Source organism: Podarcis pityusensis (genome assembly GCF_964106645.2).
Source record: "Podarcis pityusensis genome assembly, chromosome: 11".
Classification (NCBI taxonomy): domain Eukaryota; kingdom Metazoa; phylum Chordata; class Lepidosauria; order Squamata; family Lacertidae; genus Podarcis; species Podarcis pityusensis.
Window position 1 is genome coordinate 34,098,980 of NC_138036.1, and position 72,089 is coordinate 34,171,068.

Here is a 72,089-nt window from a genome sequence, read left to right on the forward strand (position 1 = left end):
CCAGGTTCAGAGTGTGAGGCATGGAAATATTTGGAGCATTTTCTGTGTTTCTTAATGAAGTGTTATCGGAGCAATCGGCGGATGTGGCCATCCAGCTGTTGCTGTGTACAGCCATGGCTTTTGTGCGCTGCATGGAACTTCATGTGTCAGCCTGTGGCAACTCTCCAGGCCTCCAACCAAGGACATCTTGAGAAATGCAGGTCCCTCCCTGCATTATATAAACACCTTGTCAATGTCAGATCAGCAGCACAAAATTCCTAGAAGAGAAATGGCTCTGTGACTGTAGACTGAGAGGATGCTTTTTCCATCTTGTTTTCAAATGTGCTATCTTTTATTCACTCTTCGAAAATGTTATCAACAGGGCAGGCTTTTATGAGAGGGAGAGGGAGAGAGAGGGAGAGAGAGACTGGCCCTCTCAGCTGCTTGTGGGATTCCGTAGACTGACGATATCACATGTAGGTGCCACAGTTGGTTTTTACACAGAAGAATGAACCCATTCTTGCTTTTAGCTTCTACAATCTAAGGTAATAAGGAACAAAGTGCGACTTGAAAGCAAGTGTATGTCAAATCCCCAGGGAAACAGATGCAGTGAATGCAATATTTCCTCCCGACTTGCAAAATCTTCCATTGTTCTTTCGTTCTATGTTTGAAACAAAGGAAACCATGGGAATATATTAGAAATGCTTCTGAATTAGGAAAGCAACAGGGCATACCTGTGATTGGTCAGAGATCCTATGCCATAGTCAAAGAGCATTCTGATGCATTTCCTGTATCAGTTTATGAAGAAAATAAATTAAAAGATAGGCACAGATGCTGTTGCTAAGAGGGTACTTTGAGTTAATTTGAGACATGTGTTTGGGACATGGGGAAGGAGGCAGCTTCCAAGAATTTGTTGTGTCCCAGTGAACTGGGAAACAGGTAACAGGGCTCGAGGCTTTCAAAGCAAGCTCAAGCTAGATTTATAATAAGTCTGCATCATACATGAAAACAACCACTTGCTGCTTCTTTAACCCAGAATGCCCCCTGAGCTGCTAGTCCTGTGTGCAACCTAGGATTAACAAGCCTGCAATCTGGGATCCTGGCTACATAAGAAAAGCCATGCTTGATCAGACCAAAGGTCCACTTACTCCAGCATTCTATTCCCCACTATAGCCAAACAAATGTATCTGGGCAGGAAGGCATTTGCCCTCTCCCATTCTTTCTTCCCAGTAGTTGATACTGAGATACCTCGATATTCCATCTAGCTATCATGAGTAGGAGCAATGGGTAGACTGTGCACTCGTCCAACCCCTTTCAAAGTCATCTCAGGTAGCAACTGTCATCACATCTTGCAGCAGCACATTTCAAAAAACGAATTGTGTGCTTTGTAGGGATGGGTGAATCTGTAAATTTCTGTTGCTCTCCGTTTCTCATTTTTCCAATCTTAAATTTGATTCTCCACAGCTCTGGTGGCAGCCACCATCTTGATTCTTGACTGATGGGAGTTATAAAAAATGTTTTGAAAAAACCTCATGAAAATATAGCACCAGCATTTTAATGGCCATCTTTCCACTATACACATTTGGGTATGCAATTTTGCCCGATGGACACATATTTGCAAATCAACTTTTCATTTGTAAATGCCATTTTTATAAATATATGTTTTCATGTACATTTTTACCCTAGTATATGCATTTTTGTGCACATTACTCGGCACTGCAAAATTTAAAAGAATTGCAAATTCCAAATAATGGCTGTGCTTTGATTCACCTGCTGTTTCAGAAAGTGCACATTTAGGTAGGATCATTTTGAAATGCAAATTGAATCAAATTTCTCTCCCATCATTTGAAGATGTCTAGCCTTTTGTCCACCCTGGCATCTGCTCTTGATCAGTGCCATTGAGTGATAGTGAATTCTAGTCTTAGGAGAGAGAAGGAGGTCAGATGAAGTAATGCTTCTGAATGCCAGTTGCTGGTATTGTCCCACAGAGGGAGGAGGAAGAGTGGTCTTGTATTCAGGTCCTGCTTGCAGGTTTCCCACAGGCATATGGTTGGCCACTTTGAGAACAGGATACTTTACTAGATGGGTGACTGGTCTGATCCAGCAGGCTCTTCTTATGCTCTCATGTTCTTAAAGAGACACTTCTCATGAAAATCAAGAAAACCCTGTAGTAGTCATGAACTAGAGAACCCTCTGTAGAGCTTTCTAGCCTACCATGTAGGTTCCAAAAGCATGATTGTCCTTCCCTAGGTCTAAGTCTGGCAAAACGAAGTAGGGCAGGCAGGTCATAGAATCATAGAGTTGGAGAGTTGGAGGGAACCATCTTGTCCAACCCCCTGGAATGCAGGAATATGCAGTGGTCCCATATGGAGATCAAACCTGCAACCTTGGTATTATCAGCGCCACACTTTAACCAACTTTACTTGTTTTCTAAATCAGGGGTGGGGAACCTGTGGCCATCCAGAACTTGTTCTTTGACTCCAACCCTCTAACCATGCTGGTGGGGACTGATGTGAGTTGGAGTCCTCAAACATCTGGAGGACCACAGTTTCCCCATCCCTGGTCTAAATGAATGCTAAAGAATTTAGCAGGCCAAGACACCAGTGAGAAGCTGCTGTTTTCCCCAACCAGGAACTAAAATAACAAACTGAGAAAATTTCAGGACTCCACAGTACTCTAATTAAAAGAGCAGAGCTCTTAACAAGTTTTCATTATTTTCTCTCTCTGGGTAAGTCAGGTGTTATCTAATTCAAAGCACTTAGACCTGCATGTGTCTCATGTGGACAGAGTCTAATTACATAACTAATTATTTTTCATCATTAACCTGCTTACACTGTAGCAAGCTCATTCGTTAAGGTGTTAATAATGCTCCCCAGCCCTGAATCATCTGTGCCATTCTCTTTCACTGACTGTCATTGGAGTCTACAAGAAAAAATCTGTCATCATGAGCGCATCATGTTTCTAGCCTGAAAAGATACAATGGAATGTCCACAGAGACCTGATGATCCGGTCTAGGGAAGTGTGAGGATTTTGAGTTTCACCAGGCCACAAAGGCAATGAGTGAAAATGGCTACAGTGGTAGGTGATGGAGAGAGCCTGTCCTGTATCAGAGATTGCTGTCACAGCCTCCAAGACCTTCCAGTGACTGCAGTTAGTCCATCATCTCCACTGACAGACTTTATGTCCAGAGCCCTCTATCCTCACAAGGTGACTCTGAGTCATAGCTTACTCCTTCTTTGCCACCATCCATAGTTGGCCAGTTGTCAACACTAATTTAAACAGAGCTTAAAAATGATCCATGTGAATGCTGTTAACTTCAGAAGTATGATAGAGCATTGCTTTGCCCACATGTCTCAGTGGGAACTAGTGAGAAATACCTGAGAAAGTGCTTCCTTCCATATCTCCCTATGCTTGTAGATCATCTGCTGAGGCCTTTGTCCAGGTGCCTCCTTCAGCAGAAGCTTGCAATTCCACAATAGCAGTACCGTTGATAAAGGATTTCTCAGCAATGATGCTCTGGCTGTGGAACACCTTCCTTAAAAAGGTAGACTTTTTAACATTCCTGCTCACCCAAGCATTTAAACTTAGTTGTTTTAAGGATTTTCTCTGTTTATTTTTTATTTTAAAATATTATAAATGGCTTAACATGGGCGTAAACTGGTCAGGATCCAGTTATAATCATGCAGTCCCATGAATTTCAGTGAGGAGTTAAGCATGTGTTGTAAGTGTAAAACAGTTTACCCAGAAGTAATCCTGCTAATTTCAATGGGGCTTATTTCCTAGTAAGTAAATTTAGGACTGCAGTCAAATCTCTACCACTAAATTCAACAGTATTTAAAATGACTTACCTTTGGGCTAAGTACACTCTATATTTAAAATTTAAGCTGCAAACCAAACAAAGGGCAAGGAATTCTATGCATTGTCTCTCCACATTCTTCTGATACATTATGTATGTTGATATGACAAGCAGAAAACTGTATTGGATGGCTAATATTGTGAAGCAGAGAGCTGTGGTTATGAGATTTGACAGTCATCTCTAAACAACTGTTCTATCAATTCTATTAAAAGACAGTTTAGGCTCACCTTCAGTTTTTTCCTCCCCGAAACAATGAGGTTATCTGCAAGTCTGAAATGACAATAGTGAGTTTATTGTGCTAGGTATGTATGATCTGGGGTGAACAGGAGACATTTTATGCAAGCAGCTCCCGAGCAGATGTTTACACAATGGAAAACAAACAAATCATATTTCATAGAGAAAGAGACACACTGAAATTAATGCCTTAGTTTAGTTGAAGCTACTCAATAGATTACAGGAAGATTTGTATGGCAATTGTTAGCAATGCATGCTTTAAATGGCATGGAAGCAAGTATACCGTGAATGCACAACCCACCCATGTGAGGTTTGTCAGCTTGGCTTCAACAATAACATGACAGAATCCCATGGTTGCTGATGTCTTGATAACTTAAACGTGGATCATTAGTAATCAAGTAAAAACTGTAACCATTACCAGCTGCATATACAAGCCAGTTTCTTCCATTTCCCAGACATCTCCCTGCCTGTTGATTTCCGCATTATATTTAAGCCTTCACACAACATAAAAGCCACTTTGGGGAAAAGCTTAGCACTCATTTTTGTGTTATTTGATTCCAGGAAAAAAATTCATTTGCAGCCCCTTAACCTGGAAAAACATGGCAGAAAAGTGATAAATTTGGGGCAGTATACCAGCATCCAGTCCTGTTTTCATGGGGAAATCATAGGGTAACAGAAGCAATTATGTGTAGAATGGGAAGAGGAGTAGCGGCATTATCCAGTGTCGTTCACTGTTGCATCACACAACATCAACTGGTAGGAATGAAGTTTGGCACTGCATGCTAGTATTTTGGTTAAAAAGCGATGGTTCCACAACACAACAGGTACTGCCGTGTGAAAGGAACATTAGAAAATGAGGAGTAATCAGGAAAAGCTAGGGGGCAGAGGATGGCAAGCGTAGAGCCGAGCGCAGTGTGGCTTCAGTGACCAGCTGCTCCTGAGCACTCTTATAACAGTTGATGTGCACTTGAAGAAATGGAGAAAAGAGTTTCAGAGATACTGGTGATTGAGCTATGAGCTTTTGAAAGGTCAAGGTCACTTAACTTTTGTAATATTGATGGCTTAGTGCATAGACGCATCTCCCTGCCATATCAATCACTGGATTCTAGCAGGGGTCCTTTGTATATAATCAGTCAAAATATGCATTGCTTTTCTAGGTTTTCAATTAAAATATTATACAGATTTGTGCAATGTTTAATTATAAGATCATAGAATCATAGAATCATAGAGTTGGAAGAGACCACAAGGGCCATCGAGTCCAACCCCCTGCCAAGCAGGAAACACCATCAGAGCACTCCTGACATATGGTTGTCAAGCCTCTGCTTAAAGACCTCCAAAGAAGGAGACTCCACCACACTCCTTGGCAGCAAATTCCACTGTTGAACAGCTCTTACTGTCAGGAAGTTCTTCCTAATGTTTAGGTGGAATGCCCCTTCCGATCGTCAGGAGGAGGGGGGGTTGCGGGATCACGACCCCGCCCACTCTCGCTCCCGCGAGGCTGGCGCCAGCCTCGCGGGAGGCAGGGAATTCCCCTATTTAGCATCCCCTGTGGCGCCAGCCAATCGGCTGGCGGCAGGGGCGGGCCTTCCTAAGGCCACATAAGGTCGGGGCAGCCCTCGGCTCGCCCCTTTTGCCTTGAGACGAACTTACTGTCAGGAAGTTCTTCCTAATGTTTAGGTGGAATCTTCTTTCTTGTAGTTTGGATCCATTGCTCCGTGTCCGCTTCTCTGGAGCAGCAGAAAACAACCTTTCTCCCTCTTCTATGTGACATCCTTTTATATATTTGAACATGGCTATCATATCACCCCTTAACCTCCTCTTCTCCAGGCTAAACATGCCCAGCTCCCTTAGCCGTTCCTCATAAGGCATCGTTTCCAGGCCTTTGACCATTTTGGTTGCCCTCCTCTGGACATGTTCCAGTTTGTCAGTGTCCTTCTTGAACTGTGGTGCCCAGAACTGGACACAGTACTCCAGGTGAGGTCTGACCAGAGCAGAATACAGTGGCACTATTACTTCCCTTGATCTAGATGCTATACTCCTATTGATGCAGCCCAGAATTGCATTGGCTTTTTTAGCTGCCGCATCACACTATTGGCTCATGTCAAGTTTGTGGTCAACCAAGACTCCTAGATCCTTTTCACATGTACTGCTCTCAAGCCAGGTGTCACCCATCTTGTATTTGTGCCTCTCATTTTTTTCGCCCAAGTGCAATACTTTACATTTCTCCCTGTTAAACTTCATCTTGTTTGTTTTTGCCCAGTTCTCTAATCTGTCAAGGTCGTTTTGAAGTGTGATCCTGTCCTCTGGGGTGTTAGCCACCCCTCCCAGTTTGGTGTCATCTGCAAATTTGATCGGGATGCCCTTGAGTTTATCATCCAAGTCGTTGATAAAGATGTTGAATAAGACCGGGCCCAAGACAGAACCCTGTGGCACCCCACTAGTCACTCTTCTCCAGGATGAAGAGGAACCACTGATGAGCACCCTTTGGGTTCGGTCAGTCAGCCAGTTACAAATCCACTGAGTGGTAGCATAGTCAAGACCGCATTTTACCAGCTTCTTTACAAGAATATCATGGGGCACCTTGTCAAATGCCTTGCTGAAATCAAGGTAGGCTACATCCACTGCGTTCCCTTCATCTACCAGGCTTGTAATTCTGTCAAAAAACGAGATCAGGTTAGTCTGACATGACTTATTTTTCAGAAATCCATGCTGACTATTGGTGATCACAGCATTCCTTTCTAGGTGCTCACAGACTGTTTGCTTAATGATCTGCCCCAGAATCTTCCCTGGTATTGATGTCAGACTGACTGGGCGGTAATTATTTGGGTCCTCTCTTTTCCCCTTTTTGAAAATAGGGACAACATTTGCCCTCCTCCAGTCTGCCGGGACTTCGCCTGTTCTCCAGGAATTCTCAAAGATGACTGCCAGTGGTTCTGAGATCACGCCTGCCAGTTCTTTTAATACTCTTGGATGCAGTTCATCTGGCCCTGGAGACTTGAATACATCTAAACTAGCCAAGTATTCTTGTACTATCTCCTTAGTTATTCTGGGCTGTGTTTCCTCTGCTGAATCATTCGCTCCAAATTCTTCAGGTCGGGCATTGTTTTCTTTATCGGAGAAGACTGAGGCAAAGAAGGCATTGAGGAGTTCAGCCCTTTCTGTGTCCCCTGTTTGCATTTCACCATCTTCTCCTCTGAGTGACCCCACTGTTTCTTTGTTCTTCGTTTTGCTACGAACATACCCATAAAAGCCTTTTTTGTTGCTTTTAACCTCTATAGCAAGCCTGAGTTCATTCTGTGCTTTAGCTTTTCTGACTTTGTGTCTACACGTGCTGGCTATTTGTTTGAATTCCTCTTTGGTGGTTTCCCCCCCTTTTCCATTTTTTGTACACATCCTTTTTTAATCTTAACTCAGTTAAAAGTTCTTTAGATAGCCACCCTGGCTTCTTTAGGCACCTTCCATGTTTCTGTCTCATTGGTATTGCCTGACGTTGTGCTTTTACTATCTCCCTCTTAACAAACTCCCAGCCATCATGAACTCCTTTCCTTTTAGTATTACTGTCCATGGGATCTCACCCAGCACTTCCCTAAGTTTTATGAAGTCGGCTTTCTTAAAGTTAAGAAATTGAGTCCTAGTATGCTTGGCTGCTCCTTTCCGCTGTATAGTAAACTTCAGAAGAGCATGATCACTCGCGCCTAATGATCCTTCCACTTCTACCCCACTAACCAGGTCATCAACATTGGTTAGGACCAGATCTAAAATGGCTGTTCCTCTTGTTGCTTCTCCCACTTTCTGGACAATGAAGTTGTCTGCAAGGCCAGTGAGGAATCTGTTTGACCTTATGCTCTTGGCTGAGTTTGACATCCAACAAATATCCGGATAACTGAAGTCCCCCATTACTACTATCTCCTTTCCTTTTGCATGCTTGGCCATCTGTTCCAGGAAGGCATCATCTATGTCCTCCGTTTGGCTTGGGGATCTATAGTAAACTCCCACAATGAGGTCACTGTTATTCTTCTCTCCCTTAATTTTGACCCAAATGCTCTCACTTTGGCTTTGAGGTTCTAAATCTTGGATCTCTTCACAGGTATACACATCCCTGACATATAACGCCACTCCTCCTCCTTTCTTGTCTGGTCTGTTTCTCTGAAATAGATTGTATCCCTCCATTATTATATTCTAATCGTGGGACTTATCCCACCAGGTTTCAGTGATGCCTATTATGTCATATTTAGTTTGCTGTACCAAGAGCTCAAGCTCATCTTGTTTATTTCCCATGCTTTGCGCATTAGTGTACAGACATTGAAGTCCATTAATCATTCCCCCGTGTCTCTTATTTAAGGATTTTTTCCTCCCACCACTAGGTCTGCATGCTGTTTGCTCCATTTGGTCTATGACATTTGGATGATCATCTTCATCAATTGATAGACTCCTACCTTCAGGAGCACTGTCTCCCTCCCCCACATTAGTCAGTTTAAAGCCCTCCTGATGAGGTTTCTGAGATTTTTGGCAAAAACATTCCTCCCAACCGTTGTGAGGTGCAGCCCATCGCTTGCCAGAAGTCCATCTTCAAGAAACTGCAGTCATGATCTAAGAATCCAAACCGTTCCTGTTTACACCATTTGCGAAGCCAGCTGTTCACTTCCACTATTTTTCCCTCTCTCCCTGGGCCACGTCGTTCAACTGGGAGGACAGATGAGATGACAAGATAGATCTAAGCCATGAAGAACATAGGATTCTCATAAAACAATATAGATACAATGCAAACAAAAAAACTATTAAAACCATCGGTGATACAACATATATAACACACGGCTGGTTCACACTTCTGGGAAAGCTTGAGCGAATAAATAAGTTTTTAGAAAGTGTCTGAAATTTCATATTGCTGGCACTTGCTTGATATTAATATGTAAGGAGTTCCACAGTAATGAGACTGCTACAGCAAATGCTATACAGGCACTGTTAAGAAATGTGTCTCCTAACAATTGTAGTAGTCAGGCATTCCCTTGAGTGGCAAATTGATTCCACAATAAAGAAGTAACTATCCTATAGCAGGCTGAAATTTTCTTTTTAAAGTTTGGATCAGCACTATCAGAAAAAAGTTTCTCAGCAAGAGTAGGGGAGTGGGTGGTTGTCTCCTCCTCCTCCTTCACCTCCAAACAACCTTATTCCATTCAAAATGAAGATGAAACACTGTCAGGCTATTCCACCAGCATCACATGTTAGATATGTTTTTATTGTTAAAAGAGAGGGAGATGTTCAGAGCATAAGAAAAGCCTGCTGGATCAGACCAATGGACCATCTATTCCAGCATCCTGTTCTCACAGTGGCCAACCAAATGCTTGTGAGAAACCTGCAAGCAAGACCTGAGCACAAGAGCACTCTCTCCCTCCTGTGGTTTTCAGCAACTGGTATTCAGAAACATTATTGCCTCTAACTGGGGAGGCAGAACACCGCCATTTCACTGGAAGAGTTAGTCACTTCTCCAACAACGGTTCCATTTTGGCATGCCCCTAAAGAACATACCAATCTTTGAGGACCATTTCTGCCTCCATGCAGTCCTAAACTGGTGGGAAAAAACAAGACGTTATACTTCAGCCCAGCATTAGCTAAAGCATCTGGTGGTGGTGGGGAACTTTCCCAGCCCAACGACCACATTTCTCTTTGGGCAACCTTCCGTTTGTATACAGCTTTTGTATTACTGCTGTTTGTGCTGGAGACGAAGGGAAGCAGACATGTTTTCCTTTGTTCCTGAACTATGCTGAATAAAATGCTGTACATTATGCTTACACATTTCTCTGTCCGCCTCTTCTGCTGTGAGAAGATTTACGCACTCTGTTGATAGAGCATGCACTAAACGTATCTGAGGCTCGTGTCGCTAATTGATGCTGTTTCAAGGGAGACCGGCTGCCAGCCGGTGGCTGGAGCCAGCTGGGGGCCTGCCCATCTTCTCAGCAGTACCCCAACAACAGGGTTATGGGCCCAGATCCATGGCACAGGAGAGTAAGACTGCTGTTGGCTGCTGTGAGACCGCTGGCAGCGACAGAGGTTGGTGAAGCTGATCGTCCCAGCCGCAGCTAGAAGGCTTTTGAAGCCTGTGCCAAGAACCAATTAGGCCGGAGAGAGAAGCAAGCAGGACCAGAGGAAAAAGTGGGTGGAGTAACACATCTAAATTTCACCTTTGTGCACACACACCTCTCTTTGTCCTTCATCTAGGCAAGAAAGAGGCATGACCAGAGTTCACGGACATATTCTAAGCAAGCAACAACACCCAAGGAGGGTACACAGCAAAGTCATTGAGCAGTGTAGCACTAGAGGGCCACTTGTGCTCTCCAGGCCTGAGGTGACTAGAGCATAGAATCAGGCCAGGTTGGGAGTCGTGGAGAGCTACCATTAAACTAGAAATTCTCCTCATACATTTCTCTCGTACATCCTAACACCAGGCATGTCTATGTGGAGAAACAGCACAGATGTTTGTCATAGTTGAACTGGTATTTTGTTCCAAAGTCCCAACAAAAGGAGTGCCATGACAATTGAAGAGTAAACACATTTGCTAAGCATTACAGCAATCACACAAAGCACTGATGTGATTGTTTGCTTTGATATTTGTAATTTGTATTACACTCCCTCATCCCATCAATCCTCTAAGCTGACAATATCAACAGAGCATTGGTTTGTGAAAGCATCGTTTTAGACATTGGCTAATTTAATACTTAGAGCTGAAAATCAGCTGGGATGAGACAGTGATCTTATGAAACATTGATCTGCTGAATCTCCACAGGATGAAAGAAATGCTACAGAAATTAGATTATTCAAAGCGATTTACTCGACAAGAGGGATTTGAAAATAGTGCATAACTAGGATCAATAGCAATATACGCGATGGAAAAACTACAAGCCATTTAACTCTTCACTTCAGTGGTTCCTTCCAGGGACTTCTGACCTAAGCTGCCTCCATTTTCCCCTTTTGTGAAATGGGAATGATAATCATACACTGCTGTACTAATTGGTTAATGGCTCTGAAAAATCTCTGAAGCTGTAAACGTAACAGTGCAGCATAATTATTGCTATTATTAGTACACTATTATTAATGTAAGTTCAGCATACGGATATAATTGAAGCAACAGATAGCACAAGAAGAGAGATCTTGCTTTAAGATTGTGTGAGAAACAGTACGAGTTGAATACTTTCCCCCTCTTTGTGATAGGTTTTCCCCCACCTAATATTTATTTATTAATTACATTTCTGGCTCTCCCTCCCAAAGGAGTGTAGCTTGCCAAAGGGCGGCAATTGACAAAGTAACAATACAACACAATAAAAATAAAATTACTCTGAAAATATTAAGAATGTCTAAAAACATTTAGGTTAGCCATGCTATTTTATTCCATAAGGCTAGTGAGTCAGTTTGGTCCTTGATATAATATTTCTGAGTTGATTTAACCCATTGTCAAAGTGCAACTGGCTACACTGAAGATAGCTTTGCATGAAAAGAGCCCCTCCAAACATTTGTAAGTTCTTTAACTTTTCTCATCCACATACACAAATTTCTGTAGTAGGGCCAGCCCTACCATTAGGTAAAATGAGGTGGCTGCCTGAGGCAGCAAATGCAGGTGAGTGAGGAGCAGTGACAAGAAGATGTTAGAGCTGTTTGTGCCACATGGCCTGACTTGTCCTAGCCTACTGCCCTCAGCAGCAGTGGAAGATGCTGTTGCACCACCAGTGTTGGGTAAGTAAGAAGGCAGCGGGGTGGTAGTGGACCTTGGCATGCTCACTCCTATTTTCATGTTGGCTTTGCACACACCTGAAGAGAGCTAAAGACTTTGTTCACATGACTGAGCAGGATATTGAATGTGTTGAAATGGGAGCAGGGGCTCTGATACTCGGTACCTCCATATATATCCATATGAGTTCTGTACACAACAGCTGATGACAGCTAATGACTCCATGAAGGTTGGGATGTGACTGATTCTACTAGAATGATGAGTAGGTGCAATTTGTTGTTTCATTGTGTGTTTGTGTGTGTGAGATATTAAGTACTTGCTCTAATAACCTTTATATGAGTCTGGAGATACTATGTTTGGTTGCATGACCAGGACTTGGAAAAAGAATGATAACATACTGGGAATAAAAAGCAGACTTCACTCAGAATATATTTTGGAACCACCGTGTAGATACAGGAACTGGAAGTGTGACTAATTTGAAATTGGCAGCACAAGGCTGTTACCTGCTTGTTGTTTCCTGAAAAATTACTCTCTGTTTTTGCTATTAACTTGTTTTTATTGTTGAGAGTATTATACAGATTTGTACTGAACAATGCATGTTAGTTCAGTTCAAAGAATACTTATAATGGTGGTTTTCAATTGTTTGTTTTACATCAGCAGTAGCATAACCTCATGTTTATGGAGAAAACCCTACATCAAATCAAGAGAAGGCTGAAATAATATTTTCAAAATCCAAGTATAGTGGTATTTTTACCTCTCACATTTTGAAGTTTTTTGGGGGAAGACAGAAACCAGGCAAATTTAGGGCATTTTGAAATGTCTCTTTTTAAGAAGAAAATGCTGTTGCCCTCATCTCACATCACAATTTCCTGTTGTCTATAGCAATTGGATAACGCCCTATATTCCAGAGGTGGGAAACGTATGGCCCTCCAGACATTGCTGGACTTTCATTTCCATCAACCCTGGTCTGTGGTTAAGCTGCCTGGGGTTGGTGAGAATTGGAGTCCAACAACCACAAGATTCTCCACCTATGCCCTTGATAAGAACATTTGTAGCACCTATTGAAAAAGAATGGAAGATGTGTTTCAAATCTGAATGCCACGGGCAATCACTACAGATAGCAGATTCCAAATGGGCATCATTATCTTATCACCTAGCTCCACCTTTATGTGATGTGTTGAGGCTTCATTTTCACTTAGATATCTAAAATCAGCACTGCATAAAGAACAGCACAATAAGGGGATGTCTACATGAATCTAAAAGCTATTGCTTTCAGGGTTTTTTTTTTTTTAAAATCTGCTATTTAATTTGTATTGTGTGATTTGCTAATCGGTCATATTTTTTTAAAAAATCAAATGGAAGTTCATTGGTAGCAAGACTAAAGGGAAGAGAGTTTGGGTATGTATTTGAACTTTGTTTATTGCTACTTAGTTGTCTATCATTAAGTCTAATTAATATAAATATAAAAAATAAAATAAAATAATTGTCCAGTAGCACCTTAGAGATGAACTAAGTTTGTTCTTGGTATGAGCTTTCGTGTGCATACACACTTCTTCAGATACATGGAAATATATAAAAGAAATCAAAAAATTTGTCCAGTAGCACCTTAAAAGGCAAAGGTAAAGGTACCCCTGACCATCAGGTCTAGTTGCGAATGACTCTGGGGTTGTGCCACTCATCTCGCTTTACTGGCAGAGGGAGCCAGCGTTTGTCTGCAGACAGCTTCCAGGTCATGTGGCCAGCATGACTAAGCCGCTTCTGGCGAACCAGAGCAGCGCACAGAAACGTCGTTTACCTTCCCGCTGGAGCGGTACCTATTTATCTACTTGCACTTTGACATGCTTTCGAACTGCTAGGTTGGCAGGAGCAGGGACCGAGCAACAGGAGCGCAACCTGTTATGGTACTACTGGACATTCTATTTAAAAAATATATATATTTCCATGTATCTGAAGAAGTGTGCATGCACATGAAAGTTCATACCAAGAATAAACTTAGTTGGTCTCTAAAGTGCTACTGGACTATTTATTTATTTATTATATATATTTCTACTGCATAAGACCAACACGGCTACCTACCTGAATCTACGGTAATTAATATGACACTGTTGTTCATCTAGTCTTCTCCACTTGGAATTGGCTCTATCTGCATCTTGCTACTTGAAATGGTTTTAATCAGAGTTGCCAGATACAGAACTTGGGACCTTCTACATGCTAAGGATCTCTCATAGAACTATGCCTAGTCCCCCAATGACCAGTCAAAGCAGAGGGATTTTCTGCTCCTGCTATTGGTTGCCTAGTGAAATACACTTTTACTAAGGGGGATGGTGAATCTGTCAGTTTCAATTTCTCTCTTAAGTTTGCTCCACCGCATTTCCACCTAAGTTTGCAAAGAAAAGAAAAGAAAAGAAAAGAAAAAGAAACGTCGTCCTGAAAATTCATCAACATTTTAGAACAACTTTTTTTAATAGACACATTTTTGTATGCAATTTTGCCCAATATACACATTTTCCCTTCCACAATGCAATTTTGCATGGCTATGCACACTCTAGTATATGCTTTTTTGTGGAAAATTGCACCTCAAAATTCAGAGAAGTATAAAGTTTGAAGGATGACTGTTTCAGTTTCTGTATAACTATTTGGAAAGTGTGAATTAGGCAGGTTCAGATTTAATTGTGACCTGAATCAGATTCTTAACCCCCCCACCCTTATCCTAGGGCTGACTTGGTTGATGGTACTGTGCACACACAGACTGCTATATCTAGGACTGGGAAGAACATTTTGAGATTGACACAATTGGATTATTGTGAGTTTCCTTGAGCTCCTTTCCTGAGTTTCTTCTTTTTCTTTTTTGGGGAGGTATTTTCGTCAATCCATCTGTTATCTTCTTGAAGTACATGATGGCGTTGATTGCATAGACTGGTTTTTAGGGTAGGTCAATAAATCTGTGTTGAGGCATGAGCCTTTCCTATCAACTCTCCATTTCTAAAGTTTTAATATAGCTGCACCTAAGTAAAGGTCTACTTATTCCCTCATAATTATTAGCTCACATCTACCACCCTTTCTGCTTTAACTTCATCCCATCCCTTTCTCCCTGGCTTTCCACAATTTATTTACAGACTTTGCAAACCTCTCTCCATTTCTGCCTTCACACTCCCCATAGAAATGCTAACATTTGAATCTGCTCTCTTGCAAGATGTAGATCTCATCATACAGAAGCAACTCAGGTGCACCTGATGTTTGCATTAACTTTCCATTGTTAAGACATTCCCTAGACACCTTTTGGAGGTTTAGATTTAATCAGTCAGCACCTTTAAGAAATGTATAGCAGGGGAATTTTTTATATTAAAAAAAAATACAATGTAGAGTGCTTCAGCAATTGTGACTGCAGGGGATCCCAATTGTCAGGGCTTGAAAATGAGTCAGGCTATATGCATTTCCCCATGGGATGTAGTTAAGAAGCCTCTCTGACAGAGGCTAGAGGCAAAAAGAAATCGGATGTGTAATTGATGATTTGCATATGCAGAAAAAAAATTCCAATCTATTCAATTGAGCAATTACAAATAGTTTCAAAATATCTTGTATTTTTATGTTATGCAGCTGTGCAGAATGTAATCCACTTTCCATTTGTCCTAAATTTGTGCTGTTCAAGTTTGCCACAGCCCAGCATGTGTCAGAGTGTAAAACAGACCTTTGTATAGCAACACAAACCACTAGTCAGGGAGGTGGAAGCTACTCCATGACCAATTTCTAGCTCAATACCTACAATATGCTCTTGATTGGCACATTAGAACATTCCTTCTCAGTGGAATGCAGTGGCATGGATTCTGTGACCTTCTGTTGATTGATGGTGCTGGAAGCCAATGGGGGAGCACCAACATTCTATATCACATTTTTCTCTTCTCGTTTTCCTTTGAATTTCAGCATAAGAAACCCTGCCATCATGTGCTGTTTCAGCTTTTCAGGATGCTGGAAGTTAGCAGGGGACATTTCAAAAGGAGTGAAGGAAGAGGCTCAGCAAGGTTCAAAGGGAAGAAGAAGGAATAGGAGGAGGCAGAAATAGTCCCAAGGTCCGGCAGAGAACACTAGACTTATTCTTTGCAGTCTTTATAGCATGTACTTGTCAGGAGTGTGTGCAGGAGCCAGGCCCTGTGACTAGTAGGGCTTTGCAGGACTGGGGCTTTCCTAAGTTTGTTCTGAAGAGGCACAGGTGAGGCTGATTGGTAACTCACAGCACCTGGTGGCAAGAGCCGGGAAGGGATATAAGGTCAGCATTTCCCTTTGGCTTTTTGACACAGCAACATGCTTCCTGCCTTGCTGTGTTTGGCTTCTTGACTCCTTGCTTCCTGATCCTCGGACCCTTGGCTTCTTGACTCCTTGCTTCCTGATCCTTGGACCCTTGGCTTCCTGACTCCTTGCTTCCAAACTTTCATTCCTGCTCCCACCCAGCCGTCTTGCCCCCAATCCCGATGTCCTCCGCCAGGACTTTGACCGCCCGTAAACCGAACCGTGACAATACTGACATGGGAGTTGCTATCAGCCAACATGGTGGTGGTGGAAAGGACCACAGCCTAGTGGCAGAGCACTTTCTTCTCATGCAGAAGGTTTCAGGTTCAATCTCTGACATGCTTGGACAGGGCTGGGAGAGACCCCTGTCTGAAATCCTGGAGAGCTGCTGCCCTTCAGTGTTGATAATCCTGAGTTAAATGAACCATTGGATCTGACTCAGTATATCAAAGCTTCCTATTTTCTATGCTGTGGACACTGGAGAAGTGGCTGGTGGGATGACATTCTCTCATTTTTACTACACCACTTTCCTCTAAGCTTTTTTCCTGTCTGTGCATGGGGTCCTGACCATGCCTTGCCAGTGTCATGCTGCTCTAACTTGATCACTATCATGGGATGCCCACTGAGTTGCTCTATCCTGCTCCTGCACTTTCAAGGCTTTAACTGCTCTCCTGTGAGATTCATCCATAGAGGTAAAAAAAAAAAAGGATCTTTAAACTTAATTCATGTAAGCATGTATTACCAATCTCCCAGACCCTAAAAAATAAAAAATAAAATAAAAATCAGATGCCCTCCAGGTGTTGTTTCTTCCTGCCAGTGTTTTGTCTCCATGGGTTAGACTAACAGGCATAGCAATCAATAGCTCACTTTCACACTTCAAAATATTTTTTTGTGATATCTTAGCTGGTTTGATGGAATATTAGTCATATTGAAAAGCACGTCTAAAAATGTGGAGAAGAAAGGCATTCATTTTACATTGCATATGAAGGACAAATCCTCTTCTCACTCGCTGCTCTTTCCATCTTTCCCTAAAGTTTATTAATTAATGCAAAATATGATGTTACATCATTACAGTGCACCCCCCCCCCAAAAAAAAAAACCACTTCACCATACTGGCTGCAGCTTGCAGTAGTGGAAACATTCTTGATGCAATGGTGACAAATCACATGTTTTGCCTTACTAAATATTACCCTGGAGAGGGTAGGGAAATGCCAGTGACTGTTATTTTCTTGGTCAGCAACATGCTGGCTGTATCATGTAATTCCAGCCTAAGCATATGCAATTTCTTGTTGAATTTTAATTTCAAATTGTCAGTCATCACCAGAACGGTCTTATGATCATTAAACCAAGGTCAAGAATTGGCATTACATTCTATTGTTCATTCTTATTGTGAACAGCCCTTGGATATATTGTATGAAGTGCAGTATGGAGGCAATTCAGATTGCATTAGGAAGAACCCAGGACATTCTAGCTGTAAATCAGAAGACATAACAAAAAAGGGGGGAGCCCTACACCTTGTCTCCAGATCTATTATTCCCACTCTTCATCCTGTGTTTTGATAAGGAATCATCCACGTGTGTTGTGAAATTGATCAGGGTAATGAAAAGCTCCTCATTTTTCACATGTCATTAGAAAAATATCTCAGAACGGAAATGGAGGATATATTAGTATTCTGAGACCATCCCATGCTGTACCTCTCCCATTTTCAGCCAGTCTTCCATAGAAATAATAAATGAGATTGACTAAACAGAATGAACTGAGTTTCGTGAATGACCTTTGTCAAGTCAAAGTCAGGAAAACTGATCACTTTGTCCATGTAAGGTTCCCATCAAACAGCTGCCCTGCAGCGGAAGGCAGGAAACTGTTGACATCTTCAGTATTTCCTTGGAGGGTTTGCAAAATCACTTTGCAAAATCAGGTTCCTAAACCATAGCCAAGTAGTCTAGTTGCATTTACATTGTTGTTGTTTAGTCATTTAATCATGTCCGTCTCTTCATGACCCCATGGACCAGAGCATGCCAGGCACTTCTGTCTTCCACTGCCTCCCGCAGTTTGGCCAAACTCATGCTGGTAGCTTCGAGAACACTATCCAACCATCTCATCCTCTGTCGTCCCCTTCTCCTTGTGCCCTCCATCTTTCCCAACATCAGGGTCTTTTCCAGGGAGTCTTCTCTTCTCATGAGGTGGCCAAAGTATTGGAGCCTCAGCTTCATGATCTGTCCTTCCAGTGAGCACTCAGGGCTGATTACTTCTACTTTAATACTGCTTAATATAGAAGCTTTGCTGGGGGTGGGTGGGCAGGTGGGTGTCCTACTCCCCAACACAGTCCTCAGGGAGTTACTATGTTTTAAGAGCAATGCATTTATTTTTAATTTGCCATTTTATTTGAATAATGTTATATCCTTTTGTCACATCCCCTCTTTGACACAACTTTTAAAAATGCAGGCCACTGTCCTCTTCTCCCTATGGTGGCCACCCCAGTTTTCATAGTCTCTTCCAGTGGGAGCCATTTCTGGAACAGTGCTGTTCTAAATGCTGCTGAATGCTTTGCAAAAAAGCAACAGAGACTGCAAAGCTTACACTACCCCGTGCCCAGATCAGCTCCTTCAAAACTTGCATGAGTTGTGGGGAAAACCAAAGAGCCAATATAGAGCAAAGAGAGAAGTGAAGCACTCTTACCAGATGGGGCTTCATGTCTCCATCTTTCTCTAGCCCAAACAATCTGCTGCACAGTTCCCAGAAGTAGAATGGGGAATCACAGAATGCCTCAGAGTTGCAAAGATAGAACAGAGGGTCTGGCTCAAGAACTACCAGCCTGTTCTGGGAGAAGGATACAATGGTTGTTGTTATTATTTGTGCCAAGGGATATGGCCATTTCTCTCTCTTTCTCTTTCCGTACAAACATTTGGCTACTGGTAGCCAGCTGGCAACTTGAAATGAAACACTACACAGTACTGGAAGTGCCAGTCAACATTGTACCATTTGTATGGCAGTGCAGTGCCAAAGTAGGGAACGCATTTAATAGAGAAACTATCAGGAAGTCAAGCTATATTCAGAATCTCGGAAAAGATATTTCCCTACTAAATAGAACTCTCATGTTTTGAATGTAAATAAATTCATGTTCCCAGGCTCAAACCCTGACATCTCCAGTTTAGGGGTGGGAGAGATCCCTTTCTGAAACTCTGGAGAGCCACTACTTGCCAGTATGTAGACAATACTGAGCTAGATTGACTAGTGGCTCAGTATACGGCTGTTCCTCCATGAATTCCTATTTAGGACCATATCCCATCCCATTTCTCTGGCACTTCAATGGTTAGATTTTCAAAACTCAGTATATATTTGCAAGATTGTGCAATCCGGTTGCTAGATCAAAGTGAATTCACGTGGTGGAAGGGGAGCATTTTTTTAAAAAGCAGATACAAGTGAACTCCAAATCTCAGCATCATTTTATCCTGATTAATTAACCCCTTACATACATAGTGAGTAAGCCAGTAAGGAGAGTCAAAGCCAATGAGATCCACTGAGTCGATAACTGGCAGGGCTAGTGAAATATACTCAGAGTCGCAAAGTGATTTCATGCTCTTTATTCAGCTCATAGTGGTGAGGAGGAATGAATGAATGTCCCCTCACAGTATCTGCTTTATATACATTATTTACACAATGGGCTGCACATGATTGGCTAATTCTGGAATTCTACTGTAAGCCAATCAGGTTGTGGATTCACTTCTATCTGGAGCAGGATTGGGTGGTTCCTGCCAACCAATCATACTGCTGCATTGTTCTAGGACCAATCAGACTGCTGCATTCTGAATCCTATTGTTCTAGGACCAATCAGACTGCTGCCTTTTGGATCCTATTGTTCTAGGACCAATCAGACTGCTACAGTTTGGATCCTATTCAACTCAGTACATAACACCCCTCCCCTCTAAGTTCCAGTCCTGCCTGGGAGGTCGCATTCATAGTCCTCAAGGTATGCCGGCGGCCTACGTGTGCGTTGTGGCCTGGGGTGTTCCCTGGTCCGGGCTCCGGGTTCTGGCTCGTGTTCCAAGGATGCTGGCTGTGATGCGGCTGTTTGGTCTGGTGCAACCGGCTCGCTCAGTCGTGGTTCTGGTTCCGGTGTCCTTTCGGCCTCACGGGTCCTCTCTGTATTTACTGATTCTGCCTCTCCTGCTGGCCCCTCCTGCTCTATGGGCCTCACTGCCCCGCTGTTCCCTTGGGACTCCTCTGACCTGTCCTCCTCCTGGTTTTCTCCCGGGAATCGTCGCCGTATCTGGTCGCAGTGGCGGCGCCAGCATTGCCCCCCATCCGTTAGCACCTCGTACGACACGGGGCCAGTGACCCTGGTGATTGTGGCGGGTACCCATGCTGGGCCTGCCCCAAAATTCTTTGCGTACACAGGGTCCTGGGCCTCGAAGGTCCGGGGGTTCCTGCCTTCCCCCACCACTACCTCATCCTGAGCTCTATCGGGGTGAAGGCGGTCCAATCTGATTGCAAGGCGCCGACCCATTAGTAGTTCAGCGGGGCTCCGGCCAGTCGTTGAGCTGGGGGTGCTGTGCTGTGCTAGAAGGAATGTGGCAAGGCGGTACTCCCAGTCCCCTTGCGTCATGCGGCGAAGGGTGTCCTTGGTGGTCCGCACCATGCGTTCTGCTTGGCCATTGGTGGCAGGGTGGAACGGCGCCGAACGGATGTGGCGGATGGCGTTCTGCGCTGTGAAGGTTTGGAATTCTCCTGACGTAAATGCAGTCCCGTTGTCTGAGACGAGAGTGTCAGGGAGCCCGTGGGTTGCAAACAGCCTGCGTAGTACCCGGATGGCTGCGGACGTGGAAGTGGACGGTACCAGTGCGACTTCCAGCCATTTGGTGTAGGAGTCCACCACTATGAAGAATGTTTTCCCCTGAAAGGGGCCAGCGAAATCCACATGCAGGCGTGACCATGGTGCTCGGGCGGACTCCCAGGACTGGACTGGGGCCCTTGGGGGATCTGGGCGGGATTCTTGGCAGGCCTGGCAGTGTTTGACCCAGGCCTCTATCTCTCCATCGATCCCCGGCCACCACACATAACTCCTGGCAAGGGCCTTCATTCTTACTACCCCTGGATGTGTCTCGTGTAGGGCTGTGAGGACCCTTTTGCAGAGGGGCTGGGGAACAACGACTCTGCTTCCCCATAACAGGCACCCCTTGTGGGCCGACAGTTCATGTTTGCGGGTTGTGTAGCCGGCGAATTCTGGCCCGGGGCTGCTGCTGGGCCATCCCCTCCACACCCAGTCCAGGACCCGGGAGATGACCCTATCTTTCTTGGAATGGTGTGCAACTTCTTGTGCCTGAATGGGGCGGTCGGGAAGCAGCTCCAGGCTCATAACCTCTTGTGCAGGTGCTGGGTCAGGGCCTGTTTCCGGTAGTGGTAGCCTGCTGAGGGCGTCCGCATGGCCCATCGCCTTCCCAGGTCGGTGAATCAGTGCATACTGGTAGCTGGCAAGGAAAATTGACCACCTGAGGACGCGAGGAGACAGCACTTGGGGGGTCTGCTTTTCGGGGGCAAACAAGCCAAGCAACGGCTTGTGGTCAGTCACCACGGTGAAGGGCCGCCCGTACAAGAAATCATGGAATTTTTTTACTCCCTTTACGATTGCCAGACCCTCCTTGTCGATTTGCGAGTAGTTCCGCTCGGTTGTGTTGAGTGTCTGGGAAAAGTACGCCACCGGTACCTCTCTTCCATCCGGGAGTTGGTGCCCCAGGACAGCTCCAATGCCATAGGGTGAGGCGTCGCATGCTAGCACCACCGGCAGCCTCTCGTCGAAGTGTGCCAAGACCGAGTTTGAGACAAGCAAGTCCTTGACTGCCTGGAATGCGGCCTCCTGGCGCTGGCCCCACACCCAAGGGGCCCGCTTGTCCAGGAGTCTGTGTAGGGGCTCCGCTACCGCCGCCTTGTGGGGAAGGAAGGAATGGTAAAAGTTCAATAGTCCCAAGAAGGCCTGAAGTTCAGTCTTGCTCTTGGGCGCTGGGGCATCACAAATGGCCCGTACCTTGTCCCCAGTCGGGTGGACCCCTTCTGCGTCCACCATAAATCCCAGAAAGTCCACCTGAGGCACTCCTAGTAGACATTTTTCCCGCTTCACCTTGAGACCCGCCGTCTGGAAACGGTGCAGAACGGTGCGGAGGCGGTCCTCAAACTCCTCTGGTGTGGGGCCGGCAATCAACACATCATCGAAGAAGGGGGTGACGCCAGGAATCCCTTTAAGGAGAGAGTCCATTATATTCTGGAATATGCCTGGTGCCACGCTGACACCGAATTGCAGCCGCTTTACCCTGAACGCTCCTCTGTGCGTCACAATCGTCTGTGCCTCTGCTGTGGCCTCATCTACTGGCAGCTGTTGATATGCTTGGGCCAAGTCCAGCTTGCCAAAAATTTTCGACCCAGCCAGGGTGGCAAGGACATGGCTGACCACTGGCACTGGGTATGCGTGGGCCGTGAGGGCCTTGTTTATGGTACATTTGTAGTCTGCGCAGATGCGGACCGAACCATTAGGCTTGACGGGTGTGACGATTGGGGTTTCCCAGGGAGCATTAGGCACCGGCTCCAGCACTCCTTGCTCTACGAGTCGGTCCAATTCCTCGTCTATACGGGGTTTCAAGGCGAACGGGACCCGGCGGGCCTTGAGCCTGACCGGTCGTACTGCGGGGTCAAGCTGTAGCGCAATGGGGGGGCCCGTATACTGTCCCAATTTCCCATCGAAAACCCCTGGAAATTCCTTGCATATGGCGTCCACGTCCACTTGTAAGCTAGTGTGGTTCACCCCGGTGACAGCTAGCCCCAGTGGTCCAAACCATGCCAATCCCAGTAAGCTAATGTAGGGGCCCTTGACCACAAGCAAGTCCAGTTGCCGCGTCCGCCCTCGGTATTGCACCCTGAAGGTCCCCACCCCCATTGTGGGGACCTTACGTTTCTGGAAGTCCCGGAGGGTGAATGGGGCCGGCCTGAGTTTGGGACCCCCAGTGGGACACAGTTTCCTTAAGGTCCTTGCCGAGATTATGGATAGAGTTGAACCCGTGTCAAGCTCCATGCGGCATGGGGCCCCCTCTATCTGTACCTCTACATAAATTTTCTCTACGTTGGGGTGGGGCAACTGGTATACCTGGAAGTCCGTGAGCTCCGTCGAGTTGCCTTGGTGCGTTGGGCCCCGGGACCTGGGGCTCTTGGATTGGTCATCTGATGCCTGGTGTCGGGTGGGCCGAGCCCGACACACCCGGGCGATGTGTCCCGATTTTCTGCACTGCCTGCACTCTGCGTTGCGGAAACGGCAGGTCCTCCTCTCGTGACTCTCCCCGCAGCTTGCGCAGTTCCCTCCTTCTCGTCGAGGCAGCTGTGGTCTGTGCGCTGCTTGAGTGCGCTGCTGTACTCGGTGCACCTCCTCCCTGTCGGATCCTGAGTCGTCGGTGAGGTCTTCATGGTGGACCCTCGCTTGGGATGGCAGGCTCGGCCGTGCCTCTTGGGTCGACCTCTCGGCAGCTTCTGTTGCCAGGGCCTCCTCCAGAGCGACCTGGAACGTTAGGTCCTTCTTAGCGTAGAGGCGCCGTTGCAGCTTCTCATCCTTCAGGCCACCGACGAGGCGGTCACGAAGCATGTTCTCCAGCTCTGAGAAGTTGCAGAACCGGGCGGCTTGGCGGAGAGAGGTCACAAACCCAGTTATGGTTTCCCCAGGGGCTTGCCGCTTTGCGTAGAAGGCATTTCGACGAGCCACCACTGAGGGCTGCGGCGAAAAGTGCCCCTTCAGCTGTTCCATTATTGTTTTGTATGGAACAGTAGCGATGTCTTCAGGCGCAAGGAGAGCCCGGGCGATTTCAAACGTCTCCTCTCCGCAGACGCTGAAGAATATCGCCCTCTTCTTGGCGTCTTCTTCGTCGGTGACCCCTTTGGCTTCTAGGAGGAAGGTGAAACGGGAGGCGTACGCTTCCCAGTCTCCAGATGCTGGGTTGAATGGCGAGAAGCTGCTGTTGGCTGCCATTCTGAGTTCCTTGTGCCCCGGAGCTGAAGCCTGGATACACGGTGCGAGGCAGCGGTGCGGCAGTTGGCGGTGCTGCGGTGCTGTGTGTGGCAGTCAGCTCAGCGGGATCCCACCCTCGTCGCCAGTGAAATATACTCAGAGTCGCAAAGTGATTTCATGCTCTTTATTCAGCTCATAGTGGTGAGGAGGAATGAATGAATGTCCCCTCACAGTATCTGCTTTATATACATTATTTACACAATGGGCTGCACATGATTGGCTAATTCTGGAATTCTACTGTAAGCCAATCAGGTTGTGGATTCACTTCTATCTGGAGCAGGATTGGGTGGTTCCTGCCAACCAATCATACTGCTGCATTGTTCTAGGACCAATCAGACTGCTGCATTCTGAATCCTATTGTTCTAGGACCAATCAGACTGCTGCCTTTTGGATCCTATTGTTCTAGGACCAATCAGACTGCTACAGTTTGGATCCTATTCAACTCAGTACATAACACCAACTCAGTACATAACAGCTAGCCAATCATTCAACACAGCGTGGGGGAGGGGGGAGCTGGTTATGAGTATTCCTGGGAGGGAGGGTAGGCCAAATACAGAGCTGCTGCTGATTAGCTCAGACCTTATATTTCCCTCAGGAATTTCTGTGTGAGGCCTTCCCAGCCATTCCTATTCAGATATCACACCTAAGGTTTGAACCAGCGACATGGTTCAACATGTTACTGTGAGAAAACTGTGCCGTTCCAATCCACATCACTAGGGTTCTTTATAAAATCAAATTAGACCTAATGCAGATTTTGCAAATCAACTTGCTGCCCTTCAGATGCTTCAGAGTGTACTTCCAAACAACTATGGCTGGGGTTGGTGGGAGTTGTAGTCCAAAACATTTGGAGGGCACCAGGTTGTTGAGGCTGCCCTAATGTATAAGACTAGGTTTAGGGGCTGGTGGTTGACATCTATGATGTGGCCTTCTGCCTGCCTGCCTGCCTGCCTGCTGTGATTAGAGCATACTCTGCTGAGTGTGCAATATGGATTCAGTGATTGGATCTGTGATTACAGCAGCGTACACTGGTTTTCTTTCGAAACTTGAACTATTTATTGTTACAACTCACTGAGGAAACTCAGGGCAAACAAACATGGATTAGAAAGGTGGGATAGGGAGAAGAAATACAATTTAGTTGAGAACTGGTCCATGGCCAGTTTAGGCCAGGGCTGGGCAAACTGTTCATTTCTGTTAAAGGTGACATTCTCTTCAGGATAATGCAACAAGAGCTGCAGAAGCAGTTGGAACTTCCAGGTGGCCAGGGAAGAGGACCTACCAGCATTTCACATTTGCTGCTGTTGGTCTATCTCCTCTGGAGGAGAGAAGAGGGAGCCAGCTATCGCCATCTAGCCTGGTGAGAGAACTCCTCACTCTTTGAACAGCCTTTATGCTGGGCTGCTGAGGCTCTTTGTGAGTGATTTGTGCTCATACTTTGTAATGAATTCATGAGTCTGTTGCGAACACGTTTAAAACTGGCTAGGGGAAAGCAAGCAAACAAAAGTGGCCTCATAGATTGAAGTTTATAGCCAAAATCAATTTGTTCAGAACTAAGGTGCTATTTTCCCTCGAATATGCCACTTTTGACTGAAGGTGCCAGTCTGAAACTAGAAATGCATTTTGATGGTAATCCAATGAAAGGGGCATTGCAATACAGGTAACCTGCCAAGTTGAGTATTTCATTTCCAATAGTTTCTTATCAGAATTCATATTTCATATCCCTTCTAGTTATTTTCAGAACAAACCATTCCAAGGGTATCATAGAATTATTTCCAGGGAATTTACAGCAAAAGTGAAGTAGCTATTTACTTTAAATATGCCAATTAAGCATTACTAATGTACAGCACATTTCTGGGTTAAGTATGATTGATAGTACCATGCAGTGAAATGTTCTTTAACTGCAGTCAGAAAATGTAAATGTACAAAATGGAGGCAAAAAAATACCACCAACTGACAGCACTATTTACATGTTTCAAAACAACACTTACAAATTGTTCTTTTTATTGTTCTTTCAAGCTTCCTTTGTGGTGTGCTCTGACTGAGTGATAACCAATGCAACACTGTCAAAAGTTTCTAGAGTTTAGGTTGCCAAGCTGTTGCATCAGCTGCAGTATACTGAACTCCTGGGGATATATATAATACATATAATAAAACTTCTTTCTGTTTCTCATTTTCCTAGTTTTGTTCAGTTATCCACATTTTCACATCAGCTTGCAAATTTTTATTTTTTTTAAAGTCATCATGGAAATTAATCTCTCCTAATATTTACATTTTGTATGCAATTTTGTCAAATATGCACATTTTTGCAGAACAATTTCTCCTAATATCATGCACTTTTAAAAGCACACCTTATCTTAGTATATGCATTTGAAGGAAGGCTATGTTTCAGTTCATGTGTTATTTCAGAAAGCGTAACTTAAGAAGGCTTGTCTTTAAATGGAAACTGAATAGACTTTATCCCCCATCCAGATTGTGAAGGAGCTCAGAGCAGTTTTATGGTTTCACACCAACCCTGCGAGGTAGGCTAGACTGAGAAATACTTCTTTCCATTTGATGAGTTGCCCAGTGCACTTTGTAGCTGAGAAGAGAATGCAAACCTTAGTTAATATTCAAGCCTCATACTAGCCAAGAAATGGTTTTTTAAAAGTGTTTACAGCCCATTATTATGTTCACCCTCAGAGTAATCCACCTTATTTTATAGACAGAAATAACAAAACATTTTTTCCAATCCTATGGCCAAAGCATAGCTTTCTGAGTATCAAGTCCAATCATTTTCACCCTGGACCACTCAGGCTGTTTCAGTGTATGTGCACTAGTGTGCAAGGAAGATTTCACCATCCTGTCTTCTACCAAATCACAAGTGCATTCCCAACTGAATTAGTATTTCCAGTAGTCCCTTCCTTCTGAGGCAGTAGAGGTGGCTGTTGTGAAATCAGATATCCTTCCAGGAGAATGTATATGCCCACGAAACACAGATTTATACACATCCCCATAGCTGCCATTTTCCATTCCCTGCAGCCCTTGTAAATACATGGTTCCTGCACAGGGACTTTTGTTTCCTGGATAGTATATGGAACGTGATTAGATTACAAAATTGACTTCTGACTCTGATTTGAAAAGTTGACACTGAAAAATTTAAATACTAGAGATATTGAACTATTGCCTCTTCTCCACTATTGCAGTAGCTGAGGGTCCTGTCACTGGGGCATGTTGTGCCGGGGGGGGGGGCTAATATCTAACATTAAATAGTAAAACCAACAAGTTATCCTTTCGTCTTCAAAGAGTTTTAGAGCGTGCCTTAGAACTGTAACAAAAGCAATCAGCATAAGTCATAAAAGCACAGATTTCCCTTAGCGGGATGCCCACTTTACCTGACAAATTTGTACTGGGTAATTTGACAGCAGTAGAATGTATAGTCATAAACTACCAATATACACTGTTATTTCATTCTAGCAACACTTTGTGTCTTTGTACGACAGTGTTAATAAGCACATTTCAATTTCCAAGCATCACCTACATTAATCCTTTAGATTCCTTCAGCACTACAGATAGACAGTTGTGAAGAAGACATCCCTATTAAGTAATGATTTGCTAGAAATTGCAGCTGGTCATAGATACCTTATGCTTAAAGCATTGAGGTAAAAGGCTTGGTAATTCAAATTACTGAAAGCAGATGGTTGTGTGTTTTGATGCTTTGAACACACACATACACACACACACACACACACACACACACACACACTATATAGAGAGGGTGTGTGTGAGAAACCGGTGTGCACCAAATATTGGTGGACTACAACTCCCATAATCCCTAACTATTGATCAAGTGAGATGGGCTTGATAGAAGTTGAAGTCTAACAACATCTGGGGTGGGATACAACTAATGAGTCCCATCAGTAGAAGCCAGTACAAGGACTTCAGTTCATACAATGCGGCTTTCCTCCCCTTCTCCCTCTTGCACTCCTGAAATTGGCTCCTGGGCCCCTCGGAAAAATCCCAGAGCAACACATACGGGGAGGAGAGGGAGCATCCTTCCATCTGGCAAGCTGAAATTCTTCTTCTGATGGAATGATCCACATAGCATGGCAGCAAATTACTCTCTTGGAGAGCCATAGATCCTTCCACCCATGCTATAAATGCTAAGGTTGATTAGGGTATTTGACACATGGTGAAATAGTTGGAGGTTTCCACCAGGAACACAACTTATGGTTCATTGAACTGTCCAACGCTCAACCAGCTTTTAAAATGTTTACAGAAACAAACTTCACCACAGTTTGAGCCAATATTGGAAGCCTCCCATGATCATCATACAGAAAATGCAGCCAATCTATAATCACCAACTCTGCCTCTGATAATGGGTATCTACCATCCTACCTTGGGATTGCAAATGTTGTTATCATCACTGGGTACCCAAGATTAGAATAATGGAGCCCTGTTTTCTCCATGCGCATAAGCCAGTGTGTATCATTTCATACTCAGAGACCTTTCATTTTCCTATTAAATATCACTTTCTATAATAATTGTATTTATAACATCCTTCGTTTCATGCTCTCACTAGAATCTTTCATGGCTTGCCAACATTTCTGCCAGATGTCAAAGGAAAGCAGCTCCTGTATCTCTTCTCCGGATTTTCCTTCTTCTCCCAGCCTTAAACAATAAAATGAGCAACCTTTAAAGAAAGTCAATATTCACCACATACGCTGTCCCACCACTGCACACCAGAATCAAATTACAGCAGTCAATAGCAGACCTTACTTTAATTCACATTGTCTATTCCTTACTTTTGCACTTGCAAACATTAGAAACACTCCTAAAACAGATGCTCATTAGGATGACTTGAATACATTTGTGCAGACAGACCAAACTGCTTCACTGAAACCAATGAGGCTATGTGGTGCTAGAGAAATATGTCAGAATCTTGCTCTTTATAGGGTCATCTATAAGAATTCAATAAAAGGCATTTATTGAGCTCTTTTATTGTTGATGTTGCTGCTGCAATATTTTGTTTATATAGCTAGATGAGATGATCAAATAACTGTGATCTGATCTATATGTTGTCATATAGCAGCAATGGTGTGGAGGTGATCTGCCTTGGGATCCCACTCTAGTTGGGGTATTAACCCCTCTCCCATGCCATTTTTTCTGATGAAGACTGGCCACACAGCCCAAGCTGTTATTCTGGGAAATTTGTGCTGTGACCAGGCTAGTTGTACACATGCATACTCCATAACAGGGCAAATAGCAGCTGCAGGGGATGATGATTTTCTTCAGGTCAGCAATGCTGGAGGGTAAGGACTCCTAATGGTGGGAGGGTGGTAAGGCGTGAGACTTTTGCTGCCACTGCCTCCCCACCATGTATGTTTGAGGAAAGGAAAGGGACAATGGGGCCACGTCTAACTGGAAGGTTGTGGGTGGGAGGATCTAGTCAACTTGCTTTTGAGTAGTCAAAGACTTGATTGGAAAAGACAAGTGGAAACTAAGGCAAAGCTAGAAGGATTTCATGCATCGTTAGTTTTTAAAAATTCATTTTCATCAAAGTTAATTGGAAGAAAAAATATTATTTAAAATTGAACTGATGCTTTAGAGAGCCCCACAATGACGCTAGGCTGCAGTATTCAGTGTGCAATTCCATTTGCTGTATTTGATAGTTAAAGGCTTAATTCCACCTACTTCTGCCAATAAATGCAACGGAAACATCTACTTCTTACTGATTCGGCAAGAAGCAAGAACATACATTATTCTTATAATACTCACCCACATTAATAGCAGCATCAAAAATATTAGTGTTCCTGACCAATGGGAATTGTTGAGCCATAATAGCAATGCTTAAATTAGTTGTTGGGGGAAAGTATGTGTTTGTGAGAAGGAGATCAATGTTTATTAGATGAAGACAAATTTATGGCCTTAAGAGACTAGCATTCATAGAGTAGGATGACCACAATAGAATTATGAAATCTAAAAACTTTCTTAAATTAAAAGGTCATGGGGAAAACATGATCCAACAATGACTGAATAGTTATCCTCCCCCTAACAACATCTTAATTCAATATGTATATGCAGACACTTAGCAATATGCCATGATCCTCCAGGATAGTTTGGCTGTCCACTGATATCTGTTGAGATACTCAAAAGCTTCTGCAGATATTGATCTCGGGCTTTCTTTCTCTCTCTCCCCCCTAGAGTAAATTAAAGCAAGAAACCAAGAACAAATTATAAAGCTGGAAGCCAAAGGAGGCCATACACACAGAGAGACAAGCAGCTTTGATCTATGACTCAATTGTTCCAGTGTACAACCATTTAAATCAAGGCAACGCTTCTACTGAAAATGGGTTAATGGGATCTTCAGACATTCTATTCATTTTTTGAGGAGAATATGTGAGTGGGAAGTGAGGTCGTACTGAATAGCCTCTCCTCCTGGTGTCCAAACATCTGAGGAGAAGGAGGCTTTGAACATCCAGGCCCTAGCTGTCAACTTTCAGATTTGAAAATAATGGATCAGCCGCCTCAAAAATAAGGGATCAGCAGCCTCACCTGTCCCAGGGACAGTCAATGGGATATCTAACATTCTGGGATAGCAGCGGGAAGCAGTGGGAAACGGCGCTGGAATAAGGGAATTTCCTGCAAAAAAAGGGAAGGTTAACAGCTATGATCCTGGCTGCCATGCAGTCTGAAACTGTGTTGTACGCAGGTAAAATTGTGCTGTAGGCAGGGAGAAGGGCTACTTGGCATAACCCTTCTTCCTGCTTCAGTGCCCTCCTGCACTGAGCACAGAATGCCTGAATAGAGCTTATGTGAAGGCCACTTTCAATCCCTCTGCACAGTTGCTCTCATAGAAGAGTGAGCTATATATGTACAGTAGCTATTCATGTGGATTGGGTGGTTGTCACCACAGTACTCTACAAATATCCAAAAAGAAATGTTTGTGGTGGTGTGGGGGTGGGGAGCCTGATTTGCCTGCTGTGTTGCTGCATGCACATGACCCATTTTGCAGTAAAACCTCTGATGTGGAGTAATATAAGATCTCCTCCATGGTAGGCTCTAGAACTGGCTCTCAAGCTGGCAGTACCGACATACATGTGCTTAGCATGAGGAATGAATAAGAAACACAGTTCCAGCAACATTGTAAAATGTGCCATTTTGCCACTGTAGTGATGTTAAACCAGTGTGACAGCAGGTAACTCGCACCTGCATTTTGGACTGGAATGCTATTTCTTTGAACCGGTTTTCTGAAGCACACAACCAACCTGATGACTGTGGAAATATTAAGAAGTATTACTTCAACAAAGACTCTATGAGTTTGTATGTGTACAAACTTCCTAGTCTTCCTAGTCACTCTGTAATAAAAATGTGGGGGGGGGGGTTTCCCCCGCACTTGAAACACCTGTGGGTATTGACCAGCCTCACAGACTGGACAGAAATTTAAAACCGCACAATTTAGACTAGTTGTCCCTTAATCTACTGATTGTGCTCATAGGTAAGCAAATGTTTGAAGCCAAAGAACCAGTTTTTTCTAGATGAACCACCCAGTTCCAAACACAGTTGGAAGCAAGTGCCAATAAGCTTGATATGGCTTGCTTCCTGGTCACATGAAATACAAGGATATAAACATGGCTGCAAATACACTTCTAAAAGCTTGCTTCTCCTTAACTTCACCAAGTATAGAAGAACAGAGTTGAAAAGTGTGGGTACATACAAACTTGGAGCCTGACAGTACTTTGCACTAGCTCATAGCTTTAAAAATGACATTTCCAAGGATGTGCTGCATGGGTGCTTCCTGATAAAGTATTTAGTTGGTATTTATATGGTGTATTAAATAAATGCGCAGAAAATGTGTGGTTGGTTGGAGAGCCCCTTCTGGGCTGTTTATTAAGTTAATAAAGCAGCCTTTTTTTTCCCCTTTCTGGAAAATTACTGTGCTAATTAACAAACTCACTGGTATCTGGTTGTGTTAATAAACAAGAAGTGCTTTCTCTAAGATCGCTTTCTATACGGAACACACCGGGATCCGGAGATCAGATTCTGAAGCAAAAAAGCCTTTCTTCTTGATGAGTCTTTGTTCTTAGTTCCAAGATATTCTTTATAGTTTAGGGCCTTGCAACTTCTGAATCTTCTCAACAACTTTAAAAAGATAAGCAAAATTGATTCCAGGTTGTCTTCCAGTCTTGCCATATCCTGTGCTAAAAGATGATGATATGGTTATGAACTTGGATTCAGGTAGAACTGAAGGGACATCTGGCTAACATATAGTCCTAAAGATACAAATTTAATCACTCTTAAATATAATGTAATGCTTTTGCCTTCTACAGCCTACTGAATGTATGTCTGCAGTGGCAAATACTTTATTCTGGTCATGTGCAATGTAGTCATCGCCATCCCAATTTGAGCATTGTAAAAAACAAAAACAACAACAGCCAACACATCAGAGGAAAGAGGGAAAGCTGTTTTAGAACAGCTGCATTGGTTGCCAGTTTATTTCTGGGACCAATTTGAGGCATTTAAAGCTTTAAGTACCTAAGGCTGCCCAAACCTGAAAGACCACTTCTTGTTGTGTTTGGTTCATTCACATGTGCATAGTGTCAGCATATCAGTGACAGGAACTCCTGTGAACTACACTGCTGAAAATCACTTGAGGTTTTCTTTCAAAGAAAGCCACCATATTAACTTCTTAGCTAATGCATTTTTTAAAAAAGGTATGTTATGCAGGCAGGTTTTTTGTGATGGCAGTGGTATGGAGTATGGTAGTGATATAGATAGATAGATGATAGATAGATAGATAGATAGATAGATAGATAGATAGATAGGAGATGCTGGAACTCAGCATGAATGCCTCCCTTGTTCTCTTATAATGGCAATGGCACCCACCTGAGAGGTGCCGGGACTGAGTTTTGGTGAGTTCGGGCTGATAAAAGGCTCTGGAGTGCGGGCTCAACTAGGTTTTGCTGCCCATGGTGTGCTAAAACCCACAATACTTTTGTCAAGGTCTGAGTATCATCACCTTAATTCCCTGCCCCCAAAGCACAGTACACAGGTAACTAACACATTGCTATCACATGTGAACCAGTATTTTCATACAGAGCAAATGTTTCCGTTTTTGCAGTGTTTCAGTTTTGTCACAGAAATCCATCTGAAAGAGTCTAGCTCTCAGTTTTGCAACATCACATGGGAAACAGACACTTCTGCTTCCATATTTTGTACACATGTTTTGCTTAAAAAAATGATATAAAGCTTTGACAGAAAGGAACATTTTAAAATTTCAAACTGTTGCATTTGATTTTTATTGTCACTTGACCTTTTGACCATATCTGCTATTATTTCTATCCAATTTTCTGTCAAAGTTTGCTTAGTATGTTGCCCAGATTTATAACTATTTTAAACATGCCTGAGAATGCTGAAAAACATTAATCTTCAGTTGCAAAATTGGGAAAGAACTATTTAACAGCCACTGAGCCTTTTGGTAGCAAACCATTGAAATTTTTGCAGCTTTTGTCAGCAGATCTGGGATTTAAGAGAAAGCCTCACAACAAATTAGGCTGCAGTCCTATATTCACTCACCCGAGAATGAGATCCATAGAGCTCTGTGAAACCAAATCTTAACTAGCTGTTCACATCTCTGCATCAGTGGGAAAGACAGGTTGAAAAGATATTTTAAAGTTTCAAACTAACTTTTTTTCAGTAACTCCCAAGTTGGATAATATAAGAGTATCTGCAAAGAAGGCTGCACATTCATCACAGCGGACTAAACATGACTCAGCTTCTGGGTGAAGACTGCCAAGGGTGACTAAACAATTCACCATCTGGAAGATTTGGTGACACTTTGCAGATGCAATGTTGGTCAAGAAGGAGATGTTCTATGTTTGTTTTGCTTTGCTTTTTACCACTGGTACTGCCCTGGTTTAGTCCTTCTTAAATGAGAAGGCAAGAAGGAACCCATGTTCACATATTTACAGACTAGCTAGTGACAATTTCCATTAAATTATTGCCACATTTTACAACATCATTTCCCATGGATTTTTAGAACAACTTAATGCATTAATTTGAAAATGCTCCATGCCAATTGAGCTCAATCTGATCATCTATTTTTCAATGAAATCAAATGCAAAATAGAATTATTATCCATCTAGCATTTTCACGTAAGTTTTTAAGCCTTAGGTCACAGTGATAGCTCTGCGTAGAAAACATCTTCCATACCAATTATAAAGAGAATAAAAAGTGTGGGTCATAGTCATCCTACAGAACAAGTTTAAATATCCAACAAATTTTATATTAACGACAGCTGAGAACTGTCATAGAGTGCAGTATTATTTCACTTTCTGTCAGTGGTAATTCAAAAACAAAATGGGTCATTTCCGGATTGCAAACAGAAAGAGCAAAGATGGCTGTTGCTCACTTGTTCACAGAGACACACAAATTCAAGCATCACTTGTGCCTAAAAAGCAAGGCATGGGAAAGCAAAGGTCAGGAAGAAGAAGAAGAAGAGAAGAAGAAGAGTTTGGATTTGATATCCCGCCTTTCACTCCCCTTCAGGCGTCTCAAAGCGGCTAACATTCTCCTTTCCCTTCCTCCCCCACAACAAACACTCTGTGAGGTGAGTGGGGCTGAGAGACTTCAAAGAAGTGTGACTGGCCCAAGGTCACCCAGCAGCTGCATGTGGAGGAGCGGAGACGCGAACCCGGTTCCCCAGATAAGGAGACTACCGCTCTTAACCACTACACCACACTGGCTCTCAAAAGCGTGTTCTCCTTCATGGAGAGCACGTGTTGTGGTGGGGTCTGCTGAGCCACCCCTCTGTTACCAGGCAGGGTCTCTAAAGATGGCCTGGGGCAGTGATTGGTTCACTGGGTTGCTGGGGTAAAAGTTATGTTGCAATTTTGGTGGGAGGGGTAAAATGTTTAAATACTCTGCACGCAGCCTGGAGCTTTCTCTTTGCTGCGTGCAACGGATCACCTGGAGCACTTGGACCGTCTGGAAGACAGTGGAGCGATCTTCTCATTGTCTGGTTACATTTCTTTATTTTCCCCTTCTTTTTAATCTTCTCTAGTCCCTTAATTAATTTAATTCCCCCCTTTTTTTCTGTTTGATTTCCCACCCCACCCCTTACCCTGCCCTTTGGGAAGATTCTCCCTGTTCCTGTGAGCGCTGCCTGTGCATAATCCTCCTGGGCTTGCCTTTCCCAATAGGGAGAGAGCCCCCATTAGGGGCTTTCTTTTGCAAAAAGTTTTTCCCCATTTTCGCCTGTTTAATTGTGGGGCTAGCCATGGCTGCTCCCAGCTTACCTGGAATCACTTTCATTTATAGTATCCCCATAGGTTGGCTTTATTTTGGGTGATTGAAGTGCTGTTGGCCAAATTTTAATCTAGCCTTGGGCGGGAGCACTGTTTTGAGTTCCTTTAATATTGCAATGAGACAAAAAAGGCAGAGAGCAGAAGCAGGCAGGCCTGCACGGCCTGCACATATCATTCAGGCCTAAGCCTGCTACAGTTAGCAGTACAGTGAATTGTTAAGTTTCTGTAACATGTGACTCATTCTCTCTATAAGAATGTATCTGTTGTTTGCAGGCTCACTTGTTGCTAATGTATAGCTTAGGCAGACAGAGTGGAGCCAGAGGCTCTCTGTGCCTCCAATGAGCACTCTTTGTATGCTCTTTAACTATGCTGTTTCTGAACAAGTTTATTTTCTTCAAGTTTGTTTTTCCCTGATAGTGGCGACTGCCATTTTGGAGACAAGCCATTGTGGCTTAGTGGCTAGAGTACAGGACTAGGACCTGGGAGACAGGGTTCATATCCCTCACTTAGCCATTGTTATAACAAGGCAAAACAAGCTGCTCCTTTTGGACTATTTTGTTGCTGGGTAGTTTGGCCCATTTGTGATATTGCTCCCAAAAAGAACTTTGGGTTTCTTGAGGAGGTGCTTCCCTCTAAAGGGCAAGCAGGGGTACCTGGACATGCGGTGGGCTGCCTCGAGTTTGTTATCTCATTGGAAACATTTATGTCCGGCCTAGCAGGTGATCCTAGGGCTTGGCCCGCTTGGCCCTAGAATTTGATGGCCTCTGGCAGCGTTTCTGGTCTGAATAGCGTCCCCATGTGGTGCACAAAGCATTGGTTTCACCTGTTCCTCACATTGTTTAGGTTTTTTCTTTTTGCAGACTATGACAGGGCCTTTGCAGATGCCTCCAGAGCTTGCCTCTCCTGCAGAGGATGACTTGTTGATGCCCCAGGTGCCTTCTTCAGGAAGGAAGCGTCTTCAGAGGCAGGAAAAAGCATAGCAGGGATGATGCTTACACCTCCTTGCAGGTAAATCATCACTGGGCTCTGATGATGATTCAGACATCACCTTGGACCTCTCCAGGGGTCAGGGTGAGGCTGTTCCAGGTCTTTAGGGAGCATCCTGGATAGCTCAGCTGGTCAGCGTATGGTGCCAGTAATGCCTAGGTTGCAGGATTGGTCCCTGTATGGGACAGCTGCATGCTCCCTCATCACTTTACCCGGACACTGAGGTCCAGCGCCGAGGGCCTTTCTGGTGGTTCCCTCACTGTGAGAAGCCAAGTTACAGGGAACCAGGTGGAGGGCTTTCTCAGAAGTGGCACCTGCCCTGTGGTATACCCTCCTACCAGATGTCTACTACCAGACTTTTAGAAGACATCTAAGGCAGCCCTGTTTAGGGAAGCTTTTAATGTTTGATGCATTACTGTATTTTAATATTTTGTTGGAAGCTGCCCAGAGTGGCTGGGGAAGCCCAGCCAGATGGGCGGGGTACAAATAGATGATGATGATGATGATGATGATGATGATGATGATGATATTGTGGGAGAGTGGACTAGATGATCATAGGAGTCCCTTCCAACCCCACTATTCTATAAGTGGTAATTCACTATGATGGGAATGTTAGACGCAGGGCTGCCATCATCCCCTTAGCTCGCTAGGATCGCAGGGACGGGGACATGTGGACCACTTGCGCAGCTCCACATTTCAAATGGAAATTCCCTGAGCAATAGAACCTGAAGCTGGTATGCAGGAAGCTGGCCCGGTGGCAGCTTTGTTGGGACTTCTTTAGGGTCTCTGGCCAGTGTTGGCCCTGTAAATTTACACATCATGGTGGCAACACAAGGCAGGGCTTCTTGCCCAAGCGGGGGCTGGCAAGCAATAACTCAATACCTCTCGCCCATATTTCCATAAAAATATCTCCCTTTAAAGCCTGGCTAAAAGGTTATCTAGATGCGTCAGTAGCTTTGTGCTTGTGGGAAGGGTTTTTCCCCAAGGTTTCAGGATTCCTCTGGCTTTTCAGCCAGTGGCTCAGAATACAGCAACTCAAAAGTCAGTTAGAGTCTGTGGTAGCCAGAAAGTCTGTGGTAGCCAGAAAGAAGGTTAGGAAGCAGCTTGCATTGGGACGTATGGTGGGATCCCCCTGATTCTCCTTCTAGTCCCGATTTTCATTTATCCCCATTGGGGATCGTCCCTAAGAAAGCCCCATATAATTCCATCTGATCCATATTTATCGCACCCTAAAGGCACCTCAGTGAATGATGCTATCCCTCCGGAATTGTTCCGTGAAATATGCATCTTTGGATCAGGCAGTTGAGCTTACCAACAAATTGGAGGAGGTGCCTTGTTGGCATTATGCGATATTGAATCGGCTGTTAGGCTGCTGCCGGTTCACCCTCAAGATTTTAAGTAGTTAGGCTTTAATTGGATGGTCCTTATATGGATAAGGCGATGCCAGTTGGTTGCTCAATAGGCTGTGCAGCACTTGAGTCCTTTAGCGCCTTTCTGGATTGAACATTGCGAGTCAAGACTCGTTTAACTGGGGGTATCGTTATGTGGATTATTTTACTGGCTGTTTCATGTGACACCAGCCTCTGCTTAGCTTACTAGATGCCCCTTTATTCCCTGAGGAGCTGGGTGTTCTGTTGGCAGTGGAGGACAGTGGCTCCTACTGCCCCTTTAATGTATTTGGGGGCTAGCTGGATACCGTTGCTCAAACATCTGCTTGCCTGTGGAAAAGCTGTTTGCCTTGAAGGATGTTATTCTTGTAATACTTCCTCTGAAGCAAGTGTTGCTTTGTCAGATCCTATCATTCCTAGGTCAGTTAAATTTTGCATGCAGGGTGGTTGCTCCAGGCTGCCCCTTCCATTCCTGCTTGGCCAGGTGGTCTCATGGCCCGGTGTCCCTTCATCATCATGTACAGTGGCCTTGAGCCTGGCAGGGCAAGGCAATCACATGTAACCTAACTTTTCTTGAGTTTTCCTCATTGTAGTGTCAGCGCACATCTGGACTGAGGAGTTTAGGGACCATCAGGTCTGTCTTGGTCTGATAACCAGGCAGTGTGAGAGTCCTGGCAAAACGGTCTTCATGCTCTGGCAGAGTCTTCGCACTGCTTAAGGTTTAATATTGCGTTTCTGCTCACTTTATTTCGGGATCATCTAATGTTTTTGCTGTGGCTCTATCCCGTTTTTTCAGTTGGAGAGCTTCAGATCCTGGGCTCTGGACACCCAGCTATTTTTCTGGAGCTCCTGTGGCACTTGGCAACAATTAATAATTATGAGGAATAGTAGCTTACGTTTCCCCATCCGCTTTCAGGTCTTATGAGGCCTGGACTGAATTCTTAAAATTTAGCTGGTAGTCCTCGGCCATTCAGAGGAACCTACCCCCATCCTCTGAGCAGGACCTGCAGTAATTCGCCCACCTGCTGCAGATAGGATGCAGTGTTAAAACTATCAGAATTCAGTCCGCTGCAATGTCTGCTAGAGTAAAACTTTCATTTTCAGAGACCCTTCTAAAAGTGTGTCATGCGCAGGGTCTCAGAAGGTTGGAATAGGCTCTGACCTTCACAGGACAGCAGGCAGGAAGCCGGTCAATCTTTGACCTATGCAGTATCTGCAACAAGTTGAGACTTGTTGGCTGGTTCAAGATCAAGACGAGACTTATTTCAGTATTCCATTGTAATTTTGGTGTACTGAGGGTTGGGGAAATTGTGTTGGAGCCAGCACGGGGCTGAGAGTTTGGAGGCTTATTGCCTCAGGACTTTTCCTTATCTGCTTTGGAGCTTGTCATAAGTGTCTGGAGCTCTAAGTCAGACCTAGTGAGCAGGGTTGCCACCATCAGGCTTCCAGTCACAGGTGAGGTGGGCCCTTGCCCTGTTATTGGATACCGGAAATATTTGGCTTTTCGTTCCCCTGGGGGCTGGCTCGATCCTAGTGCACAGAAATGGGTTCCGGTTCGACAGGCATCTAATTGCTCACGTCGTGCGCCAGTTATTGCAGCCTGCGGCTTGCCTACCGCTGAACACGCCTCATTCCTTCCAAATAGGTGCTGCTGCAAAGGCTGCGCATTGGGGCCTGTTAGTAGACAGGATTGTGAATACGGGTCATTGGAAGTCTGACGCTGACAAAGGTTATGTCAGGAAGCATCGCCAATGATGCCTGTGCTGATGCCTGTCTGTTATTCCTTTTTTCATAGGAGCAGCTGTGCGCATTTGGATTGTCGGCCACAGCATCATGCACTGAGCTGGCAAGCACCCTGACGAGTCTGGACTGGGGGCGCCATCTCGGCCTTCCTGCCCATGTTTCTAGCTCCAGTCCGCATCTGGATTGTGGGGCACAGCATCGTTTACTGGGCTGGCATCAGAGCTAGGCAGTCTGGAAGGGGACTGGGTCTTGGCCTCCCGCAGCATGTGCAGGTGTTGTGGATGTCCAGGCGCAGAATGCAGTGGAGCGAATTCATCCCGCTAATTAAGCAGAGGGTGCTTTCGGATGGCCCCCCCCCCATGGCAATTGTGGTTCAGCTGGGGGAGAACAATGTGGCAACTTATGATTCCTTTACTTTGCGCTCCACGATTCAGAGAGACTTGGGTGAATTGGTGACCTTAATACCCACAGTTAAAATATTTTGGTCACAATTGCTGCAAAGGCGCAATTGGCACGGCATTTCTCGACCTGAGGCTGCTGAAAGGGCCAGGAAGCGCATTAATTCTGCAGTGTGTAAGAAGGTGGCGGATTTGGGTGGATTGGTTATTTCCCGCCCGGATATTACCTTCAAGGCTCTGGCCCTTTACCGCAATGATGGAGTACATCTCTCTGTACTGGGGAATGATGTTTGGTTGGATGTGGTAACTGCAAGGTTGAAGGTTGGGTTGGGATTGTGAGTGGTTGGCGGCGAGCGTAAAGGGCTCGATTGGCGGTTAGGCATTGGTTATAAATTGGTGGAGGAGGGGTTAGGATAGGCTGGGCCTGCCCCTCCATGGTTGCTGCGGAAAGGGAATTCTGTTAAAGGAATCCTGGGGCTTGCCATCTTTTCGTCCAATCCCTGGAATGGGACTAGGGCCGGCAAGCCTTCGGGGAGCATGCGGATGAGAACTGAGGGTCTGTGACCCAGCTCCATTTCTCTCCGACTTGCTTTCCCCCGCACTGTCTTTCGGTGGTGCCCGGAAGTCAGTTCTGTCCCCAGGTGGGGGGACAGATAGTCTTAACCAATGCCTAAACAACCACTCACGGTTTTGTATTTAAATAAAGTTGTGGCCAAAATTATGCCAAAAACCTTAAACAAAAATTAAGTGTGCGTTGTGAGTTATTTGGGGGGTGGCTTGGGGACCTCGACACACAAAGCGTGTTCTCCTTCATGGAGAGCACGTGTTGTGGTGGGGTCTGCTGAGCCACCCCTCTGTTACCAGGCAGGGTCTCTAAAGATGGCCTGGGGCAGTGATTGGTTCACTGGGTTGCTGGGGTAAAAGTTATGTTGCAATTTTGGTGGGAGGGGTAAAATGTTTAAATACTCTGCACGCAGCCTGGAGCTTTCTCTTTGCTGCGTGCAACGGATCACCCGCCCACCCGCCCTTGAGTAAGGGGTTGTTGCATTGACCTTGCTATGCCTGTCATGGGGTCGTCTGCCGTTGGGGCAGGGGCCTGGTAGGAATTTTGTCCATCTGGCTGATTGGCTGGGCCATTTGGTTTTTGCCTACTGCGTAGCAAATCGTCACAACTTGTAAGGTTGTGGTTAGGCATTGGTTATAAATTGGTGGAGGAGGGGTTAGGATAGGCTGGGCCTGCCCCTCCATGGTTGCTGCGGAAAGGGGATTCCGTTAAAGGAATCCTGGGGCTTGCCATCTTTTCGTCCAATCCCTGGAATGGGACTAGGGCCGGCAAACCTTCGGGGAGCATGCGGATGAGAATTGAGGGTCTGTGACCCAGCTCCATTTCTCTCCGACTTGCTTTCCCCCGCACTGTCTTTCGGTGGTGCCCGGAAGTCAGTTCTGTCCCCAGGCGGGGGGACAGATAGTCTTAACCAATACCTAAACAACCACTCACGGTTTTGTATTTAAATAAAGTTGTGGCCAAAATTATGCCAAAAACCTTAAACAAAAATTAAGTGTGCGTTGTGAGTTATTTGGGGGGTGGCTTGGGGACCTCGACACACAACAGGTTTCTTACCTATCTGGGTCCTAATCTTGGCAAAAAGGGTTTGAAGCCTTCTCTGTATATGTCTGTTAAAAACATACAAACTAATGATTTCCATTGAGTGAATATATATATTCCTGGTAAAAAAATGTCTAAGCTATACCTTTCAATAATCCTGTTTTCACTTACGGTAATATTTCATCTATATTGAGAGAAGGTGGGAAATGATTCAGGTGTATGGCAGTCTATAAATTTCATGTCATCAGTGTTTTATCTAGTTATTCTGCTTGAGGGTGCAGATTCTGATACTGGTCATGTTCCTTGAGTTCTTTACTGCACAGTGCATATCATGCTATTTGATGAGAGTATCTGTGTACCATAGGTAGATATGTCATCAGGTGCATCTTATATTTGAGTAGAAATTATAAGACATGGATCCTGTTGGTTTTCATAGCCGCTTTTGATTTTATTTAGCTAAATATGCACAGAATCGTCCAGAAGTTATCATTTTAAAGACAGGCATATTAAAGAGTGACCAGTTTTCCATGGCATGAACTCCAATTGGTAACAGCCTACTTCATCAGCCCTGAACATAAAAACCTAATATATATCCTGAACAGAGGTATCTAGGTGTGAACACCAAACGATTTTGGAATGGTGCCTATGACTGTAGAACATAACCATAAGAGAGATGGAAGTGAAAAGTAAGGATTGTTTGTCCCAGGTCTTGGGTTCATTTGTTATTCTGGTCTATTCTTTTCATAGCAAGAGCTTAACCCTGCCTATACAAGCCATTAATTCTGCTGATTAATTCGGTGCTGCACAAAGCTAAGAACGGTGCTAAGAACAATGAAGTTCTTAGCAAGACTTACAGCAATTATATCTTATTTAGTATTTGTATTTTTCCTGGTACATTTTGAAAGGGTTGAAGGTGGATGAAGCTGATAAGAAATGAAGCAAACCTCAGATAGATTCCTGACTTGTTTCTCATACATGAGGTTTATTTCTTCTGTCATAACTTCCTCATGGCTAGAATTAGATTATGACTTAAACTCTAGTATCCTGGCTCATGTGCTGGTTGATAAGGACTTGCCAGGACCTAAGGGATGGCTGTAACCTTTCCTAAGCATACAGCTTGATCCTGTAGGTCAGTGGTGCCCAAACCTTTTTCAAGGAGGGCCAAATTTGATGAAGTGAAGGGCCGTGAGGGCCAACCAAAGTTGTTGCGCTTTTTTTAGGATTGAAATTGTTGAGTTTTTTTTTTTTTAGGGTTGAAGTTGTTGAGGGGTTTTTTGAGGATTTTACCCCATAAACTGCCGAAGGGGCCGAATTAGGCCCCCGAAACGGACTTTGGACATGTCTGTGGTAGAGCCTTTGGCCAACAAGGGGAACAAAGGTGTGCTAAAGGTGGGAAAGGAGATTGCAGAGGAGCTGAACGGATTATTTGCATCTGTCTTCAGAGCAGAAGACTCGCGAGTAACATAAAAGTAATAAGGTGAAACAGGAGAGATGCGAGCCGGGAAAGGCGACGGAAGGGCCCGGCCGGGCGGCAACTCACCTCGCAGGCGGTGCGCCATCCCTTTGGCCCAGGCGAGGCGGTGAGGCGACGGCTGCTTGGCGACATCCTCGCCCGTCTCCTCGTGAGGGAAACACGGCGTCGGCATCGGGGCGCCTCCGGCGGAGCAAGGCCGCTGGCCTTCGCCTTCCCCTCCGCCTTCCTCCTTTTCGCCGCGCCGCCTGCGCCTCCGCTGCCTCCCACTCTCGGCGGGCCCTCCCGGGTGTCGGGCTCCGAGGGCGAAGGCGCCCCTCCTTGGCCCCACTCCACCACGCCCATCTGCAGCACGGGCCCCGCCGCCGCGCTCCCACCAGTCGCCCTGGCCGCTTCGCCCGCCTCCTCCTTGGGCTCGAAGCCCGGGTTGTCCCGGCTCCAGGCCTGCCTCGAGCAAGACGAGAGCGACGGCGAGCAAGACGAAGGAGGAAGAGAAGGAGAAGAAGCACCGACGATGACTCCGCCGCCGCTGCTGCCCAGTGGGTCCCGCAGCCGCCCCAGCTCCAGATGCTCCAGGCCGCCGGGAGGGCAAAGTCCCGCCATGGCCCCCTGACCCTGGACGAAGGCTGCCGCCGCCTCAGAAATTTTCTCTCAGGCCGGCCGAGTAACGGCGCGGGAAGGGAGCACCTTCGCTTTCTCCACCGCCAGCCTTCCAGCCCCCCATCCCCACCCACAGCGCGCCGCCTCGCAGGGGGAAGCGGGCAGGCCTGGCTGGCGGCTACACGGGCCACATGACGAGGTCTGGCGGGCCGGATTCGGCCCACGGGCCTTGTGTTTGACACCCGTGCTGTAGGTTGTTGAATACTTCAATGGATGTGTTTTCATAATACTCAACCCTGCAAACAGGACAACCTTTATAAGAAGTTTATAAGAAGAGAGACGGTTATTAAGGCATGTTCCAGGGATGTGTGAATGTACAGATGTTAATGTGGGTTTTTGCTGACATCATGGCCACACTTTCTGAGTTATAACAATCCTTGAACACCTCTGGAAGTTACACTCAAAGCAAGCAAGTGCGCTGCAACCTTCACACAACAGCCCTGGCCATTCCCATGGTGGGCACAGCTTATGGGGGGAAATCTTCTTTTTTCAAATTTCGGGAATTGGAATATCATTATTTCCAGTCATTATTAGAAATACTATTTCCAATTTTGCTTTGTGCAAACACCAGATTGCTTACAGGTGGGACTTAGTTTGCAAATGATCTTGCACCAGGCACAGAACTTCTGGGACACTGCAGTGGGTGCCACCAATGGAAGGCGAGAGGTGGTGGGCAGGGGACAGATTTTGGCGTAACACAGGGTACCACTGAAATTTGAGATGCCAAAGTCCACCACTGCCCAAGGTAATGTGAAAGACTGCACATATAAGTTGAATTTGGGCCATTTTTTGTTATCCTGATGAACTGGCGCAGTAAGTATGGTAATTAAAAAGCCTGCAGGTAATTAAGAACATAAAGCATTTGCTTTCAGGGTTAGAGCACCCAGTAGTAACATTGTAAGTAGTAGAAGATTCTACCCCCCCCAAAAAAAATCCCATAAAGCTAAAGTCCCCCCCCCCCAAGAGCAAATAAAAATAAACTTTCATGGAAGGTTATAAACTCAGTGTTATTTGCCCGAGAGACTGTTCCAATCACTTGGGTAAACATAGAAAGTAGACTTGTGTAAATACATATTTAGGATTGGCTAAATAGTGAGGCATTTTAAAGACATATTTACCAAGTTAAATATACATTTTGGTACCAATATCATATGTATTTAAGCATGCTTCTTCGGCACTATTATAGTCTGAGGGGTAAACTTGAGTTGCAGACATGAAAATGCACAAAAAATTATTAACTAAGGAACAAGTGCTAGCACTGTTTATAAAGTGAGGAATCTTTGTATCATCAGCCTTCTTAGCTTAGTGAAACTCTGGGAATAGGGGAGAAATTTGATTCATTTCTCATTTAAAGGAGAACATACCTTCTTTGTATTTTCCAAGGAAATACATGAACCATTGTCTGAAATTCACACTTCTTCAGCCCAGTAACACATAAAAATTGTGCATAAAGTGTGCATAAAAAATGACATTTTAGTAGGAATATCATAGAAAAATACATTGGGGGAAATAGCTTTGCAAAAATGTGTGCGTTAGCCAGAATTGCACACAAATACGAGTATACTAGGAGAAATTCACTCTAAAATGCTGGTGAATTCTGTGAAAGACTTTTTAAAATAAACAAATCACAAACTGCTGTGGAAATGTAGAGAACTGAATTTATGACTGGAAAAAAGAGAGAGAAATGGAAACCAACAAATTCATGCATCACTAAACAGGAGCAAATACTCTCACACATTAATCTTGTGTTCCAGCCGACTTGTGGCAGAACTGCCTTTCCCACTTTACTTCCAGTTGAAAGGCAGTCATGTAATGTGTTATGAGACGATAGCTCTGTTTAGTTGTTTCCCATGCACAGAATCTACATGTGGAGAAGGGAGCAATGGAGCCATGGCTTGTGAACACCTACATAGGCAAAGTCTATAGAGAGGGGTTCTGAGGATATGGAAGATTATATATGAGCAGCTACTCATACATTGGCTTTTACTAAGGAGACACCAGTGCAAGATTTCAAGGCCAGGTCCACAGTGTGGTCTTCTCCATGCCTATGTGGAGAGCAACTGAATGGGGCTCATGATGCATAAGTTCTCACAATAGTTTAGCATGTTAGCTGTAATTCATGCTTACAAAACTTGCTCATAAGTGAGCCAGACCATTGGTCTGCTGAACCAAGTATTTAAAGGCAATGCTATGATTTGAAGCTGAGACCTTCTAAAACATGTGCTCTACTATTGACCTAAGGCCCCTTCTTTGAGGGTATTTAAAGGTACAGCCCATTGTCTCTAATTAACTGGTCTTCTATATAATTTAGGGAGGTGATAACAATGGATACCTAGCTCATCTATTTCTCTTGGAAATGTAATACTGGAACAGGTATTATGAGGGTGCGAGAAGGCAGTGAACACCCAGGCTTTATTTTATACACATCCTGTCAGCCTTCCAGGGTGCTTCAACAAATGTAGATGGGACTGCACTATAAACACAGTAATGGCATTAAAAAAATACATTTTTATCAAAAATGTACATTAAATTTACAAAATTGCAATAAGTTAGCAAAAGCCAAGACAATGCAGTGTACAATCAAAAACAGCCAGACGCAAAGCTGATTTAAATTTCAGTAGATGGAATGGCACTTCTGTTATCTGTTTGTGTCAGCAGCCCTTTTTGTATCAAGTCTTAACCTCGATTTGTTTTTCTTTAAAACAGAGGGAAATAATATGGAAACAATGGTCCAGGCGCTCTTCCGAGCGCATGAATAGCATTGCCACAAAATGCCATTAAATGAATGTGTAATATGGAGAGTTTGAAAAACAGACTGGCAACGAAACAAACACTCCATGTTATTTGTTGTTTAGCAGTAGATAGCTGCTAAATACTTCTTAATTACAATTTGTATTACTTTTATCCCATCTTCTTTTCTTTCTTTTTATTCTGTGGCTTAGCTCCTGCTTCCTTGTAAACTTCCTCAGGGAACACAAACTGCTGACTTTACATCTACTGACAGAAATGCCACAATATAAATTAAGTCAGGGATATGCTGGTTTTTGGGGGGTGCCAACCTAGATAAAAAGCCACTATGCAGCTGCAGAGTATAAAACTGTCCAGCTGAGCACTGATAAAATTTATCACAAGGGCACATATGAGGAGGCAGCTTGGAGAACAATTCTGTGGTAAAATGTGTAACAGCAAAATAACTAATGGAACATCATTACTTAATTGTAAATGCATCACAAGCTTAGGGTCTGATGTTAGTCTTTGGACTAAAAGCCTCTTAGCTCCTGTGACTTTTAAAATTAAGTAGCCATGAACAACATTCAGAATACTGTGCATACTGTCGAAAGTGTCACTGTTAGGAATCTGTTATCTAATATCTAAAATATGAAATTGGGTTGAAACGCGAGATTGTAAAGAATTAATGTACGTATAGTTTTGTGCCTTGTTTTGAACTCTGAAGTGCCAAACTTCCCAAGTTTTTACTGGCAGCCATGAAGGCTACAAATGGGTGGCCCATTCCAACGCGTGAACTTCAGCAGCCACAGCGCAAAACTGTAAGATTGTGTAATCCAAACAATTTAATTGTCAAAGGGACTGTTTCTGTTCTAGATGATGCTGGGATCTCCCAGCTTCTCCTCCATCCTACTGTGGTTCTGGCAGTCAATCACAGCACGAAGTCCTCGGGCAAAAACCCAAGATACGTTTGTTTCAGATCTATTTCAGGCCTGGAAAAGGCCAGATAGTTATTCTGCCAAAGATACAAATTTGAAAGTTTAAACAAATGTTAGCATCCATCAAAAAACATCCTACTTATTTATGGGAAAGATTTGGGTTTGAATCCAAATCCTCAGCTGGTGATAGAATTGTGTGCCCAGACAAAGTCTAACTGCAAGCCTACACAATTTGTAAGCCACCAAGCCAAATGCAGCTCACCGGCGATGTATGGCAGCCTGCCAAGTCCTCGACATTCACCCTGTATTTTGCAGTCCCAGGCAGGCAACAAAATGGGAAAGTTATTAAGTCCTTGGCAAGTCACTGTACATGATTGGTAGGCTGCGTTCTGATGGGAGTTGGTGGGCAGTCACAACTTGCCCCTTATTATTTTGTTTGTAGATCGAGCCAAAGAGGCTGACACAGAAGGTGTGACATACTCTAGACTTCAATATTACGAAGGAACAGGCTGATGGCCAGGAATTGATGATTCTTGTAAGTGGGCAGGAAGGTCACCCAGATCTCACACACCAAAGGTGGGATTTGGCTAGACTGTAGTCCAGAGACTGCTCAGAGCAGCTTTAGAGGGACACAGAAGCATATGGAACTGCCTTACACCAAGTCAGACCATTGCTCTATCCAGCTTAGTATTGTCTATCCTGAGTGCTGGCTCTAGGTGTTTGGGGACTGTTAGGCAACATGCATTGATGGTGGTGGTGGCATACTGTTGCTTTATTCACTTGACCAATCTGGATAACTACTCAGACCACAAGGCAGGTGGAAGATGCTGGTCTAAGTAATCTCTCTTGTAAGTACTTGCATGCTTAGGGGGAATGGGTGTCAGCAAGGAGGAGGGGCAGGGGTTAGTAGTGGGTCCTCTGATAAAACATGGGCCTTGGCAGATGCCTGATGTTGCCTACAGCTGACACCAGCCTTGCCTACTCTCACATCAAAGGTCACAGCTCAACTCCTGTCTCCCAAATTATTATACATGGAGGAAGAGTCTTCTCTACCAGCCAAGCATTTACTCTCTGTAGTTGTGGTTGTCAGGCTGTGTATGTGTGCAGAAGGGAAGCAGTGTACTGGCATTTGTCTCTCTGAATCAAGAACCCAATTTCCACTTCCAGAGAGCCCAGAAAAGAGGGTGGGAGCTGAAACCCAAAGAACAAAACATCAGCAACCAGTTTGTGAAGCCATCCCCAAAATTACTCTGAAAGGCAGAATAGTGACCCAAGTCTGAACTGTAATTTTCTAGGAACAGTGCTAGAAAGCAGGCCTTGTCCCTGGTAAATAAGGTGAATTGCAGCTTATGAATTCTGTGGAGATGTATAACTGAAGTGTTTGCACCTCTTTATTAGGATGCACACTTACTGATTTAAATAACAACAAACAATATCTAGACCCCTTTAAAGTCACTATTCCAAATTACTTACAGTCCAGAGAACCGGGAACTGTATTGCCTAAGGTTTACGTTTTTATTTATTTTATTTTATTCCAGAATACCTCAAGCAAAAAAGCAATTTGTGATTCAGGACAGCTACTGTAGTATGTCTATAAGCCAATTCTGTGTGACACACTGTCCTTGCTTTCTAAAGTGGGCTTCATCTCACTTTTAATGTGTGAAAGGAGAGATTATTCAACACCGTGGTAGACACATTTCTGTTCTCAAGAACACTGTGATATCATTAATCTTCTGGCAAGTCTGCAAAGCAGGTTATATGAATGCAAGTATTTTGCAAGGCTATAAATAAAGTTTAAAGAGAAAAAGAGACAGAAAGAAAGGCTGGCTTCTTACAGCTTTTACTTCTGTAATACAAGCTTTATTAACTGTGCACTGGTTTACTAGTAATCACACTTTTGAAAAACTCTTTATTGCTTTTAGAAATCTCTTTATTTGTCCAGGAAATGTTGTGTGTGGGGGGGAGACATCTTATACCAGAACTGTGCTAAGGCACACTAAAAAAAGAGAGAGATAGCAGTGATACAAAGGCTGTGATCCTAAGCATATTTAATTCGGAGCAAGGTCAATTAACACAGTGGAATTTTCTTCTGAGTAAGCACACATAGGATTGGGCTGAAAAGCTATAGTTATGGCAGGCAATAAGAAAAGCTTAATTCAAGCTTATTTGCAAACACTGAACATTCAAAACACTGAATATATTTGAGAATGTTCCACATTCCTGAATTGTTTCTACAATAAGAAGCAATTGCAGCTTCATTGCAGCTGAAGCATTGCTCTTCTTCAATTAGTTGGAAGCAGAATTAATAAAGTAGTTCCACAATTAAATATATTATCCATCATACCTGGCCTCATGGTGAAGCTCCTTCTGTAATGTTTACTTGAAAGAAAATTCCATTCACAAAATGATAAATCCCCAACCTTGTTCAATAGTCGTTTCCCCTTCCCCGCTTTTATTCGCTAGTGCTTCATATTCACCACAGCAGTGGTTTTACACTTCTTAATTCTGTGTTATAGTCGATTCCTGTGGAAGAGGCTGATTTCATCTCATTTTTATTGTAAAGTAGTACCGTATTTTTCGCCCTATAGGACGCACTTTTCCCCCTCCAAAAATGAAGGGGAAATGTGTGTGCATCCTATGGGGCGAATGCAGGCTTTCGCTGAAGCCTGGAGAGCGAGAGGCGTCGGTGCGCACCGACCCCTCTCGCTCTCCAGGCTTCAGGAAGCTATCTGCAAGCCTTGCGAGCCCGGTGGGAGTTCCCGTGGGCCCCAAGGCTTGCAGGCAGCAGCCCGGAGCACGGGGCACCCTCCGGAGGATGCCCCGTGCTTCGCGCAGGTGTCCGCAAGCCTTGCGCGCCCAGCGGGAGTTCCCGCGGGCTCGCAAGGCTTGCGGGCAGCAGCCTGTTCTGTGGGCTGGGGTCAGGGGAAGTTCGGGCTTCCCTCGCCCCAGCCCCGTGGCTGGGGGGGGGTAAATTTTTTTTGTTCATTTCCCCCCAAAAAACGAGGTGCGTCCTATGGGCCAGTGCGCCCTATAGGGCGAAAAATACGGTAATTTGCTAAGAGAGAAATTGAGAGGCAAAACAACAGAGAAAACCAGTAATTAAAGCACCCCATGGGGAGCAGCAACTGGTTATTTAAAAGGCAATTGATTTTGCCCAACCAAAGATGACCACCCTAACCAGATGCCCATGGAAACCCTATATGCAAGGCCTGAGCGCAACAGCACTCCATGTTCCTGCACCTTCCCACAACTGGCTTTCAGAGTCATACTGCTACAGACAGTAGAGGTGGAACATAGTCACTGTCACTAGTAGCCATTGATAGCCTTCTCCTCCATGAATTTGTCTAATCCTTTTTTTTAAAGCCATCCATGTTCGTGGCCATCATTGCATCTTATGGGAACACATTCCACAGCTGAACCGGGTACTGCGCAAAGTGCTTTCTTTTCACTTGTGCTGAATCTTCCAACATTCATCTGAGTTCTAGCATGATGAGAGAGGGAGAAAAAATGTTATCTAGCTGCCTATTACATTTTTATTTCCCAAATTAATATGCTGCTCGATTGCAATAAAATCGCTAAGTGGATTATTATCATTACATTTATTCCAGTTTTTCTTCATAGAGCTCAATGTGTCACAACTGGTTCTTATTTTATCCTCACAACAACCCTGTGAGGTAGGTTAGACTGAGGGACAGTGACAGGCCCAAAGTCATCCAGTGAGCTTCATGACTGAGTGTGGATCTGAATCCTGGTCTCTCAGGTCCTAGACCAACACTCTGAAACCAGGATTTTCCAGTGTTTACAATCAATATATATTTATATTCTTTTTCATATTTCTGCTTAACACATATTTCTGCTTAACACAGTACCTTGGTAGGTATTATTCTTCTAGAACCTTCAAAATGAGCTTTTATCAGACAGTCTGCAGGGAAAGTTCTAGAAAGAGCAGAAAGAACTTCTGCTTAGAAATGTGGCTTTGAGATCTGGGGAACCTTGTATTCAAAAAAGTTTAAATGTATTAGCTCTCATTTCTTCATGCATACCAAAATCTTACAGTATATTTATCAACCTCTTCTTTAAAAGATGGTATGTGGGTGATCTTTCAGATCCATTACTTTCTCTACTCTGCAGAAAACCAGCAACACAATGATGAAGGACAGGACAGGGGCATTTGCTTAAATATAGAAGTGTGGCTGTTAGAATTTGCTCAGAAATTTGGAGTGATGGTAGAACTCAGTCCCTAGGGAGAAATGATTAGTGTTCAGATTGCCAGAATGAGGAGAAATGGTCCTAGGTGCATGTTAAGCGGCACAATGCTTATGATACATTGTCTTTGTAATTTGTCACACAGGTGTCACAACTACTTATGTGAGTCAGTGACATTTCTTTGACAATCTGATCATATTTGTCTTTTGTTTCCTATGACACGGCACCAATCAAGCTCTCATTTCTTAGCAGGGATCATTCCATACTTAATAGAATCACTTTTCCCTAAGGAACTGCATGGGCTTGTAGCAAAAGCAGTTAAGAAGTAGGCTATTTTTATTCTGAGAGCAACAGGAGAAAGTTAGCCCTGCAGGAAATAGGATGTGTAGGATGCTTAGGCATTGCATTGGGAATCATTAGACTCGAGGAGAACAGAAGGCCATCAAAACCCAACTCTCACCTCCCCAGCAGATCCTCCACAAGCCAGTTCATCTGCAGGTTAAACCAAGGGAGAAAGCTGGAATGAACAAGGTGTTTGTAGAGAACTCAGGGTCAATTCTTGCTTTGCATTTTTTTGCATTCTCTTTAAGGTACCCAAGTGCAGAAAGAAAGAAAGAAAGAAAGAAAGAAAGAAAGAAAGAAAGATGCATATACATTTCATGATTCGAAAATGACACATGAGGCTTACTACCAGATAACTGGGGTTAGAATTGCATCGTAAATGAAGATTTGAACCTGGATGTCTGTTAGTCCAACATTCTATCCATTTCACCGTGCCTTTGCCTGGTCAAAACGTATACACAGTGCTTTCCACTTGTTGCTTCTTAGGATCAAGCTGATCTCAGAACCCGCAACTGAAGACCTAGCAGAAATGGGTGCCCACAGTTGTAGCGTACCTTCCAAAATTTCTCCAATGAAAATAGGGATATCCTGAGGAAAAGAGAGATGTTCTGAGATCAAATCAGAAACTGGGACAGTTTCTGTAAATCCAGGGCTATCCTTGGAAAATAGGGACACTCGGAGGGTCTGAGTCTCTCCCTAACAAAAGAGAACAATGGCTGTCTTTCTTGACTTGAAATTCAGAACCCAACATTAATGGCCTAAAAAGAGGAAGGGGGAGCATTACTGCCATTCATTATCTTCCAAAGTTAATCACCATTTCAAGTGACTGATGAGGCTTCTCTCTCTGTCTGTCTCTAAAACAGGTTTTAACAGAACAGTGTCCAGAAGTTGTTGAATACAAGCTTTTGGTTTAGGTCCATCACAGGCAAGGCTGCACATTTTAGTTTGAACAGTTCCATGGTGATGATGTCATTTCTCTACAATGGATGCTGGGCAAGGCTTTGTTGCTTAGACAAAATAATATCTAGCCAAACTTAAATAGTAGGGGTTGGTAAAATTCAGGTGCCTGAAATGAGGCCATTTCACTTTTTTATTTTCAAGGGAGGGGAAGTCTTGAAATTCACTTCTGTTTTGAGTGGGGGCTTATTCTTAACAGTAGTGTGGTAGTGACTCTTCTCTTTCTGTGCGTGCGCGCACACAAACACCATTATTTACCCACTGCTATAGGTGGCAGGAGGGCCATGTCAGGAGCCCAGCTCAAGTGTGCATTGGATTCAACAAACAAACGAGCAAACAAAAAACACTGTAGTTTTTTAAAAAATGTATATTGGAAACAAATTGCTTTCACTGAGCCAATTCTGAATTGATCATGGAGGCGGGGGGAGTTTGGCCTATTACTAGTCCCCCTGTCCCATTAAGGAATGTCAGTTCTACAAATTGCATTTGTGCTGCTTTACCCACGCTGATGAACTTAAAATACATACCTTGCTTCATAAAAGCAGTGGCAAACCTTGTGATGAAATTGCAGAGATACTACATTTGAAGTTTGTGGAGTGGCCAGGTTTAGCATTGTTCAGAGAAATTAACGCAATTAACCAGGTTCCTGTCTGCGCAAGGTGAAATGGAAGCACTGAATGCCACCCATTCAGTGTTTTTAATGGTTTCAACAAGGATGGAATAAGAACAGGTTTATGGCCAGGGAGATGAACAGCATGAGACTTCTACCCCATTTAATACAATGCATGCCTCTGAGTAGAAAAAGAACAAAAACAAATCAGGGCCTGCAGGGATATCAGCAATAAGTAGTGCAATGTGGTGCTGACTGTCCCACCTCATATAATTTTCAATCACAGATTATGCCAATCAGCTTCCAGTGTGGACCATTGCAGCATGATCCTATGTCAGTTTACTGCAAAGTAAATTTCTTTGACTTCAGTAGGACTGATGCCCCCAGCCTAGTATGTGTGTACAGGGCTGCAGCCTTAGTTAACCTTGTCACTTAGAGAAAAGTGTCCTTTCTAGCTCTGTAGGAAGGACACCAGGGTTTTTAAAGAAAATGCTTTTTAGGATCGCTTCCAAACTCTAATTCATTTCATCCCTTTGGAAATGATTCTTCTTTGGGGCTGCGCAATAAAGAAATGCTAGGGCTGTGGCTTGGCTCCTACCAGAGCTCTGTTAAAGGAGGCTTCCAATATAGGAAAATAATTTCCTTTTATGAAGAGTGCTTTTATGATTGATTTAATTTTAATTTTACATGCTACTTCCAATGCTCGTCTCAACCAATGGGTTTTTACAGGCTGTTTCTGCAGCTGTGCTTTGCTTTGTTGCCTGAACAGTCTTTCAAATCTACTCTGGTGCTGTCTTAACCTGCTGTTAGCCCATTACTTGAAATCTGTGGGAGGAGAAAGAGACAAATTGTGTCACTGTTCCTTATCAAAGGACCACACAGTTGCTTGCCACTTTGACTCCATGATGGATAGTTATCTTGAGGTATGACAGGTGGGAGAGTAGAAATTTCCAAGGAAACAATGCAGGGGCCCAGTCACATTTTGTTATTGACACTTAACGTGATAAGCACATAGGGTTAATCTATCTCTTATATTATCCCAAACCACCTTTCTCTTTGTCTGCAAGATGCTGCCTTTTTCTCATCAGATCGACACTGCAGGAAACAGGTCAAGGAGATAGCAAACAACATCCCCCCTTTCCCACATTTTTTATTTGCAGGATCAAATTACAAAGAAGCCCAGCAGACTACATTCAGTGCAGAGGCCTACCGAAAAACATATTCTTTTGTAAAAACATGTTCCCATTATTTGTGGGGGCCCACAAAGGTCATGTGCCTCCATGTTTTTGCCCTTTGGGAGGGGGAAAATGTGACTGTCATATATATGGTGATGCTCTAGCATTTCTGAATGACTCACACACTGACAGGGCCATCAAAATGGTTACGGCACTTCCCCCAACAGATGGAAATCTGAAATTTGGTGCACATTCAATTGACTCCAAGACACTTACTGAAATGTCTAAAAATGCCTCTTACCTGACTTCAAACTATGCAGTGTGCTTCTCAAGCACAGACCACAAGCTGAGCCACAATTCAGAATTTAGGGCAGCCTGTGGGACTTCTCTACAGAATGGCAAACTTGGATTGTGGGGAGGTTTTCATTGACACCCAGCAAAAAAACCATTTTTTAAAAATGTATTTCACTGAAGTCCTGTGAGTGAGCTGTCAGTTTTTGTCTAAGACCTCTAAACCAAATAAAATTTGAAAATTGAAACAAAAAGTAAGAGAACACCCCATGCTCCAACAAGTGAGGGCTGGAACCTTTGTTCCACTTGCCACAAAAATCCCACCACAAGTGACCTTTCTGTGGTGACTGAGACCCATTTGCCCATTTAGAAGCACTGCCTGGAAGGGGTTCTGCAGTTTCCATGTCCTTCTCTGCCCTTCTGGCAGACAGCTGAGTGGGTGTGGAGACTCTCAACTTGAAGGTTGGGCTCTCCTCTGTAGGTGTTTCTAAATATTACAGGCTGGGCAGGGATCAGTTGCCAGTGCTATGAGGGTGGCAGTTTTCTACAATATTCCAGTAGTGAATTCCAGTAATGAGCTTTAGTTAGCCTTCAGTCTGCCACAAGACTCCAGCCTGGTGGAACATTCTGTCTCAAGAGACCAGGGCCCTGCAGGATCTGATTTCTTTCTGCAGGGCCTGTAAGACAGAGTTGTTCCGCCTGGCCTTTGGCTTGGAATCAGCCTGATCGCTTCCCCCTCTTTCCTTTTCCTTCTGTGATGGAACCCCTATTTGGGGACTTCCCTGGCTTTTTTCTGGACCACGTAGGAGCAAGTTGGCCTTGGTGAAGATTTGACGTTTTCTCCCCCCAAACAGTTTTTGATCTGGGCTTCCACTGAAATGAGGCTGCATTTTAAGTTGTATTTTAATCCTGTTTTTAAGTTGTATTTCAATCAATTGTTTTTATTTAACAATGTGCACTGCCAGATTTGTTTCGCTGTTTCCCAGATTTAAGTAAAGCTGTAATCTGCACATACACTGGGATCTGCACATGTGTAATGGCTGCCTCAACTGTATACACCTCAGCTTAACCGCGGTTTATGTTTTCAAATCAGATGGATCAAAATGCATCAAAAACCAGTATTTCTTGAGACGTTGCAGGATAAGTATAGATTGTGGCTAAAATCATCTGTACTCAGCTTCAAACACCGGCAATGGGAGTGCACTGGAGCCAGAGCAAATGGTAATGCGTACACAGCCTTTGACTCTAATTCAACAAAACATATGGGGAGTGGCAAGGACTGCAGCTAAGCAATTCTAGACCCTGGTTAAAATTGTCACACAGGCCCCCCATGTAGATGACCATGGGAGGTATTTCAGTTATCATTTCCTTCCTTCTGGCCATTGCATGGAAAACATAGAATCATAGAATTGTAGAGCTGGAAGGGACCATGAGGGTAAATGAAGTCCAACCCCTGCAATGCAAGTGTGTTTGTGTGTGTGTGTGTGTGTATTTATCTGTAAGACACCTTGAGTCCCTGTCAGGAGAAAAGTGGGGTTTAAATAAGTATAATATAATTATAAGAAACTGATGATGATGATAATTACACAAATAAAACTGAGTTGGCATTTGCTGTCCTTGTGCTAAGAGTATTTATTTGGGAATAAGTTGTGGACTATATATATATAAAACAAAAATAATAAGATGAACACCTGTCATCATGTACATGCCCAACCAGCTGCCCCTTGACTATAAAGTGTTTTTAAAACACCTGTTTCCCACTGTCTCCATCATCTGCACCTCCCTGAGTAGTCACTTTGGGGGGTCCTGGACTGTGGAGCGCTGGCCTCAGCCCCAAGAACCCACCCTAGATGTATTGCTGTGCTGGTAGACCTTTAACCCCCAATGAAGCCATGCTGAACAGTTGTTCAGTGGAGAAGGGGGGTGAGGGAGATTGAATCCAGTCTTCTGCTCCCCTTCCTGAATAGCCTCAAATCAGCAGGATTTGAGCAGTGTTCAAAAGGGTGATGGGTGGGCTTCTCATCCAGCTGGTGATTCATGCATGAGCAGATAACCCTAGCTTCAAGGCATTACTTTTTTTGCATTGCCTCAAAATGCTTGTTAGCCAAAGCTAGAAAGAAAACACAGAAATATTCTGCTGTAGGAAAAATGAAGGGAGCCAACAGATTTCACTTCCTCCTCCTAAATCGTCTGCTTTTGTTTTTGTCATTGTTCCTTTTATTAATGATTATTTTCTGTAAGATAATGAATCAGGGTGTGTGTGTGTGTGTGTGTGTGTGTGTGTGTGTGTTTGGGGACCCTTATCCTTCCTTACCTTGAATACTTTGTGGAGCACACAACATGGGCTTGGCTGCACCATCTGCTTTCCTGTTACAATTACCTTTCTACGCAGAAGGGTGACCTGCTAGGTTTACAGCTGCCCTTTGGCTGATATCGTCACTCCATAACCTCCAGCCCCCTTGGCCCTTTTTCTCCCTTCCCCTAAAACATGGTTCTCACATACTTTTCCTTCTCCCATTCTGACTGCAACAGCTGAACTGCACAAATCTCAAAGAGCAGCAGCAGAAGAGGCCCCAAAGAGCAGCAGCAGCACTAGTAAATGTGAAAACATGCCAACATGAAGCTAACATCCCTTTGACTGACTAGGTCCAAAACCAGGGTTTAGTCAATGTTATTTGTTGGACAAAGTGGATGGCATCCGTTCCTTTGGTTTAAAATTGGTGGAATTGACAAGATGGGATAGAGAAGTAGAGCAGACCTGGGAGTACCACTAAATGACTATGTCACTATAGATAGGTTGTAGTAATCAATCAATCAATTAAAATGGATATGGGAATAATGACCCACTAGACGGGATTGTTGTAAAGATTACTAAAACAAAGTATGCAAAGTAATCTGAGCACTTTTGAAAAGTGCTTAATAAATACCAACAGTATCAGCATTATTATTGTCTGATTTTTCTGAGACAATTTCATTAATTTTCAAGAGCTGGTGGTAAGGCAGGGGTTGCCAGTGTCCATGGATGCAGAAATGCTGAAACTAGAAGCATTGTAGCCAACTGAACAGGTTGCTATGTGTGCTTTGTTTCATGCCTCTCTCTCTCTCTCTCTCTCTCTCTCTCTCTCTCTGTGTGTGTGTGTGTGTATGAGAGAGAGAGAGAGATAGATATGCTTGCTAATAGGGATGGATGGCTCTGTTAATTTTGGTTCTCCTAGTTTTTCATTTTTCCAAACTTAAATTCAGCTCTCCACATTTCTGCAGCAGCAATTTGTGGATTTTTTAGACTCCTCATGAAAATCCATCAGCGTTTCAATATGAATTTGTCCTAGTAAACACACTTTTAGATGTAGTTTGACAATTGTTCATACTTTGGAAGCAGTTCTCCCTAATCTAACATGTTATTTTCAGCAATATATTTATTTCTAGGCACACTTTTGCCTAATGCATGCCTTTGTAGAAACATACTTTCGTTGAAGAACAGCATTACAAAATTCAGATAAGTGCAAATCCTGAGGGATAGCCGTGTTTCGGTTAACATATTGTTGAAGTAAATGCAAATTGGGTGGGTTCACCTTTAAATGTGAACTGAATCAAATTTCTCCTCCATTCCGACTTGTGACAATTTGTAGATGTGTCCATGTGCTAAGGATTTTGGGATATTGTTTATTAAATTTATTTTGGGGTATTATTTATTTTTAATTTAAACTGGGGTGCTATCTCTGTTCTTTCACCCATTCTTCTGATGTGTGAATTCAGCGTGGCTCATCCCCAAACCCATTTCATCTACTGCAAAATGCCCCGAGATCTACCAGTAGATTCCAATCTTCCTTCTGCCCACCCTTGCTCTAGATAGGGTACAAATGAGCCCTCGGTGTCTGGGCAAAGCTATTGTCCAAGGCAAAACTCACCCTATTAATGGCTGGTGCTCAAGTGACAAAAATGATCTGGGAGACAAACAATAGATGGACTATCTGGGGATTTTAGACAACTGCATTTCCGTTAATGTGAGGTTTTTCCTCTCTCTGTTTCTTTTCTCCCACTCTTTGTCTTTCTTGCATGCTTAGAGTAACTCTCCGGGGAAGGACTGTCTCTTAATATGTGCATGAACAGGCCTTCCCACAATAAGATCCAGCTCTTAGAATGGCACCTGCAGGCACTCTGTATTATAAAATAATAGTTTAAGACTTTCGAAGATGACAAAACTCAAAGTTCCCTTTCAAATTTATAAAAATGACACTCTCTATTGATCTAGGCTTAGGACAGGGATAGTGTCAAAACAGCAGTAGTAGCTGAGGCACAAATGTACAACGTTATTGTTCAGAGCGCGTACGTATAAGGCCTATTAGGCTTTGATTTGTTCACGATCGCGCTTACCACTTTGTTAAAAAATAAAAGGAGAGGAAGAAAAACAATAGTCCTCTGTTCATACAAGTTAGGTTTTGCTCTTGTTAAAGCAGTCAGGGATTCAGACTGTATTCTAGCATGCCTTAAGAAAGGCAGGACGAGCAGGGGAAAGTACATATTGAATGAAAGGACACACACAATGGGATTTACAATGCTTTACTTCATTCTGAGCAATTCTTCCACATAATGCCGTTCATCTTTTGTTTCTTGTTCCATCAGAGGAGAGACGGGGGTGAACTCAAACATGGTGTTGGCAGAATTTATTAAGGTGAAGAAATGTTTCCACTTCTAGCAAAATGGATTTCCAACCTGTTCAAATACCTCCATCATCATGTGAATGGACTTTGAATACTTTGATTTAATGCCACCACAGAAACTCTCTCCATAATAGTGGCATCAGTACATGTCATAGCAGCAAGGTGGTGGCATTGTGAGGATTAGGTAGAAAGGGAAGGGATAAAGCAGTTCAACTGGCCAGGGCTTTTTATTTGTTTGCTATAGCACCATTATGTGAAAGAGAGAGGGGAAACTGGCCTTAAAGTGCTGGAGGATCACATTTTATATTGAAAAAGTACATCTTATTATTATTGCCTGTGGCAAATGCATGAAGTGGAACTGTTAGCAGGCAGACATTTGAAGAAAACTCTCATTCATGTATTGCCTTATTTACTTCACATGGTTATTGTGAGGATAAAAAGGGGAGGGAAAGAAGAATGATGTATATCGTATTGAGCTCTTTGGAGGAAAAGTGGACTATAAATGTAATGATACATAAATAATAGTGTGCAGGAAGAAAGAGGCAATATTGCACCCCACTCTGCTCCATGAGTGTTGCTACATGATTTATTTGAGACTATCACCCAAGACCCTCAGAAAGTCTCAGATTCTGCAAGGCATGTCTGTGTGAATTCACCTCTAGCCTCTGGGACTCTCTTCTCTTTCTCACATCAGTCCCAAAACTCATGACCTTTAAAAGTGCCTTGGGTGATGTCAGGGAACTGACATCGGAGCGAGAGGCGAAGGGGAGGCTCCTAGATGATGCTGGCGAAGGACCCAGCAGCAGGGGGAGAAACAGCTCAGTAGAGGGGGAAGCAAATCAGCGCAACACCAGGGATAAAGGGGGGCAGATGGGGGAATCGGAGGGAGGGCTCCAGGACTCTTCACTGGACCTCAGTGAGGAGGGGACAGGTCCTCTGCTACCCACGCCCTCCCTGCGCAGAAGACTCCTGCGCAGTGAGAGGAGGAGGAGACTGGGTGTCAAACAACTTTTATGTTGGAAGAGGTTCAAGAAACGCCCACTGACGGATTCTGCCAGCGACTGAGGCAGCCACGATGAGAAAGGGCTGTGCAGTCAGAAAGGTTTAACAAGGCAAATTAGCCTAGAGAGGCACCAGTTTACGCACGAGTAATTCATACTCATTACAGGTGAACATGCCATTCATGTACTTCCCCATCTTACCTCAAACTGTACAAAGCCAAGCCCATAGTCACCCTGCTTCACACCAAAACCACTTGAAAAAGGGGTGCTCTCTTCTCTGCTGTTTTGCAAAACACCAACAATAAACCTCACGGTTCTCCGCTCCACTTCCTCAGTGGTGCTGCTGGAGTTCAGCAGCCCACAGTGTAAGTATACACAACTGAGAGGAAAGGAAGCACCTCCCCCACACCCCGTCCATTCCTCTTGCTGGAAGTGCAATGGCTGGGGAAAGGGATGCATATAGAAAATGCCTCCTGGTTTGAGCAACAGCAGCAGTGGCAGAGAATAGGAAAGCCACCCCTCTCCAGTCACCAAGCTCCTATCCAATTATCTATTCATCGTCTAACTTAGGACTCACTGGCCACTCTGCCAACAGCTGCCCTGCTGCCCTGCTGTTAACATTGCACCAACCACCCATGAGTTTGGATTGTATCACTTGCTTTGTAATACTACTACTACTACTACTACTACTACTAATTTATTATTTATACCCCGCCCATCTGGCTGAGTTTCCCCAGCCACTCTGGGCGGCTCCCAATCGGGAGTTAAAAACAATACAGCATTAAATATTAAAAACTTCCCTAAATAGGGCTGCCTTCAGATGTCTTTTAAAGATAAGATAGCTGCTTATTTCCTTCACATCTGAAGGGAGGGTGTTCCACAGGGCGGGCGCCACTACCAAGAAGGCCCTCTGTCTGGTTCCCTGTAATCTCACTTCTCACAATGAGGGAACCGCCAGAAGGCCCTCGGCACTGGATCTCAGTGTCCGGGCTGAACAATGGGGGTGGAGACGCTCCTTCAGGTATACAGGACCAAGGCTGTTTAGGGCTTTAAAGGTCAGCACCAACACTTTGAATTATGAACGGGACCCCCCTAGAGCAGGTTAACTGCTTTAAATATCTGGGACAAGTAATACGGTCAAATAGGTCTTTTCTGGCCCATAGAGACTATATAACAACTAATGCATCTAAAGCAGCCATCCAGATTAGATCTCTATATGCTAAGAATCAGGCTCAATCAGTGAAGACAGCTTTGAGACTCTTTCAAATGAAAGTCCTCCCCCTTCTCTTGGTGGGCATCTCTTTAGGCTCCCGTAGGGATTTTTTGAAACTGGATTCTACCCAAACGAGATTCCTTAGAGCCATCCTCAGGATTCCCCCCTCGGTAGCGGGTGCGGTTATGAGATTAGAGGTCGGCTGGCAAGCTCTACGGTATGTGGCCTTGAAGACGAAGCTCTGGCTATGGCTCAAGCTTTGTTTTAAACCAGTGGGTATTGCCCCCTTGATATTGAGGGATGATTTCCAATCATCGTGGGAAAGGGAGGCCATTAATGAGGTTCAATCCTGCGGATTGTCTCACCTCTACTTTGAGTCTATGACGTACAATCAAGCTAGAGCTGTGATCTCCCGGAGACTGAGTGACATTGCCAGACAAGAGGACATAGCCCAGGTAAAACCAGGGATGTTCCTAGGGGACCAGATTTATCGGACCATACCAGCCCCCTACCTTGCAGAAATCCATTATGTGGAATACCGTAGACTTCTTACAGCGGCTAGATTAAATGTCCTTGACTCTGTGATATTGTGGGGAAGGTACAGGGGGGTACCATACGCCCAGAGAACCTGTCATTGTGCCATGGGTGTGGTTGAGTCCACTGAACATATTCTCTTGACTTGCCCTTCTTATGCAGAGCTTAGACAAAATTTTATAGACCCACTCCTATGTCAATTCAGCTTCCTTCCCGGAGAAATCCAGGTTTTACACTTGCTGAATAATGCCACTAGAGCTATACCTTCCTTGGTGGCCAAATTTCTCTTTTTAGCTTTTAAGCGTCGCAAGACCATAATTGACTGTATTGATATGGGGCTATCTGTTTAGCCCATTTTAGTGTTGGCTAAGTTTTAAAATCTTCCTGGATGTTTTAACTGTGTATTGATAAAATGTATTTTTTTCTGACTGACGGTCGAATAAAAAGGATGATGATGATGAAGCAACACTTTGAATTGTATTGTGTCACAGCAGCTTCTTGGCATCATGGAGCTGAGCTAGTATAATTGTGTGAAACAATCGTGGATGCTTCAAGTGCACAGGATGCCAGCATTTTCAGTGTGGTTTTTGTGAGGGAAAGGAACATTGCTAATTTTGTTGGGATGGAAACCTACCACAGAGAGGAGCAGGGCCAGGTAAGCCCCGCCCTGCATAATCAATCAGAAGACACAGTGCACACACACCATTTGAATGCCAATGTCCATCAACTTTGGGGCCCCTCGGTCCCCTCAAATATTTTTTTTGGGGGGGGGGGCAAAAGGACCTCAGCCCCTAGGAGTTGGCTCCTATGACCTACCACAACCTCTAGGGCAGGGCTGAGGTACCTTTTTGGACCAGAGGGCCAGATCACAATCTGTCCCTACCCCATGGGTCAAATTTACAAGAGGGTTGAACAAGCCACCAGGACTAGCCATGTGATGGAGCTGCCCATGGGGGACTCAGTTGCACAGTTCGTTCAGCAGCATTTCTACCTACCATACACCTGAGACTACATATAGGGACAGGTGAGCGTGATGTGGGAAAAACAGCCTTGTGGGCCAAACTGGGACCCACCCCGGGCCAAATTTGGCCCACAGGCTGGATGTTCCCCACCCTGGAAGATCAGGTAGTGCCTCTGGGTCCACTATGAGAGTGTCTGGGGCAACCCATCCAGATGGTCAGGGTATAAATAATAACATTGTTTTTATTATTATTATAAATGAGATATTCTACATGGATGCCTGCTGTTCATCTCACAGGGCTGGGCCTGTTGTGAACTGGGTGCCATTAAAGAGCAGCAGACTGGCGGTAATTTTTTACTTTATTCTTGATTTAATTTGGGGGGGGGGGGAATCATTTGGATATTTTGCCTCAAGTGCCTTGGCATCTTTTTTGGAAAATAAATAGAGCATTGGGAGCATCAAACACATAGGCAGAGAGGCACAGAATCTTCTCACTTCCACATACGTATCTGAAATAGTGATGATGATATCATGACTAGTTTTGGCTCCACCAGTGTGGTTTGTGATGGAGAGAGAGTCTCTGGATGAAATTCTCTTCTTCCCACTCTCATACTACTGTTCAGAAATCATTAGATGGTTAGTTTGAAGGACAGGTTTTCGGTTTTGCTTTGTTTCTTATCCCAGCCTTCTTGTGCAATTCAAGTGCTTTCTAATTACGCCACATTCCTCGAAAACAGATGCTTTTAATATTCAGCTTGAGAATTTTATAAGCTATACAAATATTTTGTTTGTGGTATTTTCTGGGGCTCCTGGCCAAAATATGCTAGTCAGAGCTTCAGAAGACCATTTTATTATCCTGGAACTTGTAGCAATTCAGTGTCTAAACAGTTTTCACTTTCCCCCTGTAAAATTAACATGGTGTTATATGGCCACGGCTGTGTCTTCTAGCCATATTTGCTTACTATTGGATTTTGATATTTTTGCACAGTTTTCTGCTCCAATTGGAACATTAAAACAATTAAGGCAACCCTTTTGCCACAATGGTAGATTATCCTCATTTCCCCTTGCATCTGCCTTTGCTGTTACAGATCACTGCAGCCTACAGAAGCTTGGCAATTTTGATACTAGGCCCTTCCTTTACTGCCAGATTGGTCATGCAGGATATTGGGCATATTTAGAACAAAAGCTTCCATTATTTTGGCACCTTTGAGATATATTTCTCTCTCTTTCTTCTTGACTTCCTTGAATGCCCCGTGCTTTCTCTATGTTATCATTGGGCTCAGGACCCCCAAATAGCTGCTTTCCACCATATGAACATATACAGGCCCTGAGATGGACATCTGAGGCCTTTCCCTGCCTCTGGCAGAGGTCTGGAGGATGGCAGGAAGAGAATGGGTCTTTTATTTAGTAGCTTCCCCTCTATGATGATAACGCCAAGTTTGCAGCTTCGATCCCCGTATGGGACAACTACATATTCCTGCATTGGAGGAGGTTAGATCCCATCCAACTCTATAATTCTATGAATTCTATGGATGACCCAGATTTTGGTGGTCAAATAGCTCAGTTGCTTAAAGCATGGAATGCCCTCTCCAAGGACCCCTCCAACATCTGGTGCCAGCTTAGTCATTGGCTTCTCACCAGGCAAATATGTGTCGTCCCCCCCCCAAGCATTTGGAAGCTGCAATGATTGGATATATCTTTTTTCTGATAGTATTTGTAATATATTTACTGTACCATTCTGTTTTATTATTTTTTTGTAAATTACTTTGGGACATTCTGGGAAGTGATTCATAAATACAATAAGCCAAACTAAACTACCAGGTTGTAGAGAGAGAGAGAGAATATCAATTAATTAAAACAGGATTTTTTCCGCAAGAAGTCAAATATATAACCCAATTTTAAAAGAAAAGAAAGAAATGAAGGCCAGCCTAGAGGTGACGTCACATATGACTTTCCTCTTAATGTGCAGTTTTTTTAACAGAGCAAATTACACCATCTGGGGGAGTTGCTAAATCTAATATCTGCATTGAATATAAATCCTCCACTAGTGAATTTCATGCTAGGGATGAATATATTAACCCTAGAACTGATTGACAAGTGTATTTGGGGACCCTGTGGGAAACTGCCATCCACGTGATCCCCAAGACATGCTCCCGCAAAAGGTGTCTTAAAGTAGAGTTAACAGAGCAGCAGAACTGAGGGAGGAGGAAAGCAGCTCCAATTTTGCTCCTTTGCATGGAACTGCAGTTTGTATCTCAAAAACGAGTATTGTGGAGCTTGGAATGGTGCAGAAAAGGGCAGCTGAAAGGATCAAAGGGCTGTTTAACTTGAGTATTTTGGAGGCTATACAATACAGAAAAGTTGCAATGTCTGGGACGTAACAGAGATTTTATAAAATTGTGCACAAAGTGGATATTTTTCTTCCTTTCTCATAATACCGGAATGTGAGGACATCACATGAAGCTAAATAATAGGAGGTTCAGGATAGAGAAAAGGAAGTACTTTGCTACACAGCACATAGTTCAATGATTATTATTATTATTATTCATTTCATTTCTATGCTGCTTTATATTTTTAAGGGAAAAAATCTCAAAGCAGTTTACAACCTACAGTAAAACTTCAAATAAAGCAATTGAGAATAAAACATTACAGCAGAAAGTCAAAAGCAGCAACATTGACAGGAAACTAAAATATTTTCTTAAAGATTTCAAAATAAAACATTGCAAAGCAGGTCAACTACATAAAGTTAACAAAAAAACCTTAAAGCATTTTAACATAAAAACATTACTAAAAGAAGTCAAATATAAAACGCACGTTTAAAATGGCATAATTAGCAAGAAAATAAAACATATGTATAGACCATATCTGCTGCTCTTGCTGCCAATACTGCCAATGGTATTGCCCTCCAGATGTTGTGAACTAGACCGCCCATCAACCCAACCACACACTATCATGCAGCAACAACTGGAGGACCAAAGCTTCTCCACCAACTTAGATGGCTTTAAAAGGAAACCAGACAAATTTATGGAAGATATGGCTATCAGTGGATGCTAAACATCATGGAAGTATATTACTACCTCAACAATTAAAGGCCTCGATCTACCACTGACAGCAACTATGTTTCAGCTTACATTTGAAGGATAACTCAAAATTGAGTATTTCACTCATGTTAGTTGTATCCAGAGATAAGAAAATTCTAACTGCATTGGGATTCAGCAGGAGTGAGTCCCACTAAACTCTGTAAACATTTACAGAATGGGTTTTTGGGATTATTTGTAGAATGGTATCCCTTAGAAAGATTTACCACTGAAATCACAACAAAGAATGCAGTCTTTCTACACCACTGTCTTCCTGTTGTTTCTTGGATACCGGTTAGAGTTGATTGATCCTGCATGTTGAAAATATCACCCAAGACTTATGAAAACCTGACGGATTCCCTAATATGTTTATGGTGTGTGTGTGTGTGTGTGTGTGTGTGCACGCACATTTTAAAGCCCCACTTGTAAAACAGATGCTTACGTCGTGGGTTCACCCTAGTTTGAATATGAGGAACAGATTTTGATGATTCCATGAAGAATATTCGTTTGTTTGAGCATAAGGCCAAGAAGCACATTTTGAAGAGTGCATTTGCTTTTCATTTAGAGATTGAAAATCTGCTTCTGTGGCCACTTTAAAGCAGTTGTGCACAGTTGTAGATACCCGCAATGCATGGCTGCAACCAAACCCTCCACATGCCTGCAGTTGGCATTAAGGTCTACCTTCAGAAAAACGGCAACAAATGAGGTTTCCTTTCTTTCAGCCAGATCCCTTCACGACTCTTTGGTACGAAAGGATATCATGTCAGGATTACAGATGTCCCTCTCACACCAAGAACGCAGCAAGCTGGCGGTTTAATTGCAGTTAGATTTATTAGTATTTAGACAGTGGTTTCAGTCCGAGCTCACAGCTCAATCATCTGCCGAAGACGACATTGAGCTCACTGAAGGGCGGGTCCTCCTCCAACAGGATATCCTCCATTGGCCTCCCCTCCTTCTGTTGGACTGATGCCAAGCCTGTGCCCTACTCCTTCGTCATGTCCATGGGAACTTGGGGGCAGTTTGCCCATCCCCCTCTGGAGCCGTCTCTAAAGGCTGCAGCTCCTCTGAACCTGCCTCTGTTTGACCTACACTAACTTGGGAATTCACAGCCAGCACTCTAGGACAGGAGGGGCTTGCATCACTCTCAGTATGGGAAGGAAGGAAGCCTCTGTTTTCCCCAGCCTGCCATCCCTCCTCTTCGAAGTTTCCGCTGTTGCTCTGGGAAGGGACGTTCCTGACATATCACAACTCAGAAGCTCAAAAGTCAGGTTCATTTATCCTTCCACTGCTGTCCCTTCTCTATGAAGTGTTCTAAAACAGAAATGGCTGGTTCAGTAATCATGCTTGTTTCCGCTTGTTTCCCCCTAGACTTTTAAAAACAGGAGGTTGTTTATTTATTTGTTTTAAAATTGCCAGCAGCCGAACACAGGACAACCTTTAGACCAGGGGTCTCCAACTTGATGTCCTTCAAATGTGTTGGACTCCAATTTTCAACAGCCCCAGTCAAGATGGCCAATGGCTTGTCCATGACATCTGGAGGATATTGCGTTTGTTCTAGGCAATTTATGATCAATTTAGAAACATACAAAATTGTAAAATGTGTTTTAATGTATTTTAACTATTGTTTTTAACTAGTTGCTTTTATTATTTTTAATTTTATAATGACATTTTTTAAAATGTTGGAAGCTGCCTTGAACCCCAGTGTGGGGAAAGGCAGAATATAAATACATTAAACAACAACGAGTATCACAATTTAAACAACCCAATCAATACACAATCTATAAAACACCCTCTTCCACGGGAAACATATCAGAACACCCCAAGCAGCACTAACATAAAGCCTTAACAAAACAACAAGAATATTTTAATACTTAGAACAAAAAATTCCTCTTCTAAACCTTCTCACCATTCAAAGCAAGGGGAGATCCAAGGAAGGCAAAAAGCCCTCAAGCATCAGAGAGCCAGTAAGTAGAAGGGCAAAAATCTAATGCTGGGCCAAACCTTTCGTTGGCATTTTTTCCAACAGTTTCAAAAACGGGGTGAAGATAGCTTTAGCCTTCCTTTAGCTGGCAAAAGTTTGTCTAAGTTCCAGGTGGGAACTTACCTTTCAAATGCAGTGGTACCTCGGGTTACAGATGCTTTAGGTTACAGACGCTTCAGGTTACAGACTACGCTAGCCCAGAAATATTATCTCAGGTTAAGAACTTTGCTTCAGGATGAGAACAGAAATCGTGCTGCGGTGGCGCGGTGGCAGTGGGAGGCCCCATTAGCTAAAGTGGTGCTTCAGGTTAAGAACAGTTTCAGGTTAAGAACGGACCTCCAGAACGAATTAAGTTCTTAACCCGAGGTACCACTGTACCAGGTAGGCTAGGTATATCCCCTCTGTACTTCTTTCTTTTAAAAACTTTTTGCCCCCAGGACAAGTAGCACCAGCTTCTGGGTGCACCCCCCTGCCCAAATACCTCTAGGGGAATGATGCTACCTCATAATTACTGTCCATTGTTGGGATGGAATGAACGTCTGTCTCCAAAGTTCCTCTCCGTTTTTGCAGCCATAAAATATGGGACAGACAATGCTACTTGAGTTTTAAGGGCAATTACAGGTAAAGGGGCTCATCAGTCTTCTCCAGCACGTGTGGCTACAGAGATTTTGGCCTTTATGATTCCCCTCAAGTCGTTCATGGCAGGCAAAGGGCTCCTTAATCCTCTTTCCCTTGCAATGTGATCAGCAACAGTCTTTTTGTCAGGCTTTGCCTTTCCATTGTGTATCTCAGCTGCTCATTCCCAATTTTGCCTGTATCTTGGCTCCTGCACGGCAGTCAGCAGCTGAGGTGCTTAAGAAGAGACCTCTTCCAGAGCAGCTGTTGCTGTTCATGGTGTGTGGGGTGTGTGTGTGTGTGTAGGATTAAAAAACACCCTCTTTGACTACATCTCCAGACTTGACTCAGTGGGAGGGGATGATGTTGCTGGTCCTTCAGCTCATGCTCAATTCAAAATATGGACCCTGCTTAAAAAAGAAAGAAGAAAAAGAAAAGAAAAGAAAGTTACTACAATAAGGCTGTACAAATCTCTGGGACCTGAACTGGGCTGGACCTCGGCTGGGACTCCTTACAGGAAGCTCCTGCTTTCATTGGCTTCCTCCTTTGAGCACACCAGTTGCACTTGGCGGCAAGCATCAACATCGAAAGCACATGTGAACACCCTGGCATCCTGTTAGGCCAGTCAGTCAAACAAATATGGCAATATTGTCTTAGCAGCAGGGTGACCAACTGAGTAGGTGTTCAAAACTCTCTCCCACACAAACCTTTATCAATGATTCTGAAATGAAATAGGAACATCTGATACTATTTTATTATGCTGAGACAGATCTATCTAGCCCAGTCCTATCTGCTCTGACTCAGAGGCTTTCCCAACACTTCAGGAAAATGAGTTTCTCGGGACTTTTGCCCAAGATCCCTTTGAACTGGAGATGCCAGGGATTGTATGTTTATTAATTAAATTTTTTTTTTTTAAAGCAATTTATTAGGTTTTACAATAAAAATAAACATAGTAAGCAATATAACATTGATCTTAACATATTTTCACATTTTCTTTGGACTTCCTCACATCTCCCGCTCCCACTTTCATCGTTGTAACGTTTTGTCAGCAATTTATCATCTTATTTAAGTTCTTATATCCCTTCTATGTTTCATAATCTTATAATTCTCAGAAGGAGCTAAATTTCACAGTCTTACTTATTTTCTTAAAAACTTCTAAATTTAGTGGTGCTCAGTTATTTTGATCTAGCATCTTATTTAGCATTCACTCAAATTACAATACTTTTGTAAATAGTTCTTAAATTTCTTCCAGTCCTCCTCAATCCTCTCTTCTCCCAGGTCACGGATTCTGCCAGTCATTTCAGCCAGTTCCATGTAGTCTATCAGTTGTATCTGCCATTCTTCCAGTGTGGGTAGATCTTGAGTTTTCCAATGTTTTGCGAGAAGTATCCTTGCTGCTGTTGTTGCATACATAAAAAATGTCTGGTCCTTCTTTGCCACCCCTTGGCCGACAATACCCAAAAGGAAAGCCTCTGGTTTCTTAGTGAAGGTATATTTGAATACCTTTTTCAGTTCATTATAAATCATTTCCCAGAACGCCTTCACTTTAGGGCAAGTCCACCAGAGGTGGAAGAACGTTCCCTCACACTCTTTGCATTTCCAACACTTATTATCAGACAGGTGGTAAATTTTGGCAAGTTTGACTGGGGTCATATACCATCTATAAATCATTTTCATTACATTTTCTTTCAGAGCGTTACATGCAGTAAATTTCAATCCATTACTCCACAACCTCTCCCAGTCCTCAAACATGATATTATGCCCAATGTCCTGTGCCCACCTTATCATAGCCGATTTAACCGTTTCGTCTTGTGTATTCCATTTCAACAGCAAGTTATACATCCTTGAAAGTACCTTAATCTTTGGTTCTAACAATTCTGTTTCTAATTTCGATTTCTCCACCTGGAACCCTAGTTTCTTATCATTTTTAAAAACTTCTTTAATCTGAGCGTAATGTAACCAATCTCGCACTTTGTCTTTCATTTTCTCCAAACTCTGCAATTTCCAATTGTCTCTATTAATTAAATTTATACCCCACCCTTTCTGCCAAAGGAAACCAGGGTTGCAAATCCTTCAATAATAAACACGCTATTTAACATGCAATAAAAACATATTTTAAAATTGTTAAAATGATGTGGTGTGGCATGCTTCTGTTTAATTGTCTTGCTAGTCAGCTATGCCTTCCTTCAGGATATTCCATTCCATCTCCACTTGATTTTCTGCTCTCCTCTCCTCCAGCAACTATAAGTCTACACCGCATGGCTCCTAGGGATGTCAAAAGATTCCAAGGAGAACAGAAATGTGAGTGGACATTGCTGATGTTCTCCTGTATGTCCTGTGTCCTGAATGGAAACCAACCGCTTGAATATGATTGGTGTTCACTGTCTGCGAATGATATGTAATTTATTACATTTCCCCTTACCAATTTGCACTACATGTCCTTTGCATGGGGTGGAATAATGTAAAGACAATACAACTTTCACAATATATGTAATTTAAACAATGAATGATGTAAGCTATGCGATTTCATCACAATGGACAGGGAGACGAATAATGCAGTTTTTAGTGGAAGATGAACTGTAGCAGATTGGAAACAGTGCTGCATGCAATGCATACAGAGCAGAATGGACAATGATGCCTTCTTATTTCCTTAGTGGCTACTGGGCAGTGGACTGTTTTTGGACTTCTTCCCCCTCTTAGTTTTTTTTTTTTTTTTATGTTTGCACTTCTGCAAGCTTTGAGTTTGCCCCAAGCTGGCTGTTATTTTCCTCTCATGCATGGATGGCGCTGTTTCGGCTACAAAAGAACCCATACTCATCTCTGAACTTCGTAAGTAGAGGGAGCAATTGTGTTCTGAGCCATGATACTAAAGATAGCAGGAGGTGGCAAAAGAAAAAGTCCACTGTCGAAATGCAAACATCTGAAAAAGAAAAAAGAAAATGGAATCTATTTATCCACAGCGCACTTTCTTCTTGCATGGCACTCACTCAGTTGAAATGGCATTAAGAAAAGTATTTTGAATATTTGCATAATTTCAAACATCCTGCTCATAAATTATTTATTGGCTACGGTCAAATGAGCGCTCTTTCTTTCGTAATTATCTTTTTGTGCAAAAAGATTGCATAGTTTACAGAGACATTTCAGTGGCAATTGA

General features: G+C 43.7%; 1 protein-coding gene and 1 long non-coding RNA gene across 5 annotated transcripts; both read right to left on the reverse strand.

Annotated features, from left to right (window-relative positions):
* Positions 1–556: 556 nt before the first annotated feature.
* Positions 557–45,130, reverse strand: LOC308458558. The gene is made up of 3 exons (XR_013977555.1): positions 45,011–45,130; positions 4,063–4,105; positions 557–640 (listed from the first exon to the last, which is right to left on the reverse strand). It is a non-coding gene; the product is annotated as an uncharacterized lncRNA (long non-coding RNA).
* Positions 31,948–43,839, reverse strand: LOC308458258 (uncharacterized protein). 4 transcript variants are annotated; one of them, XM_080973189.1, is made up of 3 exons: positions 43,056–43,839; positions 41,531–41,583; positions 31,948–32,283 (listed from the first exon to the last, which is right to left on the reverse strand). In XM_080973189.1, exons 1-2 carry the CDS (start codon positions 43,587–43,589, stop codon positions 41,542–41,544), a joined length of 576 nt encoding a protein of 191 aa, XP_080829315.1. In that variant the 5' UTR covers positions 43,590–43,839; the 3' UTR covers positions 31,948–32,283; positions 41,531–41,541. The 4 variants fall into 4 exon arrangements, with proteins under 4 accessions (XP_080829315.1, XP_080829314.1, XP_080829312.1 ...); XM_080973188.1 differs by having other exon boundaries at positions 31,948–32,288; XM_080973186.1 differs by lacking the exon at positions 41,531–41,583.
* Positions 45,131–72,089: the final 26,959 nt, after the last annotated feature.

Excerpts from the sequence above, each read along its gene's own strand:
- LOC308458258 (XM_080973186.1), bottom strand. The coding sequence starts at position 43,589 with ATGGCGGGACTTTGCCCTCCCGGCGGCCTGGAGCATCTGGAGCTGGGG. Across the intron at positions 32,284-43,055 it reads GATGGCGCACCGCCTGCGAG|GATATGGCAAGACTGGAAGA; the intron begins GTGAGTTGCCGC and ends CTTTTAGCACAG.